The 72,089-nt window shown below is 37.2% G+C and overlaps 2 protein-coding genes across 3 annotated transcripts; one reads left to right on the forward strand and one right to left on the reverse strand.

The window, feature by feature from the left end:
- The first annotated feature begins 15,505 nt into the window (after window positions 1–15,505).
- LOC107761328 (uncharacterized) lies at window positions 15,506–15,934 on the forward strand. The gene has a single exon (XM_016579556.1). The coding sequence runs from the start codon at window positions 15,506–15,508 to the stop codon at window positions 15,932–15,934; it is 429 nt and encodes a 142-aa protein (XP_016435042.1).
- A 4,190-nt stretch (window positions 15,935–20,124) lies between these two features.
- LOC107761329 (sugar carrier protein A) lies at window positions 20,125–25,448 on the reverse strand. Of its 2 annotated transcripts, XM_016579558.2 has the most exons (5): window positions 25,222–25,448; window positions 24,255–24,477; window positions 23,043–23,362; window positions 21,694–22,320; window positions 20,125–20,897 (listed from the first exon to the last, which is right to left on the reverse strand). In XM_016579558.2, exons 2-5 carry the CDS (start codon window positions 24,397–24,399, stop codon window positions 20,445–20,447), a joined length of 1,545 nt encoding a protein of 514 aa, XP_016435044.1. In that variant the 5' UTR covers window positions 24,400–24,477; window positions 25,222–25,448; the 3' UTR covers window positions 20,125–20,444. The 2 variants fall into 2 exon arrangements, with proteins under 2 accessions (XP_016435044.1, XP_016435043.1); XM_016579557.2 differs by lacking the exon at window positions 25,222–25,448 and having other exon boundaries at window positions 24,255–24,689.
- Window positions 25,449–72,089: the final 46,641 nt, after the last annotated feature.

The following is a 72,089-nucleotide window of genomic DNA, read 5'->3' on the forward strand; positions in this document are numbered from 1 at the left end:
TATAGTTCTGCTTGTCCTTTGATTCTTTTGAGACATATAATCGACATTTTTCAAGAATCTATACATGAAGGGAAAGACTTAAGCTAAAAAATTGAATAATATCATAAGGAGATGTGATCGAAATTTAATTACTTCTTTTTTTGGTAAAATTTAGTAAAAGAAGCAGAATAATTCATTTAGATTTCACTTTCAGCTTTAACTGGTATATGTATTTTGTTTACCAAAAAAAAAAGTTTGTTTACTTAAAAAATCCTACATAATTTTAACTTTTTAAAATTCTCTACTTGACAAATTAATAAAATACCATTTGAATCATGTTTAATTATCCTAGTAGTGAGCGATTCGTCTTTAATGGTTTGTACAAGGCACAAATCCGAAAGTAATATGTACGAGTTTATGAAATTAAAAAATCTAATACAATAAATAACAAGGAATTTGAGATTTTAGTCTTTTACCTTTATCATTTTTGTTGATGATGGATTCTGCCCTTCTTTAATAAAACATATAGTTTGTTATAAAACAATAAAAGAATAAGAGCATTGCAGCGAAAAGTACAGAGAGAATTCTTATTGATTTGTGATGAATTACAATGGAATAGAACCCATCTATTTATAGAGAAAAAGTGACTTAGTTACCAAGTAACAAACCCTAAAATCTCTCTAAAATATAGACATTCACCTTAAATACAATTCTATTTATAACACTCCCCCTTGAATGTCTATTTAACAGATAATGTGTCTCGTTAAATCCTTAACTACAATAAAATTCAGTGAAAAAAGTTCTAGAGAAGGAAAAATAGTACACATATCTAACAATACGCCATTTGGTTGCCTCGTTAAAAACTTTGCAAGAAAAATCCAGTGGGACAAAACCTTGTAAGGGAAAAAGAGTACAACGCGTATTGACTTCCCTTGATGAGATCATCAATTCACATCTTTAAGCCTTTGCATTCCAAACTTGTGCACCATCTTCAAAAGATCGTTGGTAGAGATTTGATAAGCAATCAACCATATCAACTTGAATGAATATGTTACACCTTGAAATAATCATTCTTGATAGATATATAATGTATTCATATAATGTCGTGGAATGGTCTTTTCAATATCTCCATGGAGGTAAAAATTTCCACTATCACATTATCATGCTTATAGTTATAGCAAGATACATATGTGCACAAATTGCACTTAGGATATTGTCACGACCCAAAATCCCACCATATGCGTCGTGATGGCACCTAGTCTCTAAGATTAGGTAAGCCGATTTCTATTACATTTGGAAGTCATTTTTTTTAATTAAATAAGTAATCAAAACTAACAACGGAACAAATATGAATATACAATCTCCCAAGACTGGTAGTACTGAGTCACGAACTCTAACTGAATACATGGAATGATCACGAGGACCGAATATACAATACTGATTGATAAAAATTTAACAGTATAATGAAATGAAAAGACTCCAAGGGACTGCGACGACTTAGCAGCTCTACCTTGAATCCTTACGATCCCGCTTTACTCTACCCAAGTCCGATATCTCCAATACCTGGCTCTGCACAAAAATGTGCAGAAGTGTAGTATGAGTACACCAGGGTCGGTACCTAGTAAGTATCAAGACTAACCTCAGTGGAGTAGTGACGAGGTACAATCAAGACACTCACTAGTCTAATAACCTGTGAAATATGAGATACAAAATAATAGAAAACAAATAGGAGTAATAGCAACACCAATCAACTAGTGTTTTAAACAGCAAAGCAACAAGAACACCATAAATATTACTCAAATGAATAGCTCTACGTGGTGCAGGTCTACCGCGGCTAGAGTGGAGAGGTACCTCAGATCATGTTCCTATCAGGGTTGTTTCATTTCTTAAAGCTCAACGAATGGTTGAGAAGGGGTATGATGCGTATCTGGCCTATGTGAGATATGTTAGTATTGATACTCCTACCGTGGAGTCAGTTCCTGTAGTAAGGGATTTTCATGATGTATTTCTAGTGAATCTTCCGGGTATGCCACCCGACATGGATATTGACTTTGGCATTGATTTATTATAGGGCACTTAGCCCATTTCTATTCCACCATATCGTATGGCCCCAGCAGAGTTGAAAGAATTAAAAGAACGGTTACAGGAGTTGCTTGATAAGGGCTTCATTCGGCCTAGCGTATCGCCCTAGGGTGCTCCTGTCTTATTTGTGAAGAAGAAGGATGGTTCTATGCGAATGTGTATTGATTACCCCTAGCTGAACAAGGTTATAGTGAAGAACATATATCCATTATCACGTATTGATGACTTATTTGATGATCTTCAAGGTGCCAGAGTGTTCTCTAAGACCGACTTACATTCAGGCTATCATCAGTTGAAGATTTGGGAGCTAGATATCCCGAAGACTGCTTTCAGGACTCGGTACGGTCATTACGAGTTCCTTGTGATGTCTTTTGGGCTGACCAACGCCCCAGCAGTATTTATGCACTTATGAATAGTATATTTCAGCCCCATCTTGATTCTTTCGTCATTGTGTTTATGACTACATTCTGGTGTATTCCCGGAGTCGGGAAGATCATGAACAACACTTGAGGACTGTGCTTCAGACTTTGAGAGAAAAGAAGTTATATGCAAAATTTTCAAAGTGTGAATTCTGGCTTGATTCAATGGGATTTTTGGGTCATATAGTTTTGTGCGAGGGGATCAAGGTAGATCCGAAAAAGATTGAAGCAGTGCAGAGTTGGTCCAGACCGTCCTCAACTACGGAAATCCGGAGTTTTCTTGGTTTGGCAGGGTATTATCGCCGATTTGTAGAGGGTTTCTCTTCTATTGCTGCATCCATGACCAAATTGACCCAGAAGGGTGCTCCGTTCAGGTGGACCCAGGAATGTGAGGAGAGCTTCCAAAAGCTCAAGACAGCTTTGACTCTAGCCCCAATATTGGTATTACCTACAGGTTCAGGGTCTTATACTGTATATTGTGATGCGTCGCGTATTGGTTTCGGCACAGTGCTGATGCAAGACGGTTAGGTGATTGCCTACGTGTCCAGATAATTAAAGGTACATGAGAAGAATTATCTGGTCCATGACCTTGAGTTAGCAGCTATTATTCATGCCTTGAAGATATGGCGACATTATTTGTACGGTTTCCATTGTAAGGTCTACACCGATCACCGGAGTCTACAATATCTGTTTAAATAGAAGGATCTTAATTTGCGGCAGCGGAGATGGTTGGAGTTGCTTAAGGATTATGATATCACCATTCTCTATCATCTTGGGAAGGCCAATGTAGTAGCCGATGCCTTGAGTCGTAAGGCGGAGAGTTTGGGCAGCTTAGCATATTTACCGGTAGCAGAGAGGCCTTTAACCTTGGATGTTCAGGCCTTGGCCAATCAGTTTGTTAGATTGGATGTTTCCGAGCCGAGCCGAGTTTTGGCTTGTGTGGTTTCTTAGTCTTCTCTTTATGATCGTATCAGGGAGCGTCAGTATGATGACCCCCATCTGCTTGTCCTTAAGGATGCAGTTCAGCACGGTGATGCCAAAGAAGTCACTATTGGATATGATGGTGTATTACAGATGCATGGCAAGCTATGTGTACCCAATGTAGAGGGCTTGTGTGAGTTTATTCTCCAGGAGGCTCACAGTTCCCGGTACTCCATTCATCCGGGTGCCGCGAAGATGTATCAGGACTTGAGGCAAAATTACTGGTGGAGGAGAATGAATAAAGACATAGTGGAATATGTAGCTCGGTTCCTAAATTGTCAGCAGGTAAAGTATGAGCATCAGCGGCCAGGTAGGTTGCTTCAGAAGTTAGAAATTCTAGAGTAGAAATGGGAGCGAATCACTATGGATTTCGTTGTTGGACTTCCACGGGTCAGCGGAAATTTGATGCAGTTTGGGTGATTGTGGATAGGCTGATCAAGTCAACTCATTTCATTCCTGTGATGACTACCTACTGTTCCAAGCAGTTGGCTCGAATCTATATTCACGAGATTGTCAGACTTCACGGAGTACCGGTATCTATCATCTCTAACCGGGGTACGCAGTTTACATCACGGTTCTAGAGGGCAGTACAGCGTGAGTTGGGTACTCGGGTAGAGTTGAGTACAACATTTCACCCTCAGACGGACGGGCAATCCGAACGCACTATTCAGATATTGGAGGATATGCTTTGTGCATGTGTGATAGATTTTGGGGGTGCTTGGGATCAGTTCTTACCACTTGCAGAGTTTGCTTACAACAACAGTTACCAGTCGAGCATTCAGATGGCTCCGTATGAGGCCTTGTATGGTAGGCGGTGCCGGTCTCCAGTAGGTTGGTTCGAACCGGGCGAGGCTAAGCTATTGGGTACAGACTTGGTTCATGATGCCTTGGAAAAGGTTAAATTGATTCAGGATCGACTTCGTACAGCCCAATCTAGACAGAAGAGTTATGCGGATCGGAAGGTTCGTGATGTTACATTCATGGTTGGTGAGCGGGTCTTGCTCCGGGTTTCGCCTACGAAGGGTGTGATGAGGTTCGGGAAGAAGGGCAAGTTGAGCCCTAGGTATATTGGGCCTTTTGAGATTCTTGAGAGAGTTGGAGAGGTGGCTTACAGACTTGTACTACCACCTAGTCTCTCTGCAGTTCATCCAGTATTCCATGTTTCTATGCTTCGGAAATGTCACGGCGATCCGTCTCATGTGTTAGACTTTAGTTCGATTCAGTTGGATAAGGATCTATCTTATGTTGAGGAACCAGTGGCTATATTAGTTAGGCAGGTTCGAAAGCTGAGGTCAAAGTACATTGCTTCCGTGAAGGTTCAGTGGAGGGGTCATCCGATCGAGGAGGCGACTTGGGAGACCGAGCATGATATGCGTAACTGTTATCCTCATCTTTTCACCACTCAAGGTATAATTCTAAACCCTTTCGAGGACGAACGTTTGTTTAAGAGGGGGAGGATGTAACGACTCGGTCAGTCGTTTTAAAAGTTGTAGCCTCGTTCCCTTATTTAATGCTCATTTTGTACTTTATAACTGTTATATTACTTGCCGGGGCTATTGGTTCGGGTACGATGAGATTTTAGAAAAAATTGGAACACTTAGTTCCAAAGTTTAAAACTTAAGTTAAAAGGTAGGTTGGATGTCGATCTATGTGTAAACGACCCCGGAATAAAATTTTGATGATTCTAATAGCTCCGTATGGTGATTTTGGACTTAGGAGCGTACTCGAAAAATTATTTGGAGGCCCGTAGTTAAATTAGGCTTGAAATGGCTAAAATAGGAACTTAAGTTTGGAAGTTTGACCGGGGAGTTGACTTTTTGATATCGGGGTCGGAATCTAGTTCTGAAAATTTTTATAGCTCCATTATGTTATTTATGACTTGCGTGCAAAATGTGAGGTCAATCGGACTTGATTTGATAGGTTCCGTGGTCGTTTGTAGAAATTGAAAGTTTCAAAGTTCATTAGGCTTGAATCTATGTCTGATTTGTGTTTTTAGTGTTTTTGGATATGATTTGAAGACTCGACTAAGTTTGTATGATGTAGTAGGACTTGTTGGTATATTTGGTTAAGGTACCGAGGGGCTCAGGCGTGTTCCGGATGGTTAACAGATCATTTTTGGCCTTGGTGAGATAGCTGATATTTGCTGCTGCAATTTTTCTGGTTTCTTCTTATGCGTTCGCGAGAGGAGCCTCGCATTCGCGAAGAGTATTCTGAGCTGGTGAGATTTTGTTCTACGTGTTCACGGAGGAGAGGACGCGAACACGAAGTGTAGGGTAGTGTTGCATCGCGAACGCGTGAGTGGCGTCGTGTTCGCGAACGAGAGTGAGGCAGCTGAGGATCCCAGTCTTTTGCTCTACGCGTTCGCGAAGGTCTGAATTTGCAAAGCTTCGCGTTCGCGATGAGATACGTTGAGAGGCAGTCTGAGTTGGTCTACGCGAACGCGAAAGGACGTTCGCGAAGAAGAGAGGTCTGGACAGAAAGTTTAAGTTCTGAAAATGGGACCATTTTCCATTTTTAACGATTTGGAACTCGGATTGAGGCAATATTTGGATATTTTCAGAGAAAACATCGGGATAAGTGTTCTTAACTCAATTTTGGTTAGATTACCCGAATTCATCACTGTTTTTATCATTTAATTGGTGATTTAGGTTGGAAAAATTTGAAAACCCTCTTGGATAGATTTGAGGATTTGAGGGTCGAATTATTATTGGAATTTAGTTATTTTGGTATGGTTAGATTCGTGGTTGAACGGGCATTCATATTTCGTAACTTTCGTCGGATTCCGAGATGTGGGCCCCACGGGCAATTTTTGAGTTAATTTCGGATTTTATTAAAAAATATAATATTTTCTTATGGAATTGATTCTATAATTTTTGTTGACTGTATCGAATTAATTATGACTAGATTCGAGTCGATCGGAGTCGAAAAATCGAGAAAAAGGCATACTACTTGATTAAATTGGAGCAAGTCGAGGTAAGTGACTTGTCTAACCTTGTGTGTGGGAAATATTCCCTAGGATTGGTATTGATGTGATAATTGTAATGTGTTGAAAGTCGTGTGCACGAGGTGATGAGTGTGTGCACGGACTAAATATGAAAGATTATGTTTTTAAATTGTGTAGATCACTGTTGCGCATTAATTAAATTATTTTATTTTGTTATATTCTTCATCATTGATCTGATTTATATACTTTAAATTTGCTTGACCTTCTCCTGCTAATTGTTTTTAACTGTTAACTAAAATTTGGTTTCTTTTATTCGGTGTATTATTTGAAGGTGGAATTTTTTTAATTTAAATATTATTAAAAATGAAGAATTTTATATTTTAAAATTTTGATCTTTAAAACAAGGTGGTAAATTTGTGAAATATTATATTTGCTGAATATTTTGTGAGATTTTTGTACTAATTGTGATGGAGCCGTGAGCTCTTTATTGTTAAATTATTTTGGCATGAGTCGTGAGCTCTCTATTATGGAAAAAATATTGTTGTTGATTTATTTTAGCAAATTGAAATATTTGGGCACTTGAGGTGCAAATTGTGATATATTGTGATATTAATACGCATGCGGTGGTATAAGGTCTGAGTGTTGAAATGCATGCGGTAAGATAAGGGTGGCTTGATACGCGTGACTAATAGGGAAACTACTAGAAGTCATGCAGTGTGATAAGGGTGGCTAAAACGTGGGATGCTATTTCGAAAAAAATATTTTCTTTAAAATAAATTGTGAAGGCTCCCATGGTGATATAAGGAAATGAGATATTATGAATTACTTATGATTTGGGACTATGAGGCGGTACCTCGGGAGTGCCCTTATTGATATTGATTTATGGCCATAGTTGCCTTTGATTATTGTTGTGATTTTCTTAAAGTTGAAAAGAATTCTGTTTTGTTTCCACGAGGTATTATTTGCCATTATTTTGTGTAATTAAATGGTGACATACTACTTGATTCATTTCCATTGTCATTTTATTTTATTATATTGTTAAACATTTTACCATGCCATTATTATTTTCCAGTAGGGCCTGACTTGACCTCATCACTACTCTACCGAGGTTAGGCTTGTCACTTACTGGGTACCGCTGTGGTATACTCATACTACGCCTCTGCACATCTTTTTGTGTAGATCCAGGTACATCTATCTTACCAGCCCAGACATCAGTGAGTTACCTGTGTACAGAGACTTCGAGGTATATTTGCCAGCGTCCGCAGACTCCAGAGTCCCCTTCTATCATTATTATGTTGCTTCCTTATTTTTATTTAGACCTTGATATATATAGAGACATTGATGATAAATTCTTAGAAGCCTGTGACTTATTTCTACCGGGTTTTGAGAGTTGTAATTATTTGAATTGCAATTTATTTATTTCAGATATCTATTATTATTCCGCATTGATAGGCTTACTTAGTCTTAGAGATTAGGTGCCATCACGACCTCCTACGGAGGGAAGTTGGGGTCGTGACAATGAACATTGTAGTTAGGGTAGCAGATGTTATGCCTTCAGCAGAGGCACATAGTGATAGTTCTTACAGACCAAAACAAATGTAATTAACAAAATAAAAACAAACAAGGAGCAAGAAGATTGTTTTAAACAGACACACACACAACTGCCTTAGTTCTGCCCTAGAAAGTATTTCAGGGTATTGATCACTTTGGTGTAGAAGGAGTCATAGGAGGTTTCAACTTCTTTGGTGATTTTGTCCATCTTCTCTATCATGGAGTTGAATGCCCTAATTCCTTGCCTCCTTGTGGCTCCCATGTTCATCCTGAGCTTAGCCACATCTGTACCTGTTTCTTTGGTGACTTCCCTGATCTTGTTCACATGTTATTTCATTGCAATGAGCATGATTTTTACCCCATCTAGACCTTGTTGAATCTGTTTTAGGTTGTTGGTAGTAGTCGACTGAGGCTCAGTTGGTTCAGTGATTGGCTCAACCTGTACTGGAGTGCTTTCAACCTTAGCACGTCTGACCTATCCATCGTCACTTAAGGTGTAACCCATCATAGAAAATGTTGTCTTATCATAGGTGATTGTAATGTACTTAGGGGAGAAAGGTGCCAAATCAACCTTCATGACCTCAAGAATATGTGAGATGAGCAAGTCATAGGGTAAACAAGCAGCAAAAGAGGATATATCCCTGCATATACTGATGAATCTACACAAACCAGTCAAGTCTTTTATTGTTCACAAGGCAGTAAAGAACAAAGATATCCCTAGTAGTCAAAGTGCTGAGAGACCCAGTCCTAGGAAGTAAAGTAGTAGCAATCATGTGGGCTAATGCACAATGTTCAAACTTAAGACTTTTAGGACCAATGCCAGGAGGATTTTCAAACAGAAAAGTTTTTGCCTCTTCTAAAGAAACTTCAAAGTCTTTAGGCCAGGAGTTTTGCACAAAATATCATAACCATGAAACTTAGCGAAAAAAATCTTCTCAAATTGATAGGAATTAAGAACAATCTGAGTGCCTAGAACTATTAACTCCAAATCATCTTTGTCATTAACACACAGATTTGCATAAAACATCCCCACGTGTTCTTCATACACCGAATTTCCAACAGTATCAAATAGAGGAGAAAGATGTTGAAATTCAAAGATAGAAATCATATCACAGTACAAATATTTCATAAGAGAGAGACTTACAGAGCATCCATAAGCCATAGATTTAGACTTATAATACTCAAACCTCGATTTATCATTTGGTCCATAGAAGTTCAGTTTATCCCATGGCCCAAAATCTGTACTTTTCACTTTTCCTTTCTTGCATGCAGGCCTTTTGGGGTTTTGCTCCATAGGTATTTTTTTTGGCTAATAGGGAGATCCTCCGATGAGTCATTACTTTCATTAACGGTTTTGAGGAGGTCTGAATCAAGGGATGATTCAAGGTGGATGGTTTCTTCAGGGTTTTGGGTTTTTTGAAATCGCATGCTTCATCTTGTTGCAGTGGAGGATGAGAGGTTTCTCTTAGCCATGGTAGAAAAATTGGTGAGAAGTGATGGAGAATGAGAGAGGAGGGGAGTAATTAACTAGGCTTTTGAAAGATTGAAGGTTTGCATCAGTTAGAGGAAATGGCAGGTTCAAATTGAAGTGACACTTTCTGAGGAGTTGCTTCAGCGTCACTAATGGAAGAGTAATAATAGCACTCACATTAAATTAATACACTCATCAATTAAGCAAACTAACAAAGGAAGTAAAATATTTTACAAAGATACGCATAATACTAATCTTTTTATGCATTAGACAAAATCTTTCTTCCAAAAGAGGTTTTGTAAAAATATCAGCAAGTTGGGACTCAATACTAATGAACTCTAACGAAATATTACCTTTTGCAATATGATTATGAATAAAATGGTGCTTAATTTCTTTATATATTTCCCCAGAATGATGCCCATAATTTTTTGACAGACATATAGCACTTGTATTACCACAGAAAATATGAGTAGAAGTGAGAGATAAATCATAATCGAGAAGTTGATGCTTGATCCAAAGACCTTGTGTACAACAGCTTCCAACAACTAAATACTCTGCTTCAATAGTTGACATAGTAACATAATTTTATTTCTTGCTATGCTGAAAAATTAGAGCATTCCCCAGTAATTGACATGTGCCACTAGTACTTTTCCTGTCAGTCCTATCACCTACAAAATCTGCATCTGACAAATCTTTTAAATCAAAATTGTTAGAATGAACATACCATAATCCTAATTCAGTGGTCCTAATGAAGTATCTAATATTGCGTTTAACTGCAGTCAAATGAGATTTCTTTGGAGCCGACTGAAATCTTGCACACTTACAAACACTGAACATTATATCTGGTCGACTAGTAGAGATCCAATCATTCCTCTATACATTATTTCATCCACACTTTTTCCATTCTTTTCCTCTTCAAGTATAGTTGTTGGACTCATTGGAGTTTCAATAGGCTTTACATTCTCCATTCCAAACTTTTTTATGAGTTCCTTAGTGTACTTGGTTTAGCTAATAAAAATCCCTTTGGAAGATTGCTTGATTTGTAATCCAAGAAAGAAAGTTAGCTCTCCCATCATGCTCATTTCGAATTCTCCTTTCATGATATGAGCAAATTCTTCACATAATACAGAGTTAGAGCTCCCAAAATAGTATCGTCTGCATAAATTTGAGTAATAAGATTACCTAAACTTGAATGCTTAATAAATAGAGTTGTGTCGATATCGATATTACCTCGTTTGAAACCTTAATTTAGAAGAAAATAGCTTAGTCTTTCATGCCAGGCTCGAGGGTCTTGCATGAGTTCGTATAAAGCTATTGACAGCTTGAATACATGGTTTGAGAAGTTGTTCCTTACAAAGCTAGGAGGTTGTTTCACGTATACTTCTTAAGAGATATATCCATTTAAGAATGAGCTTTTTACATCCATTTGAAATAGCCTGAATCCTTTATGAGTAGCAAAAGCATGTAGTATTTGAATGGATTCTAATCTTGTTATAGGAGTAAATGTTTCATCGTAGTCGATTCCTTCTTGCTGAGAGTAACCTTGGGCGACTAGCCTTGCTTTGTTATAAACTATTTGACCAGATTCATTCAGCTTGTTTCTGAAAACCCATTTGGTTCATATGATGGAAGGATTTGATGGTTTTGGTACCAAGTCCCACACTTTATTTCTTTCAAATTGATCGAGTTCATCTTTCATGGCTTTGAACCAGTAGTCATCTTTGAGAGCTCCATCAACCTTTTTTGGCTCAAGTTGTGATATTAAGGCCATGTGAGAGTTGAGCTTTTGAGATCTTCTGATAGTGATTCCTTCTTGTGGATTTCCAATAATGAACTTGTGAAAATATTCAGGTTCACTTTTTCATTCATTTGGAACACCTGTGACTGGCTCCTTTTCCAAAGTATTTGACTGTTCGACAGAAGATGGTTCCTGGATTTCAATGTGCTCCTCAGTTGACTGATTTTGCTAATTGGTCGCCTGATCGTAACTATCTTTTTCTGTAACAGCAGATTTTGGGACAATAGAGATTTTCTCATCTTCAGAAAAGTTTTTATTCCTTAAGTGAGGGTTAGTATCCACAAGAACAACATGAATAGATTCCTCAATACATAAAGTTCTTTTATTGAATAATCTATATCCTCTACTTGAGGGAGAATATCCAAGAAAAATACCTTCGTCGCTTTTTGGATCAAACTTGCCCAAATTATATTTTCCATTATTGTGAATAATCATTTGCAGCCAAATGGGTGAAAGTAACTGATGTTGGGTTTCTTACCATTCCACAGCTCATATGGAGTCCTTTTAAGAATGAGTCGAATCAGACATCTGTTAATGATATGACATGTTGTGCTTACAGCTTATGCCCAGAAGTGGTGTGAGAGGGAGTTTTTCACAATCATGGTTCTTGCCATGCCCTGCAAAGTTATGTTCTTACGTTCTATCACTCTATTTTGTTAAGGTGATCTTGGAGAAGAGAAGTTGTGAGAGATTCCTTGATCATTACATAAGTTTTCAAAGGCTCTGTTTTCGAACTCTCATCCATGGTCACTTCTTATAGTAGAGATGTAATATCCCTTTTCAAGATGTACCTTCTTACAGAACACTTCAAATTTCTTAGAGCTTCATCTTTATGGCCTAGAAAAATAACCTAAGTGAAACGAGAAAAATCATCTACAATAGCAATGGCATATTTTCTACCACCAATACTAGCAGTTCTAGTTGGACCAAATAAATCCATATGCAAAAGTTAAAGGGGTTTAGTAGTAAAAACAATATTTTTGATTTTAAAAGATGAACGAGTTTGTTTTCCTAATTGACATGCATCACAAATATGATCTTTTGAAAAATCTAGTTTTGGAAGACCAATGACAAGATCACGTTTGAAAAGTTTTTGAATAGTATTCATGCTAGCATGGCCAAGCTTTCTATACCATAACCAGGGATCATCAATCATAGAAGCTAAACAAATTTGATTACCAAGACTATCTATATTACTGATAGTATAGACATTCCTGTCTCTATTTCCAGAAAGAATAACTTTACCTGATTCGTCTTCAATAAGCCAAATGCTTTTTAAAATGAACCTCATAGTCATTGTCACATAGTTGACTGATACTGAGAAGGTTGTAACCAAGTTTATCAACCAGGTACACTTCGTCTATATCATATGTTAAGCTGAGGGGAACTCTTCCAACTCCAATTACATTCCCTTTTGATTTGTCTCCAAAAGTGACTGTTCCTCCATCTAGTTTGGTGACTGTCTTGTCACCAGTTATATGTCTAGAATACGCGCTATCAAGGTACCATTTTCTTTTTTTATTCTTCTTGCGATGTTCTTGCAAAAAAGAGAAATTACTTATTTTTAGGTACCCAAGCCTGCTTGGGCCCTGAATGATTAGTGCTCTGAATATTAGATTGACTAGATGGCTTGGGTTACCAGACCCATCTCCTGTTGTTCTTAAACCTGCAATAGTTAGAAGTATGATCGAGTTTTCCGCAGTAAAAATATGAGGGGTTATTAGAATTTTCAGAGACTTTTTCTCCTTAGATTGTAATCCTGCAATGGTTAGAATTATGCCCATTTTTGCCACAATGAGTACATGCAGAAATATTTCAAGTTCTAGTTGGAGATTTATGAGGAGTAAACTGATTTGATCTAACTGAACTATGACTGGTGGATTTTCGCAATCCATTCAGTTGAAGTTGAAGTTCATTAACTTCATCTTGAAGCTTATCTCTCTCAATTTTACATACTTCAAAGCTCAGTCTTTCTTTTCTGTTTGGATTTTTCGAAGTTCATTCAGTACTTTCTCAATATCTACAAGAGCAATATTAATAAATTCTTGGAGTTCATGACAGTTAGGATGGGTAGGAAGACGTATCTCACTTGTTCCTTTGTCTTCCATGAGACCAAGTTCACCTGAGTCTTCATCGCTATCTTCTTTGATGGCCATGAAGCACATGTTGGCAATTTCTTCGTGATCAGATTTTTCTTCATCACTCCAAGCTCCAAGGGATTTCTTCTTTTGAAAGTTCATGCTTAGTTTCTTTTTCAGTTCAGGGCATTCAACTTGAATGTGTCTATGTTCTCCTCCTCCTCCTCCTCCTCCTCCTCCTCCTCCTCCTCCTCCTCCTCCTCCTCCTCCTCCTTCTTCTTCTTCTTCTTCTTCTTCTTCTTCATCTTCTCACTTTATCATCTTCTTCTTCAACCACAATTATTTTGAATGCAACGGTCTTCTTCTTTTCTTGTTGAACTTTTCTGTCTAAGTATGTTTTCTCAAACGCAATTAGATCACCTCTAAGTTCATCATATGATATTTTGTCAACATCCTAACATTCCAAAGCAATGACTTTGGGTTGCCAAATAGTGGGAAGACTTCTCATAATTTTTCTGACTTATTCTCCGCTTTTGATTGGTTTACCAAATGATTTTAAGTCTCGAGGGATCTTGCTGAACCTGAAAAACATTTCCTCTACTGATTCTCCATCCTTCATATTTGAAACAGTTCATAATCTCGAACTAGGAGATTGATCCTTGTTTCTTTTACTTTATTGGTTCTTTCATATGTCACTTCTAACTTATCTCATATTTTTTTTGCAGTTTCACAGCTTGATATCTTTTTCATATTCTTCTCCGCTGATAGCACAGTACAACATATTGTTTTGCCTTAGCATTCACTTGAATAATGGCTGATTGTTCTTCAGTGTAATCATCTAAATCAAGAGGATCAGATGATACTATGATTTGACCGTTGTCATCCTTCATTTGCAAAATTGTAAGATTTTCCTTTTTGATCACGCGCCAAACTTTAATTCATATGACATAGTGTAGGTCTCCACGCACACTTTCCAATGAGAGAAGTGCTGACCATTGAAGTAAAAGGGTCGTACCTGAGAAGTTCCTTTTTGAAATAGTGTTTCAATTACTGTATTTGATCCCATGATCTTTTTCTCACTTGCTGTTAAGCAATGTTCGTGAGTTTTGCTCTGATACCAATTGAGAGTACAAGAAGGGGGATGAATTGTAACTAATTTAAAAACTCAGTCGACTTAGTAGAGAATTAGTTGACTTCGCTTTATCAGCAGGTTTGATTGACAATGAAAATAAATTACAAGGAATTTAAAAGCTGAGAACACAGAAGTTTCAATTGTCCACAAATTGAAACGCAGTTTGTTATTATATGTTTATAAATTTTTAATAGCTTTGTACTTATTTGAAAAAAATAATATTCTCTATTTAGTCAAATATTAATTAAGGACATTTAGAAAATAAAAATCGATTATTTTGCGACAAAATTTTATTAAAAACACATAGAGATATCCATCACTAATTAGGAAAAAGAGTTGTGCTTTCCTTTTCTCTTGCCCTTACCGGCCGTAATTAGGTTTTTAAATTTAGACAATGGAAGTTTATTTAATGCTTTACCACTTCCGCTGTAGATTTTCAGTCCATCACAAATTAGGATTTCGTTTTCTTTTTCCCTTAATAACTAGGAAACTGAAATTGCTTTCCTTTTCTTTTTCCTTTACCAATCGTAATTAGGTTTTTAAATTTTTCCATCATTATATATAATGTCTAGCTTCACATATCTCTTTCATCTAAGAGCCAAATATAGCTAGCAAGCTCTGTCCCACAGTTTGTTTCTTTTCCCGTTAGTTACTAAGCCAATCTTTCTCATTAATTACTGACCAAAAAGAATTAAAATCCCAAACTCAAAAATTTCAATTTTCAATTCCGCCTTTGCTCTTTTTCCAATAATTACTAATTCTGAATGGCAGGAGAATTGAGCCATAGTACTATTAGCCCTTATCATTGGACAATAGAGCACCGAAAAAGCATCCTCCACGAGGATGAAAATCTGCCGGAGGACAAATTTTTCTTCCTATGTCGAATCCAAAAATTGCACCACAATTTCTATCTCGCAGCTGATGGTCGTTGGAGGTTTTATAATCGCACTCATTTCAACTATCATATAGTCAAAAAATTCTGTTTTGACATAGAGGACAAATTAGATATATGGAATAATATACATGTAATGCTTACATGTTTACATGTTCCTCTCTTGTATCAACTAAACATGATACAAGACATCAAGCTTAAGACATTATCAATCCTCCAAGAAAATCATGAAAGAGCGAGAAGAATCCCAATCGTTTTGGACATAATTCATGGTATTCCTCAAGCTATTCCGAATCCTTACCAAAATTATTATGAGGATGAGTTGACAGAACAGGTCGCGGGCTTATCGTTGGAAGAGAGTGAGTTTGTGCCCGTTCCTGCATCGGCGTATGCAATTGAAGCACTGGAGAAGGTGAAGGTGGAAAAGATGATCAATATGAAGGAGAATTGTAGCATATGTTTTGATACGTTGATTTCAGAGGGTGTTGTTGAAGTTACTCGCATGCCATGCAAGCACCTTTTTCATGGAGGCTGTATCGTTCAATGGCTTGAGAAAAGCCATGTTTGTCCTTTGTGTCGCCTTAAGATGCCTGTGGACAAAAATTAGGGCATTTGTTTGTTTGATTTAGTTTTAGGTTGAATTTTTTTGTTTATAACTAAACTCGCCCTATGATGGCGGGGGATGTGCGGACTCCTACTAGTTTATTAGTATCTCAAAAAAGTAGTAAAAATAGCACGGACTAGCCAGTTTTCAGACTGGTAATTCAAAAATAGTCAGCGTTTGCAAAGTCATTGAAAAATAACCACTATTTTGCTGCAACACGGACTGGTCCAGCATAATATACTGGAGATTGAAGCACTTGTGTATGAACTTCCAGCATATTATGCTGGACCGGTATATTATACTGGAACTCCAGTATAATATGCTGGAATATTTTCCGAATTTTGAACAATGTTTTCGTTCAGATTTGTCTTTACATGAAAAATGGTTAAATTTTGATTACTTTTGAAATTATGACTATTTTTCAATTATCACTCGTTAATCTAACTATTTTTGAATTTCTCCCCAAAAAAGTACATACAATACAGTATACAACAAGTAGATTTTACTTCTTAATTGGTCCATATCGAATATGCTTGTTTAAATTATACAATCCTTAATAAATCTCATTTTAGTAATTTTGTTTCCTTAATCTTTACGTAATAAGCAGTAGTGAGAATAGAGAGAAGCGAGCCAACTTTTTTTTTGGTGAAAGAAAAATTTTATACAGCACCTGACAAAAACTTATACAGCAGCCTAATCCAATGGGCAGAAAACAAAAAAAAAAAAAAAACAGCACCTATAAAACTAACACTCTACAGGCTTATTTACATTTGCCTATTGTTCCTCTAATTATATAAATTCCTCAGCCATATTCTTTCGTCATCATTCTTCCTTCGATCCAGCCTTTCTCTCATTCGATGTATGCATTCTTCCTTCACTTGTTTGCATATAGGCTCTGTGGTCTTGGAACTTTGCTTTGCCATAGTGCTTCGTTCCTTCCCTTCCATATACCATATATCAGAGCAGACATGATAGCAAGTACAAAGTTTTTCCTTAATCTCCCTTTTACATTTCTAGCAGCTCTTTTCCAAGCGGGCCAACTTTGAAGGAGTTAGAAGCGAAGAAGTATCTTTTTCCTGATTCTGTGGTGCGAGTCACACTATCTTGATGAATGCAATAAACTGGTTGCAAATATCTCATGTCGTAGAGTTACAATCATAAATAGGGTAAAAAAACTATTTTTATACATATATAGTATTTTGAATTCCCTTCACATAAGAGAAATATATACAGGTTCAAATTCTAAGTATGACTTTTTTTTGTTGTTAATTTTTGGTTCCGCCACTGGTTCTATCATAATTATGGGTTCGTAGTTACTATTTTCAACCAATGCTTCCTCCACAAAAATGTTCCAAGTTAAATTGCTAAACAAGATAATGTGAAAATGATTCAACTTATATATGCTGACAACGTAAATAATTTTGTATACTCTTAGTGTACTTCATGTAGTAGCAGGCTACTAATCGGCCACTTCTTGTGGACAATTACATATAGTTTAGTGTAAAAGTTCTTTTATATTGACAATGTATATAAGTTAAGCTCGTGTTAAAATAATTATATTAGGATATAGCACGAAATATTGTATATATGTTACTGAAGTCCATATGCATCACAAGATATGACTAATATGGTTTCTGCATCTTGAACAACAATTTAATTAGATACTGAAAATGACTTCAGGAGTTCTTGAAGACTTATATTAGATAGTTCTGAAGTATCTCCAGTCATAAGAGAATACTAAACCTACTTAAACATACTAACGGAGGCCGTATAATTTACTGACTAATTATACAGGGATTATAATGCTGGAATTGTTTATGCTGTGCATAATAATATATACATTGTTATTCAAGAATTACTTTAAGATATTTTTTATCTTTATATACTCTTATCTATGTGTGCTTATACACGCATTCTTATTTCATATCTATTCGGACTATTTTATTAGTTAGTGGACTATTAATTCTCTACATTAAACATAAATGATGATTTTGATCCAATGCTGAAACTTGAAGGACTATTTAAGACCGTTTGCCATTTAATAGAGAAATCACAATCAGACATACGATTTATAAGTCGTATTAGTATAACGCAATTTATAATAGCTAATGCGAAATAGAAGTGGCATGCATTGAAATGCGATATATAAGTTGGATTCAGAAAATACAATTTGTAATGTGATGAGTTTAGGGTTCAGGGTAACTCAATTTATAAATCGTGTTCAGCTAATATGATGTAGAAGTTGCATTAGAAAACTGTAATTTTTAATGTAATGAGTTTAAGCTTTTTCTATTGATGGTGTAAAAAGTATTTCTACAATCACATCATTATAATATACTTATAGAGTAAATATTATTTCACAGATGAGTTTATGTTTTATGTATTGACGGATAAAAATAATTTCTATAATCATGTCTTTATTAAGGTACTTATAGAGGGGCATAGCTCTATCCTACTTGGACTGAATCTACAATTCTATTTATCCATCTGCTTCTCTTGTCGTGAAATATATTTTGTTTGATACTTCTTTGTGTGCACATTATCTACTATTAAGGGTTTTACACACTCCTTAATTAATTAAGAAAGCCACGCATTCAGTATTATTGATCATGGGAGTACTTGTTTAAATTACCCTTTATTATTTTACATAATTAACTCTTTACTAATTGAAACAATAAGGTAAATTTGGAAAGGAAATAAATGAACATCTTATTTATATCAAACGACAAAGGGTACGGCCCTTCCCAAATGGGATGCTTTGTGCACTGGGCTGCCTTCTTTTGCCCCTGTCGGCCAAAACGACCAATATAGGCGTCCAATATCTACAAAATTTTTGGTGTTATTTCTCGAGGGCAGGATGATGATATGGACCTCCTTGTGGTTTACTTGATCAGCAGAAATAGTAAACTATTCAATCGTCTATTTGCAGCACTGCTTAGCTACAAGTTCTTGTTCTATAGTAGAGGCTATCATTGACTTTGCTGAAATTCTACTCTTTTAGCAAATTTGGCAAATTGTTATCCTGTTTTTATGAACTGAAGCCAGAAAACTAGTTAGTACAACATTTATTTTTCATTGGTGCATGATTAACTTCATTATTACTTGGAGTATAATACTATTTTCTGCAAATGCATATGTGCTACTTGAGATTTGAAGTGTTGGCTTTTTCTGATATCTCAACTTTGTATTGGAATTTGAAATGTACACTTTTTCATGTACTTAGAAGTCTCTCTATCCACACATACTTTTTTCCTATTATTTTTTGAATATTATATTACTCCGTTCGTTTCAATTTATGCTACACTTTTTCCTTTTTAATTAGTCAAAAAAGAATAATATATTTCTATATTTAGTAACTATTTGACTTTAAAATGCTCTTTTTGCCCTCAATGAGATAATTTATAATCACATAAATATCTACGGATTATTTTAGACTACAAGTTCAAAATAATCTTTTTTCTTTTTTAAACTCCGTGTCAAGTTAAACACATTACATAAATTGGGAATGATTAGCTTTTAAAATACTACTCCCTTCGTTCCAATTTATGTGAACCTGTTTGACTGAGTACAGAGTTTAAGATAAAATGAAGACTTTTGAAATGTGTGGTTTTAAAAACTTCTCATTAAGGGTAGAATTGTAAGTTTAAGCAAAATTGTTTTCAAATTTAGAAATGGGTCATTCCTTTTGGAACGGACCAAAAAAAAAAATAGGTTGACATAAACTGGAACGGAGGTAGTAAGAGATTCTATTCAAAGGATCATGGACAGACGCGGATGTAGTGTACTACCTACGGGTTCAACTGAACCAATAACTTTCGACGCGGAGTAAAAAAATTTGTATGTAAAAATTCATTAAAATTGCAAAAATAGTAGATATGAACCCATAACTTTAAAAATATAATGTGTTTAATGTTAAAAATCTTAAAATTGAACCCATAAGATTTAAATCCTGGATCCGCCTCTGAATTCATGGAGGTGGTTCAACCTTAGTGGTGGATCTAACAATAGGTTCACAAGTTCGACATGGTCCAGAGCACTTCAGGTTCGAACCTTATATATGTGATGAAAAGCAAGTAGAGATAAACATACATTTGAAAACCAACTTTAGAGCCCACAGTGTCTAAATTTTGGATTTTCCACTGGCCAATATTTGGTGCAACTGAAGCAAATATTCCTGCAATGCATATGTTGGCTTTTCTTAAAATTAAAATTAACACTTTCATAGATAGAATACCAACATTCTACATGAACAAAATATCACTCTTTCCCTTTTACATGTGTTAAAAATGTTCTATTAGTAAGAATGACTGAGTGCATCAGTTAAATCCACATTCTCATGACTAATGTATAAATATGTAATGTCAACTCAATAACCAAGACGAGCTATGGGTTCCGTGGCAAGTTCAGAACCCATAAACTTAAAATCTTGACTCCGCCTTTGCTCATGACTGTATCCTATGGCTACGAGCGCGTTTCTTGAAAGCCATAGTTCTGCTATTGGCTTCTGATTCAATTATATAGCGCTCTCCCGACCATTGGTGTTGTTAGCTTGTTGATCATCCAAAACAATCTTCTTCCAAAACCAATGCTTTTCCCAAAGTTGCATCATCTCTTCAATCGGAACTCCTTTCGTTTCAGGCAAGAAGAGATAGATGAAGATTGTCATTACAACAATCCAACCAGAGAAAAATAGGAAAATACCAAACCTCATAACACATAAAAGTGAGAGGAAAGATTGTGCTATGGCAAATGTGAAGAATAAATTCACAGTTACTGTTATGCTTTGGCCTGCAGATCTTGTTTCCAAGGGGAAAATTTCACTTGGCACTGTCCAACCAAGTGGACCCCATGACCATCCAAAGGCAGCTACAAATAGGCAGATAAAAATCACTACTACAATGGAGTAACCTCTGGTAAGCTCCTTGTCACTGCCAAATTTGAGTCCCAAGATTATGGCAACAATAACCTGTAAGAAAAGCAAATTATCTTCGATGAATTTAACTTCTATACACTCACAAGATAAGAAAGACTTTTACTTTATCATATCACCTAACAGATAACTACAAGTAATTGTTCATAGAAAGTGAGAGTGGTAACGCGAAAAATAAGACATTTTACATGCTACAACTGGTTAAAATATACTACAGGGCAGTCCGGTGCACTAAATTCCTACTATGCGCGGGGTCCGGGAAGAGCCGGATCACAAGGATTTATTGTACGCAGTCTTACCCTGCATTTCTGCATGAGTCTATTTCCACGGCTCGAACTTGTGACCTCCTGGTCACATGGCAGCAACTTTACCAGTTATGTCAAGACTCCCTTTTAAATAACAAATAACTACGAGAAACTGTTCATGAAAATAAGGCAGGTTACATGTCACGATAAGACAGGTTACATGTCACGATAGGTTAAAATACACCGAGTTTAAAAACGTTTTAATATGGAAGAAAGGTTGCTTGTTATATATTCAATATCCAGTTCTTTACCAAATGTGGTTGAATCTTCCTTTACTGATTTACTGCTTTACACTAAGATTATGTAAGATTAGTGTTTTGTATTTTCTGGATATATTTAGGTAAGAGTCCTTTGTCAGCAATATAAATTTGCATACTAAATTTTTTTTCTTGCATTATCAACTCATTTCCTTGTTGTTTAGGACATAAAAGTTTTGTACTTGGAGGATTCATCGTAAATTGACTAGTTTTACACTGACTGTCATTTAGGATATAGAAACGTGGATTGAGTAGTTAGAATATCTTTACCTGGCAGGTGATCATTTGGATTCCACCACTAATAAGCAGAATTCGTCGACCCCATCTATCGACTGTGGCCATAGATACTAATGTAGATGAAGCAAGAACAGCACCAGTTAAAGCTGAGGAATAAAGAGAAGCTGTTCTTTTAAACCCCATACTCTGAAACAACACAGGAGCATAAAAAAGTATAATATTAATTCCTGTTAGTATCTGAAAAGTTGGCATCAAAATAGCCATAATTAACTGTGGCCTATTTCTCCTTTTCAGAATATTTCTAAACGGATGCTTAATCGACCGCGCCAATTCACTTGCATCAACCATATCTTCAAATTCTGCATCAACATTCTCAGTTCCTCTTATTTTCTCTAAAACTCGTCGTCCTTTTATTTTGTTTCCTTGTTCGATTAAGCTGTTCGGTGTTTCTGGAAGTAGTAGGCCTCCGACTGTCATTAAAAACGCCGGTGCTGCAGCTAGGCCTAAGGAAAGTCTCCATCCCCAGGGATGGAGCTTACTCGTTCCGTAGTTGATCATGTTCGCGGTGAAAATTCCAAGTGTTGTTGCTAATTGAAACATCATGTTTAGGCATCCTCTTAAATGTGCTGGTGCCATCTCTGATAAATATAATGGAACTGCCTTCAAACAGTGATACAGAGTTAAAACAGTCATCTCAAATGATTCCCATAGTTGAATTTACATAAAATGATCCAACGCTTTAACTTCTATATACAGACATTGTAAACTAATCAGATAATTTTAGAGGTTAAGTATATGGAACATGTCATAATAAACCAAATTAAATAGCGTAAAACTTTCATTAGATTGTCAATAGATATAAGTTAAATTAACTAGTGCAGAATTCTGGACATCTTTCCTAGAAGAAATTCGATGTATATAGTAACTGTCCGTTAGTATGTTGTAAAATAGGTCATCTTACCTGCAATTACAGATTAAAATACATTGATAATGTAAAAATTCGTCGAGAGACAAAGATTCATTTACCTGTTACAGAGATGGTGCAATTTGATTCTTTTTCTTTTCAATTTCACATTTATTCATTTCCCTTGGTCTTAAGAGAAAAACACATGTGACTCTGAGAAAATCTTCGGAAAAAAAGTAGTATCATTTTTTATAGTGAATTACAGAGTGAGTGTACATAAGTAAAATCTATTTTTGGATTATGTACAAATAGCACAATATAGCCGACGTGATCACTGAGGATTCATATAGCCGGCCTGAACTTGCTTAGGATTGAGACATAGTTATTTTTGCGTACAAATAACTGAATAGGACGATCATTTTCCCTACGGAATATTAGATTCTTTAGCATGCGACAGAATAAATTCAAGGGGAATCACCTGGTTGCCAAAGCCAATGCCAACGCCAAGCATAATTCGTCCCAAAAGAAGCATGGCAAGATTGATAGCAGAGGCATTCAGAATTGCTCCGACGAAAAAACTAATTCCACCACATATTATACTTGCGCGACGTCCGTGGTTTCTTGTGATAGGAGATGCTACTAGAGATGCAACTAAACCAGCTAAGTACAAAGATGAGGTAAATGCAGCTAGAACTTGGTTATTGTATTTGCAGTAGTTGTTTTCGTGCACATGTCTCTTCTTTTGGTACACTGAGTAGAAGAATCGACGAAGAAATTCATCCATTGATGTCACTCCCCCTGTTATTTTGCATTGAAGTAACTAGTGAGGAAAGTAGCTAGGAATACAGCTATTTGAAGACATAATTAAGTACTAAATCAACCTCGCGACCTCTGCTCTTCTAATGTCATGTTGAATTATGTGATCATCTAATATAATAGCTTAAACTGTTAGATCGAGCACACTATTCTGTAGATGAGATGGTCGCACAGTTCAACAGTAATGACTAAAAGGCAGCCTGGTGCACTAAGCTCCCACGGATCCGGCAAGGGCCATACCACAAGGATCTATTGCACGTAGTCTTACCCTGCATTTCTGCAAGAGGTTATTTTCACGGCTCGAACTTGTGACCTCCTGATCACATGGTAGCAACTTTACCAGTTACGTCAAAGCTCCCCTTCCGACAAATGACTAAAGAGTTTTTTTACTCTAAATTGGGAATCCACAAACATCATAACAAATAGAGATTCTTCTACTCTTTATCTTAGAAGAAATCTTGAAAAGGAAGATTAATTTTTTAGTTACTTTTTCTACTTTTCAGTCTTTGTTTTTTCCCTGAAAATCTTGGAAGTTCAAGTAGTTTCGGAGACTAACTGGTGTTGTCATAGCTATGAGTCTCGGTTCCTCCAAAAATGTCACCATATTCCTGTTGGATCCAAAAAAATGCAATTTATAGAGAATTTGACTCGGGAGATAATGGCAATTTTGAAGAATCCGAGAAACATATGAGTAATTAGTTCTTTCATACTTCCTCCAGTTCTAGATTCCCCCTTCCAGCAGCAAAAAGAAAAGGAAAAGTAAAGTTCTTTTTAGCTCTTTTCTTAGAATATTCATTTAGTAATGAATCAGAGAGAACTATGACAAGCTACAGGAAAAGCAGTGTTTTAACAACTTAATGAAAATAAGAATCACCTGAAATTCCAATGTCATATCCAAAGAGTGATCCACCAATAGCAGCAACAATACATGCTATGATTACATAAGGAGTGACTCTTCCTTTATATTCTTCAGCTCTTTCTTTTGTTACACCTCTTGGAGCAATTGACCCTCCTCCCATCTTCAGTTTCTTGGCAAAGAACAGCAATTCTGTGCTCTCCTCTTCACTTTTTTGTGTTTAATATTTATGGCCTGAATTCTACCTTTCAAATGGGAAAATCATTAACAATCAAGAATAAAGAAACTTTTTTCTTGGAAAAGCATCATTTCCTTTTTTTCTACTCCCTCTGTCTCATTTGATCTGGTACTCTTTCCCTTTTTAGCCGGTCTTAAAACAAATTCACTCTTTTTAATACAGTAACAATTTAGTTTTTCGTTTTATCGGAAACAAACCTTCTGCTTTTACAAGCTACGAGTAACGTGTCATCATACACACTATTCTACTCTGCCTCTGCCCGTGGGACCCGCACCAGGAATATTTTTATAGTTGTTGGGTAGTATATCTTATTTAGACCATAAGTTAAAATTTCTAACTTTCTTTCTTAAATTTAGACGTAAATTGAAACCGAAGGACTATCTTTCTTATCTTTCTCAGAAAGTGATGCTTTTTCATTATATATATTTGTACTTGTTTAGCTTCACTTTACTAAATAAAAAATTATACTCCTTCCATTTTAATTTATGTGAATCTGTTTGACTGAACACGAAGTTTAAGAAAAAATAAAGATTTTTGGAATGTGTGATTCTAAACAAGTCAAAAAGGGTCCAGAATATTTGTGTGGTTATACAAGCTTCTCACAATAAAATTATAAGTTTAATCTAAATTGTTTCTAAATTTAGAAAGAGATCATTTTTTTTTAATTGATCAAAAAGGAAATATGTTCATATAAACCGGAAGGAGTAACTTTTATAAAAAGTGAAGAAAAAAAAGAAGGAGATTCACCTTTTTGTCGCCAAATTGTAGCGATGATTCGATTAGTAGTTTGCGAATTTTTTGTGATGGGGTGGGAGATTAGAAGAGAGTAATTTGGTTCCTTTTGTTATATACAAGAAGATTGTTTTCTCAATATAATTAGTTTCTGGTTGGCTTCTCATCTGTGTATTATTGTTCCCTCTACCACTTCCTTTGACTTGACATATAAAATGGCCAATCTGTCAATGTTTGTTTTAAATTGCATGGCCTCTAGATGATGATAGCAAATTTAAATGAAGTGATATTTGAAGATAAGAAAGTCGTTACTCTTCTTTTCCTTTTTTTTAGGTCCTTCATATTTTAACTCACTGAAAGTTTGGCACATGGAAGTTTCTTGGATCAACTAAACACTGCCAGGAATGGAAAGAAATCACATGAATAAATTGAAAATGAGTTTAACTTCTATACGTTAATAATATAAAAGAGTTTTTATATTATCGATCAAGTCATCTAAAATATAATTATATGTAATCTTAATCGTTTATGAAACAATAAAATTAGTCACCTATAAAATAAGACAAGGTAACTTATACAATATTTTCAAAAACATAAAAAAAAAATTATTTTGACATCATAATTAAAATCCATAAAAAAATGATGAAAGTGGGTGAGGAAAGGACAAGTATTATCTATCATAGCTAGAAAGATATGTTGATACGCAAAACGTGGTCCATATATAGGATTGGAAAAGTTTATACAATAATGTATAATAACTGATCAAAAAATTGTATTACTTGAAAAATGTTGCATGTGGTAGTTATTGGTGATGGGTCCCAAAGTAGTATTTTTCTATAAAATATTTGGTTCATTTATTGTTTGTAGGACTTTTGATGATAATTATGCTAGTAACATGGTATTACGTGGCTTCATCTAATTTAATGCATGGGATTTAGGTGGGATACTTGTAGTTTGGTCAGAGATTTTGAGTGTTCCACACATAATAGTTTGATTTTTTTATTCTTATTTTGAAATTTAATTAATTTGGTTCGTGCCGCTAAATTACATTTAGGACATAGAGCTTTTCCTATCAAATATGATTTTATACACAGAATTTTAACCCAAAACCTCTATTTAAATATATAAGAATATTTATCACTCCACATTAATCTTTGGTGATGATAGAAAACATCCTAATTGCAGTATTTCCTCCATCTTATTTTATTCATCTTCCTTGAATTAGACACGTTTAGATATGAAAATGAGCCAAATATATTTTTTTTCCTGAATTTGTCACATAGTTTTTAGTTACAACCATAGAAAAGCATAAAAGAAATATTAAAATTATACAAGGACTTCCTCTAAGAAAAGATAAGCGCACTTTTTCAAATAATTTAAAAAAGAAGAAGGTTTAATTTTACGTGTTATTATATTATAGCGTAAAAATCAACTGTGTACCTCTTAAATCCACCAAAAGAACACGAGCAAATAATGTGAGAGGTTACAATTTTGATGTTAATTCCTATCGAGACTAAAATATTAGGTAATTTCTTTTTATATGTTAAGGAGGTTATTCAATATTATATTGTAGAGAGATAGCAAATACCTCGTTAAATTGATCGAGATACGCTAATTCAATTTAACATTACCGTTGAATTGATGTTAATTCATCGACTTTTGTGTTGCTTGGCAAGTGGTGTCAGGTGAGCATGCTTACTTTAGGTTTGGCAATTCAGCAAGTGGAAGATCCACCATCACGCTGGCCTATGTTTGACCATATATATACTTCAGAAGAGATAATAGACAAAGCTAATATATATATATATATATATATATATATATATATATATATATATATATATATATATATATATATATATATATATAGAGAGAGAGATTCTCGATCAATGTTCAATTATTGATTTCTATTCGATGCAATTGTGTTTCATAATATATATCACAACTCTTATGTGATACATTTTTGTTTTATTTAAAATGTTTAGCATAATATTTCCTAATAACATAGTTTAATGGGCAAAGGTCTAAATATGTCCTTGTAATATACGAAATTGAGCACATTTGCCCTTCGTTAATACTTTAGCTCAAATATGCCCTTACCGTCACATAGTTGGTTCATATATGCCCTTTTCAAAACGGAATTCAGCCAAACTAATTAGCTCTTTCGTTAATTGTATTAAAGTGCATTACAAACACTATTTCCTTTTTATTAGTACTTTTTTTCTTTACCTTTCTCTTTTCTTTCTTCTTTTTTCTTTTCTTCTCTTTTTTTCCTTTTTCTTTCTCCCTTATTTGTTTCCTCCATTACTGATGTCTTCTCCATTTTCATCACCAATTTCACTTGACAAAATTTATGAATTCCAATTACTAAGAAAATTCTCCCATAAGGTAATCAAGTTTCAATTTCACTGGCCCTCTAAATAAACGAAAATAAATTATTCCAAAAATTATGGTTTAAACTTTAAAATAATAAAAATATCTCAACCTTTAATAATACTCAAAAGACCAAAATATTTAAATTATTTTCAGAAATATAATTTAATGATTAAAAGCCTAGAGTTCAAGTTGTAGTGTTATAAATTTGAGTTGCTAATCTTTTTTCATCTTTTTTCAGCTGGACATTTTCTATTTTTTTTATTAACTATGTAAATTAGGGGTGTACATGGAATGAGTTGGTTCGGTTTTTATCAAAATCAAACCAAACTAATTATATCGATTTGGATTATTCGATTTTGTTGGATTGTTCGGATTTTTTGTTACATAAATATTATTTCAATCTTACTTTGTTAAATTTTTTAGAACTAAATATATGTTCAGTAAAAATTTAAAAATTGGCAAACATATGATCTATAAAAATATTCTTATGGGAGAATTTTCTTAGTAATTGGAATTCATGAGTTTTGTCAAGTGAAATTGGTGACGAAAATGGAGAAGACATTAGTAATGGAGGAAATCGGATAAGGGAGAAAGAAAAAAAAAAGAGAAGAAAAGAAAAAGAAAAAAAAAGAGAAAGGTAAAGAAAAAAAGTACTAATAAAAAAGGAAATAGTATTTGTAATACACTTTAATACAATTAACGAAAGAGCTAATTAGTTTGGGTGGATTCCATTTCGAAAAAGGCATATATGGGCCAACTGTGTAACTCTACGGGCATATATGGACCAACTATGTGATGGTAATGGCATATTTGAGCTAAAGTATTAATGAAGGGAAAATGTGCTCAATTTTGTATAGTACAAGGGCATATTTGGACCTTTTTCGTAGTTTAATTTACGAGGTTCACAAGTATATAAAATACTAGTCTTAGTGTACGTGTTTTGCGCGTGTACCTAGTTTTATTTAAAATTTATCTCTGAGTTATAAAATAAAAATATAAGCTCTTAAAAATAATGAATGTTGCTCGTATATAACTAATAAAAAATAAAACTGCTCCACAGAATTACTCAATATTCAACATAAAATGCATTTCAAAGAATGAGTGAAGTTAGAGTGGGAAGTGTTTATTTAATTTGAAAGTATCATTATTTAAGTGAGATTAGTATTTTAATAAGAAAAATTTTCAGAAACTACTATTGTTTAGTGGCTATTAACTTCCTATAGCTACTATATACATAATTACTTCCTATAGCTACTATTCACTTGTTACGGTAGTGTATTCGCTGTATTCGCGCTGCTGTATTCATGAATTTAGTAGCAAAAGCGCCTAAAATCAGGGCTGTCTAGCTGCACGCGCATGTATCCACATGTATTTGCGCCATATATTCATGAATATAGCAGCAAAAAATGCCTAAAATCAGGGCAGTCCAGATGTATGCGCATGTATTCACATGTATTCGCGTTGTTGTATTCATAAATATAGCAGTAAAAAGCGCCTAAAATCAGGGTCGTCCAGCTGTGCATGCATGTATTCACATGTATTCGCGCCATGTATTAATGAATACAACAACAAAAAGCACCTAAATCAGACAGTCCAACTGTACGCGCATGTATTCACATGTATTCGCATTGCTGTATTTATGAATACAGCAGTAAAAAGCGCCTAAAATCAGGGCAGTTCAGCTGTATGCGCATGCATTCACATGTATTCGCACCGTGTATTCATGAATACAGCAATCACTATCACCTTAAAAATAAGTATGTCTAGCTGTCTAAGAGATAGAAAAAATATAATATCGTATTTCATGCCTTATTTCATGCCTCAATGATAGTATATACCACAAATACTTATTTTGTTATAAAATATAAAAGGTAGCTATAGAAAATAATATTTTAAAATAATTTTAATTTATATTAAATAAGGTGTATATCTTTTATATGAGGTAATTTTTTTAAAATAATATTAATTAGCTAACTCATACCAAATTTTAGGTATTTAATTACAATTATAATTTTCAAATAGTAAAAAACCGATTAGGAGAAAAATCATTCATGCATGACATGTTCCAAAAAAAAAAAGCAAATGAAAATTCTTTGTAAATCTAAAAATTTAAGAATCACTTTATATCATAAATGAAGTCTACAATTGAAATGCCCTTTTAGAAGCCATAATTATAGTCAAGAAACTCGCTTATATTCAACTAAATTTAATACAATCTGGAGAAGTTAAAAGATCTCATAAATTATCTTGTTGGAATAATTGATAATTTTGGAGTTTGTTATTGATTTCTGCTCAATTGTAATTGTAATTGAAAAATAAAAATTATAATATAGAATACTATTATTAGTGGAATAGACTTCTATATATTTTTAAATCTTCTAATATACAAGAGTTTCATATAAATCAGAATGTATACAGGTTTTTAAAAAATTGGACCACTTCCATGTTATCCATAGCCAAACGCACTTCCTCTTTCTTTAATGTTCTTATTTTCTCCTTTATTTATTTTATTTATTATTTATAAATAATTTAAGTGTAAATTTTATATAAGGTAAAATATTAATGATATTAATGTTCTAAATGTCATAATAGTTAATACAATTCAAATAAGGAAAAGATTTCTTATACAAACTCCTAAATGTTAGGGAATTAATTACATGACTAGTTTGTAATATTAGAAAAATAAGCAAATGACTATTTTATCCAGTGTGACCTCTATTCTTAAAGGGTAAAAAAGGCGAACGCCATTTCGCTAAGGACCTTTATGCTTTTAATATAGTATAGATATAGATGTTTATCAGAGGCAGAACTAGCTAGTACGTAATATACGAGTTTATATAAATTTAGTAACTTTTGCTCAAAATATGTATAAATTAAGAGTTTGTCCGGAGCAAAGTAGGGGTGTGAGTCCATCGACTCATGAGTGCATAATAACAGAAATCAAACTGTACTAGACAAGTTCATTTGAAAACATGCTCAATGGAAGTATATTTCCAAACTGAAAGGTCCTAAGATATTAGCAAAAAAATAAATCTAAATTTACAAAAAAATAAATCTAAATTTACTACAGTATATTGCTTTATAGTTTATACTTTATACTATAACTAGAAATAACAAAATTTTCAAAGCATAATCACATGCATTGTGTCACATTTGCAGCCCTTCATCATCCTCAGTCCCACCGGACCAAAACCGACAAAGAAAAAAAGAAGCAAATATATATACGTAGACCTTACCCTTATCTTATGAAAGTAGAAACACTACTAGAAATTCGACAAAAACTGACCAAGGTCGACCGACCAACTTTGGTCGGTCAAAAACCGGCCAAAAAACCGATCAAAGTTGGTCGGTTTTTCAAAATATTTTATTTTTAAATTTTTTTTTTACGAAACCGACCAACTTTGGTCGGTTTTCTTTGGCGCAAAAATGCGAAAAATTATTTTTTGAGCCCCGCAAAATTTATTTTTCAAGAAACCGACCAACTTTGGTCGGTTTTTTAATTAAAATAAATAAAAATTAAGATTAAAAAAAAATGACCAAAATTGGTCGGTTAATTCGGCCGATCATTTTAAAAAATCGATCAACTTTGGTCGGTAATTTTATTTTTTAATAAAACCAATCAACTTTGGTCGGTTATTTTCGTGCGAAAATACAATTAAAGAGTATAAATCAAATAAAAGACAATCTTAAAACAAAATGTACCAATGGTCTAGTGGTAGAATAGTATCTTGTCACAGTACAGACCCCGGTTCGATTCCCAGATGGTGAATCTTTTGATTACATAATTTAAAAACCGACTAACTTTGATCAATTTTTTTTGTAATTTATTTTTTAATTTAATTGACCGACCAACGTTGGTCGGTAATTTCCGACCAACTTTGGTCGGTATGCGGTTTTTTAATTAAAATAAATAAAAATTAAGATTAAAAAAAAATGACCAAAATTGGTCGGTTAATTCGGCCGATCATTTTAAAAAATCGATCAACTTTGGTCGGTAATTTTATTTTTTAATAAAACCAATCAACTTTGGTCGGTTATTTTCGTGCGAAAATACAATTAAAGAGTATAAATCAAATAAAAGACAATCTTAAAATAAAATGTACCAATGGTCTAGTGGTAGAATAGTATCCTTGTCACAGTACAGACCCCGGTTCGATTCCCAGATGGTGAATCTTTTGATTACATAATTTAAAAACCGACTAACTTTGATCAATTTTTTTTGTAATTTATTTTTTAATTTAATTGACCGACCAACGTTGGTCGGTAATTTCCGACCAACGTTGGTCGGTATGCCTTTTCGACCGTCAAAATACCGTCCACACATAAGTGGTCACATTTTGATCGGTAATTGGCCATAACTGACCAATTTTGATCGGTTTTTTTGGTCGATGTTTAGCAAATTTCTAGTAGTAAAAGGTTATTTCCGACAGACCCTCGACTGTTATTACAAAGCCACCAAAAAAGAGATAGGGGGAGGGGGTGGACAAAAAAAGAGAAAGGAAATAGAGTCGCCTTATTTCATTTTGCGTTTACATGTAGCACACTTGAAATAAAGCTCCACACATATCTTATGGGTTAAAGTTGGATTTTTTTCAAAATATTGGTTTTGTGTAATCAAGAAAGCACTTGGTTCCCCTTTGAGGTAGTCGCATTTTTAGAAGGAGAAACGCTCCTAAACATCTTAGATCATTCAATTTCGATCGGTCATTCTCTTATCGTTTCTCAATTAAACCTCTGAGATCACTCAATTCAATCGATCCTTATCATCACTTTTAGTTAGGCCTCTAAGGTCACTCAATTTTCGATCGATCATTCCTTATATCATCACTCTGAATTAAACCTCTGAGATCCCTCAATTTTCGATCGATATTTTTTATCATCATTCTAAATTAAACCTCTGAGATCACTCAATTTTTCATCGATCATTCCTTATCATTATTCTCAATTAAACCTCTGAGTTCACTCAATTTTCAATCGGCCAATCTTTTGTCATTGCTATCTCGTTCAATGTAGCAATATGGATAATTGAAGTGAAAGAATAGTCTTCCATCTTGATGTTTTTTCTCCTTATTTCGAGATGAATTTGGAGACCAGTTCATTGTGTCAGGTTCGCGCGGTAACGTTTATGGTAAAACTCACTTTTTTTATTTGGCCAGTCATAAGTATTAGGGCTTTTAGCATATGTACCAAAAATAATTACAGCGCCAAATATATAAAATATATATACAAATTATGTATGAAATATATAAATTATATGTATATTATACATTAATATACAAAAAACAAATTCATTGGGTATTATTTTGAAAGGCGGCTACTCTATATAAATTTCCCAAAGTAATTATGCTATGATTGTCAAAATGTATTTCACAAATCTTTTAGACTTTATATCATTGTCATATTAATGGTGATGAGAGGACCATTTCTTGCAAGTTGCAAAGGGTTGTTTTTTCCAAATGGGACATTTTTTTAATTTTTTTTAAAAATTTCAAATGGGGCATTTTTTTTATTTTTTTTTTTAAAATTTTCAGCTACCTTTACTTTTATTTTTTAATTTCATATTTCTTTTACTTTTCATTTTTAAATTTTCACATTCTTTTACTTTTTTAAAAAATAATAATTTCCATCTACTTTTACTTTAAATTTTTTATTCCATACTTTTAATTTTCCTATTTTTTTATTCCCATCCGAAAAATAAAAAAATATTTAATTTTTTCGTTTTTTTTAAAATTTATTTTATTTTAAAATAAAGATAAAAAATAAAAATAATACTAATAGTAATAATTTGACCTTTTAAATTATTTTTAATTCTTACCCTATATAAAAAAAATATAACAAAGCTAAAAAAATATATATTAAATTTCTAAAAATATTTACATAGTAGAAGGTGGTAAAAATTCAAATATAGTCAAAAAGTAGGTGCTCAGAACTACCCCTCTTTGCTTAGAAACATGAAGAGTTTTCAGGCAAAGATTAGGTGAGCCATGTGACTATTTTTTGACCAAACCATTATTCAAATTCTGGATGCCAAGAGAAGTACAACCAATTGATGAATACTCTCAAAGCATACATGATAATGAAGGAAGGATCAATACCAAAATAATTTGCTGGGATCTTTGCTTCTCCTCCTACAATGGTAAATGCTAAGTTCTTTTATTTTTGGTGTATTGTGCAATTTTATTTTTTATTTGTGAAGTAGTGAGAGTCACTATGATAACCGGTGAGAATATGGAGTTTTGGGAGTGATATTGATCACTTCAAATATCATTGTTTTTTATCTTGATGGAAGTTTTTATACTCCCTCCTATTTTTGAGTATTTTCTTTACCTAGAACCCTATATATCTAGTAGGTATTCACCATCTCCGACTAAAGCTTTCTAGCCATTTTTCAAGAAAATATGATAGGAATTTGAGCATAATATCATCAATATTTACATTTTGAAGGTCTTAAGTGCTCTACTGATTCAAGCCGTAAACTTGCATTGAAGATCTTTGTAGTCTAATTAAGACTGCTGCTCTTTTAAGGCCTAGTAGTGTATTGAAAAGCTACCATCCATGGTTCCCAAATGTTATATTATGTTAACAGCCTCACTAATATTTCTGACAAACACCAAATGCAACAAATTGAGATGTACCTATTGATCTAAGTAAAAATAGACTAGTTAGTGTCTCTGGTTGAGCTGTCAGATATGTTTACCTACAGCTTATGAATTGATAATATGCTTTATTGCCCTTGAGTTCAGGGGGAGTGGAGAGTGAGGCTCATGTGCATTCCCCCCTAATAAATATTTGGTTAGTTTTAATAGTTGTATTTTTTTTTTTTTACTTTTTGCTGCAACCAAGTGATGCATCTAGTGGACTCGTTTCACCGACGGATGCAAGAAGATCTTGACAACCATTGAGATTCATTTTAATTGAAGTGGATGTATTAGGAAAATGTAATAGCTGACTAATATAGATGATTAACTATGTTCTAATTTAGTTTGATGCCATATGATACTACTCTGTCACAGTATTTTTTACGGTTAATAAAATATTGATGTTTCTTAATTTTAATATTTTGGTTTAAGCATAAATATTTCAATTGATATTAGGGAAAACGTATGACATATTGATGATAAAAATCAATTCTATAATATATTTAAAAATAGATGAGGTTAAAATCCCCAAAAAGAAATTGAAGAGATTCTGATAGTGTACACATAAAAAATTGCGGGGTTTACAAACCCTACACTGAAAAAAAAAAAATTAAAAAAAAAAATATTTTCGCGCATGAAATTGCGGAGGTTAAAACTGCAGTTTGCGGAGGTTACAAACCTCTGCTATATGCTGTCACGGCGGATCGGGAAACTCCCGCATTTATCTGCCGCAAATTAATAGTGGCGATACTTACTACGGGGTTCTGCTAAAACATCCGCAAACTGCAATTTTAACCTCCGCAATTTACCCCTTTTTTTTTGTAGTGTTAAGGCATCGTTTGTCCTCCAAGAAAATGAAAGACCGATAAGAATCTCAATTATTATGGACATACTCCGTCATATTCCTCAAATAATTCTGAATACTTACCAAAATTATCACGAGAAAGCATAGGAGAATTAGGTCGAGTTGATAGAGCAAATTGTAAAATTGCCCTTATTAGAAGAGACTCAATTTGTGTTAGTTCCTGCACATGCGATTGAAGCAGTGTAAGAAGTGAAGGCGGAGAAGATGAATATGAAGGAAAATGTAGGTGAGAAGTATATATTAAAGTTCTCCACCTTCACTTCTCCAATGCTTTAACCACATGCCTCGATGCAGGGTTAGGCGCAGACTCAGTCTCTTCCAGTAAGGGTAAGTTCACGACTTGCTCTACCAACTCGACCTCATTCTTGCTTGCTTTCTCGTGATAATCTTAGTAAGGATTCAAAATTGCTTGAGAAATACGACAGATTAATTTCCACAACGATTGAGAATCTTCTTGGTCTTTCATTGTTTTGAAGATTTGATGAGGCCATAAGTTCGATATCTCGCATCATATCTAGTTGATATACATGCATGAGAGGAACATGTGAACATGCAAGCATTTTATTTAATTTGTACGACCATGTGTCTTTATTCTCTATGTCAAAATAAAACTTTTTGGCTATAAGATAGTTGAAATGAGCGATTATAAAATCCATTATATGTGATAATAAATAATGTGCAAGTTTTGGACTCGACATAGGAAGAAAATATTATCCTCCGGCAAATTTGCATGTCTGCTGAGATTGTCGTTTCGATGCTTGCGATTGTGCAAAGATAAGGGGTGTTGTTCGTATGGTTCAATTTGTCCAAAGATAAGTGTTTACCGGAAAAATCGGATAACGTTAGATTTATGTATGGTTCTAAGGGTATGCGATACAATTTGATATAAATCGTATAGAGAAATAGAGATATGTGTATTCTTGACTATGAGAATGCAAATAGTGAGCAAAAAGAATGAATAAGATAAAGCAAAACAAGCACAAAGGGATATCTTTCAATATGAGAAGTGATATTTTGTTACCGTCTGTCCCCCTTGCTTACAATCTATGTCCCTCTTTATAGTAGAGGGATCCTACTTTATATACAATAAAAAATACGTTAGTGGAGAGCCCATGATGTATTGTCTTTTCCTCGATTTCCGCCAAGATGCTCTCCCATAGTGCGGTTGCAACGGCCCTAGTTTGCGAGCTCGATACTGGCTCGAGCTTGATGTTGGATCGAGCCCTCGGCCTTGGCCCGAGCTCGATTCTGACTTGGGGTCTCAGTATTCGAGGTGAGTGTTGGTCGGTCCATGCATCTTCGATAATTTCCGCTTTGCCTCGTAGTTCGATTTAGATATGGGCTCGATAATGATATCGAGCTTGTCATTGATCGATCTTAGAGCTCGAAGCTCGCCACCCTTACTTCGGACCTCGACCGAACTTGCCATGAAGATATCCTTTGATCGAAACATTATCGTCTCGATCAGTCCGTACGACTGACTCAATTCGGTTTTGACCGTATACAGATAGTCCCCTCATTTCTCGGAAAAGGATGTGGCGAGAAACGATATGATTTCCCAGCAGCTCGATCAGATATATACTGACATTTTTATCGATCCCGACCATGATTTATGTGATAGCTGTCCCATCGGTTCGATTTTACCGAGACATTTAATGTGTCAGACGGTGGTCGGCCACCTCTGATATTGAACCGTCATTGCTTCAATCTATAAATAGCCTTTCCTTCCACCATTCATCATTTTTACGTTTTCAATCTTCCAAATTTTGCAAGTTCCTTTTCGTCTTTTCTGAGTTTTCTGCCTGTAAACCTAGGAGTTTTACTGCAAACTCTTCCTTAGAATACCAAATACTTCCGTTCTTTGTTTATGGAATTTTCAATGTCAAAAACGTCTAAAACTGTTCCGCAAAAAGAGATCGCTTCTTCATCTCGACCTGCTGGTGGCGAGGATGTGGAAGAGCCCCGCCCTGAGGAATTCGTTCTGGTTGGGTGTTCGACCGTAGGCGATTTTAAAATTGAAAAGCCTTCTCCGAGATCGGGTCGGTGTGAGCCGATGTTGAGGTACCAATGTTCAATCACCGAAAAAGTTCTCGATAAAGTCATACAAGAATGCAACTGGGATAATAAATTCGTAGTAATCCCATCGCCCGATGAATCAATTACTACCTACGTCGAAGGGTTCTTAAGTGTTTATACTTGTCATTTTACGTTGGGACCCCTAGACCCTGTCATCGTTGCCTTTTGTAAGAGGTACGATGTGACCCTCGGCCAAATCCACCCTTCCTTTTGAAGGATAGTGATTCTTCTTCGATTTTTCTCGAGCAAGGTCGATGGCGTATCTTCACCCTCGATCATCTTATGCGTCTTTACAGTCCCCGACTTTATAGAAGAGGGCTGATTAAGCTTGCTCGCCGAGCAACCAAAGCGCCATTCTTGAGCATAGACGAGACCCATGATCGGGGTTGGATGTGCCGTTTTGTTCGAATCAGAACTTCGGATCTGGTCCCTGCCGATGACTTGCCATTTCCTGAGAAATGGAATATGAGCCGTGAGTAAACGTTTCTTTTTGCCCGTTTTGATTTTGTGATTGCTTTCTATTTTGTTGATCCAGTTTTCCTTATCACAGCCGTAGCTCGAATGCCGGAACCGATCCCGGATCTTAGACAATAGGTCGAAAGCCTGGTGTTGCAGAGACCGTACTCCGAGCGTACTTGGGTCGAATTATCAAAGAGTCGATGGGAGGCCAGCAGTCATGGTAAATCTTTTTGTCGACTTTTGTCTCTTCATCGATTTGTATGGTAAATCTCCCTCTTCCCTTTTGTAGGACTTGGAAAATATGTAGTCATGAGGCCTCCATCTGGTGGCGAAGAAGTTCCTGTCCTAAAGCAGGTGAAAGAAAGGAAGAGAAAAGACGTATCGGGCTCCCCGAGCTTGGAAAAGAAGAAACCGGCTAAGAGATCTCAAAAGCCAAAGGGGGTCTCTGGTGTTATGTCTTCGGAAGCGGTCCGCCATTCAAGGGACGAGCCTGAAGAAGGAGAGGAGAATTTAGCCTGCGTACGGGCTAATGTTGTGATTCAACAGTCTTCCAATTTGGTGGAAGCAAATCAGGGAACCTTGGCCATAATCCCAGAACAAGAAGAAGCCGAGATTATACCTTCTCGAGCTAAGATGATTGGAAGGGATACCGAGGGTGGATCTTCTCGGACAGTAGAAAATGTTTCAAGGGATGAGTTCAGGATAGTTAACATTAGCGGATCCCCTCAAATTTCGGATGCCATGATTCGAGAGGTCGTCATGTTGGAGGATCGGTCCTATGAGGGTATTCAGGAGTCGGCTGATATCCACGATTTTCTGGAGGGGCTCAAGTCAGGTGCCTCGGAGGAGGTTACCGGTTTTGGTGGAATGCCGATACCCAAAAAAACGTCATGGTCGGGTTCCACCGAGCCTTTATCGATTCATAAACTGGTGGACCGATTTCCGGCCCCGAGTATCGATCCCGACCGAAGGCGGAAGATAGTGCTCTCCGTACCTGCGGATACCCGAATTTTTTCTTCCCCTGTGGGGATTGCCAGTTACCTTCGGCCCTTGGTGACCGAAGAAGATCAATCAATGATGAATGCGGTGGGGCCCGTCTGTCTCTTCAACGAGGCCCAACATGCTTTGAATCGGGTAACTCTGATGGCGTTTTTGTCGCTTCTTTTACACAAAGTTGCAGGTAATTCTAATGTTTCTCCTTTTGTTTGTAGGCTTCGGTGTTACATCGCGAGGCCTTTCTTCGAATCAGGGAGGAGCATGACGCCGAGGTTCGGAGCCTCACTGAGAAGAGTGACTCGTACAAGCTTCTTAGTGAAAAACTTCGAGCAGATTTGACAGCGGCTCGGGAAGAGCATAAGGAGATGGCTGAGCAGGTATTCCGAATGTTCCATGATAGTGAAGATGAAAAAGAGATAACCTCTAACGATCCGATTCTGCAGGTTCGGCAGAGGATCGAGCAGATTGGATGGCTTAACTCACAGGTATATGCGCTACTAGACGAGGCAGAAGAATTTCAAAAGTGTATGGATACTCTTACCTCAAAAAAGGAAACTGTCGAAGCTCAGTTGGAGCTGTTAGATGCCCAACTTCGATCTGTGAAAGAAAATGCTTTTGGGCTGATCGAAAAGATGAAAGAGCTTCAGCATCGGTTGGATTCGGCTAGTTTAGATAAAGCAGATTTCGCCAAAGAACTCGAAGTGGCCAGATCTGAAGTGGTCGAGGCCAACAAAAGAGCCGATGCCAAAGTGCCTCAGTTCAGGATTGATGTCGAGGTTAATCAAGCCAAAGTTGCGAGCATGGTCGAATATGCAATGTGGCAGGCTCGGAGAGAGGCTCTAGAGGAGGTCAGAGTTCAGGGCTTCAATGTTGGGGCCGAGATTGAAGTCGCCAGGGCAGAGGAGAACAAAGCTCGGAGGTTGGCCTTTCCTGAGGAGGACTCCGATGAATCGGGGGAGTCTAAAAACGAGGGCGATGCCAAGAATACGGCCTCCGATGAAGATTGATCATTTAGGGCCTTAGGTCGATCACTGCGTTCTTTTGATACCGCTTTCGGTTTTTGTATAAAGAACCTCCTTTTGGGAGAGTAGCCGCTTCTGTACAAAAAATTTGTAAATATAAATCTTTCTTCTTTTTGAAGAAAAATAGCCTTTCAAACTAAATAGATAGTTTGAATTTAAATCTCTGTTGCCTTCGGGCCTTGTGAGTAGTTTTGCTCGAAATAGAAATAAAAGTAGTCCGTAGGCTTAGTAGTCAAGTGAATGATTCGAACTTGAAATAATGTAGCCCGTAGGCGTAAGTGAGTGCTTGCTCGAACTCGAAATAAAAGTAGCCCGTAGGCTTAGTAGTCGAGTGAATGATTCGAACTCGAAATAATGTAGCCCGTAGGCGTAATGGTCGAGTGAGTGCTTGCTCGAACTCGAAATAAAAGTAGCCCGTAGGCTTAGTAGTCGAGTGAATGATTTGAACTCGAAATAATGTAGCCCGTAGGATAATAGGCGAGTGAGTGCTTGCTCGAACTCGAAATAAAAGTAGCCCGTAGGCTTAGTAGTCGAGTGAATGATTCGAACTCGAAATAATGTAGCTCGTAGGCGTAATAGTCAAGTGAGTGCTTGCTCGAACTCGAAATAAAAGTAGCCCGTAGGCTTAGTAGTCGAGTGAATGATTCGAACTCAAAATAATATAGCCCGTAGGCATAATAGGCGAGTGAGTGCTTGCTCGAACTCGAAATAAAAGTAGCCCGTAGGCTTAGTAGTCGAGTGAATGATTCGAACTCGAAATAATGTAGCCCGTAGGCATAATAGTCGAGTGAGTGCTTGCTCGAACTCGAAATAAAAGTAGCCCATAGGTTTAGTAGTCGAGTGAATGATTCAAACTCGATGCAATGTAGCCCGTAGGCGTAATAGTCGAGTGAGTGCTTGCTCGAACTCGAAATAAAAGTAGCCTGTAGGCTTAGTAGTCGAGTGAATGATTCGAACTCGAAATAATGTAGCCCGTAGTCGTAATAGTCGAGTGAGTGCTTGCTCGAACTCGAAATAAAAGTAGCCCATAGGCTTGGTAGTCAAGTAAATGATTCGAACTCGAAATAATGTAGCCCATAGGCATAATAGTCGAGTGAGTGCTTGCTCGGACCCGAAATAAAAGTAGCCCGTAGGCTTAGTAGTCGAGTAAATGATTCGAACTCGAAATAATGTAGACCGTAGGCGTAATGGTCGAGCGAGCGCTTGCTCGAACTCGATCCTGTTTGCATAATAAATCTTGAACATAGAATATTGGTAAAGAAGAGGGCTTCCTTTGCAGGTCATTATACATGGGTTCATGTTTTGCGCCAGGGCTCGGGCCAACTACATAAGCATGATTCGCCTTGACTATTTGGCTCTTATAACATTTCCTGTTGAGACACTGTTTGTCATGAAATAACGAAGTAACTTTCTTTGCACCGAGCTTCATAATCATCACAAATGCGTTCAATGATAAAGCCTCCCAGTATACGAGTTTGATTTTAAAGAGGCCTTGGATACTTAGCAGTAGTATCGTTTCCGCTATATGGATGGTATCGATCTCTGGTTGACTTTTGTTTTTTCGTAACGGACCTAGAAATCAACTGGTCATCTTCAACTCTTATTTTGGATTGATATCGATTGTGCATATCGATCCAAGTAATAGCTGGGTACTCGATCGGATTTTGCTTCAGCCGCCGTGAAGCCATCGAGTTCCGCTCGTTTAGACCTTGAGTGAAAGCTTGAACAGCCCAATCGTCTGCGACTGGTGGCAGATCCATTCGTTCCATTTGAAAACGAGCTACGAACTTCCTTAGCATCTCGTTATCCTTTTGTATTACCTTGAACAGGTCCGACTTTCTGGTTTCGACCTTTATGGCTCCGGCATATTCTTTTACGAAGCAATCTGCAAGCATAGCAAAAGAATCAATAGAGTTAGATGGTAAGTTATGATAGCATACCATTTCCCCCTTTGACAGGGTTTCACCGAATTTCTTTAATAATACAGATTCGATCTCATCATCTTCCAAATCATTGCCCTTGATGGCACACGTGTAAAAAGTGACGTGCTCGTTGGGGTCGGTCGTTCCGTTATATTTGGGTATTTCGGGCATACGGAATTTTTTGGGGATTGGTTTTGGGGCTGCACTCGAGGAAAAAGGCTTTTGAGTGAATTCTTTTTCCGAATCTAGCCCTTTTATCATTGGCGGAGCTCTCGGGATCTGATCGACCCTGGAATTATATGTTTCTACTTTTTTATCGTTGGCTTTGACTCGTTTTATGAGTTTCTCGAGCAATTTAGTAATTTCGGGAGTAGTCCCCGATTCTTGCTCATTTGACTTCACTATGGCTGGTTCCGTTATGTGGGTGATTTCTCGAAGCAGATTGGGCTCCGGCCTGCTTTGTTCCTGAGTTTGGCTCTGCAACTGAACTATCGCTATTTGTTGAGCTTGTAACATCTCGAAGATCATCCGTAAGCTGACTCCGATCTCCTCCACGTTATAGTTGTCTCGAGCTACAGATCGAGTATCACCCCGAATGCTTCTTTCCGGTTCGGAACGTTGATGCGCCTCTAGAGCTATTTGTGAATTGACATCCAATGGTACTTCGGCTCGAATTTCTGGTGCTTTGATTCGAGCCTCTGTGCCATCACCGAGTAGCCTTCCGGCCCCGGGTGCCAAGTTGTTAGTTTCATCTTAAAGGCCGGCTTCGTGGTCGATAGGTAAAGCCATTGCCGATTTGAAGTTGTAAGCTGGTGTGTACTTTAGATTTATATCAAACAATCACTGTTATCCTTAGCCCCACGGTGGGCACTAAACTGTTTATTGGAAAAATCGGATAACGTTAGATTTGTGTATGGTTCTAAGGATATGCGATACAATTTGATATAAATCATGTAGAGAAATAGAGATATGTGTATTCTTGACTATGAGAATGCAAATAGTGAGCAAAAAGAATGAATAAGATAAAGCAAAACAAGCACAAAGGGATATCTTTCAATATGAGAAGTGATCTTTTGTTACCGTCTGTCCCCCTTGCTTACAATCCATGTCCCTCTTTATAGTAGAGGGATCCTACTTTATATAAAATAAAAAATACGTTAGTGGAGAGCCCATGATGTATTGTCTTTTTCTCGATTTCTGCCAAGATGCTCTCCCATAGTGCGGTTGCAACGGCCCTAGTCTGCGAGCTCGATACTGGCTCGAGCTTGATGTTGGATCGAGCCCTCGGCCTTGGCCCGAGCTCGATTCTGACTTGGGGTCTCGGTATTCGGGGTGATTGTTGGTCGGTCCATGCATCTTCGATAATCTCCGCTTTGCCTCGTAGTTCGATTTGGATATGGGCTCGATAATGATATCGAGCTTGTCATTGATCGGTCTTAGAGCTCGAAGCTCGCCACCTTTACTTCGGACCTCGACCGAGCTTGCCATGCAAATACCCTTTGATCGAAACATTATCGTCTCGATTAGTCCGTACGACTGACTCAATTCGGTTTTGACCGTATACGATAAGGGTTACTAATCGTATGATTCAATTCTCTCGTCATTGTTATAAACAGGACGAGGGAGGTTTGACTTGGTGATTTACGGAAAAGAAGCAAAGGGTGAGAAAACATGCTAGCTACTTCATTGGTTGGTTCTTAGATATGAGGGCTTTATACACAACTCTATGGAGAATTTTAAAACCTAAATATTGTAAATTTAATTACGATTGATAAAGGGATATAAAAGCACATTTATTTTCTTAATTTGTGGTACATTATATTGTAAATCTGCACAGAAGAGGTAAAGCTTTAAATAAACTTCCATTTTATCTCTTAGTGTTGCGGCCAAACGCACAAGAAAGTATACGCGGTCGTCAAGTAATAAAGTGACTAAAAGTCGGATGTCAAATATTAACTATTAACTAAATTAGATTATCCTATTTATTTGAACAAGAATTAAACCCAAAAGTATATGAATCTAATCTAACTAAAATAAAGGGAAAAAAATAGTAAATTCTAAACAAAGGAAGAATAAATTTTTGTGTTATTAATATGATGAAAACGATCTACGGTCATGGGTTATTTAATAATCCTATTATATTCTTCAATTGAATTTACTAATTACTTTATCTGGTTTATTGGTTGACGGGGTTAATATTGCTTATAAGAATCTATCGAGTTCTTATTCGCCTATTCAAGCTAATATGTAATCTAGAATTCTCACTTTCGAGTTCAAATTTAGATTCGTAGATAGTATTTAATTGGTGATCAAACAATCAAATAATTAAGCTTAGGATGGAGTAAATAAACCAATATGAATAATCAAGAAATCAAAATTAATTTCTAAATAACAATAATAATGAAAGAACCACAACCCTAGAACGTAAAGTTTAGCTCCATTTGACCGTGGTAACCAAACCACAGATAATCCAAAGAAACATAAAAGTTACTAAGATTGGCGGAAGAAAGATAAATTGATGAACTTCGGCCTCCACGACGGCTCCTTGCTCTCCAAATTCAAATCCCCATCTAAAAAACGTCCAGTCCTTCACTAATCACGTTTAGAAAGTATTTATAGGCTAGGGTCGAAGTCTGCAAGTCCAAAATCAAGTAGGAAATAATTAATTCGCGAACTGGGGTTACTGGGCACCTGAACTTGTGAGGCCAGGTCTAGAGCGCGCTTGGAACCTCTTGAGGCCAAGCTAGGCGTGAGCTCTTCCTGGCCCGGAGCCAGGCATCACCTGGCCTAGCACCTGGTGCCGGGCTTGTCTGATTTTCGTCTTTTCGTGTGTCTTTAACATCCCTTTGTGCAACCTTCATTCCTTTTTATATTCCATTGATCCTACATATGAAAACAACTTAAATAAGCTCAAACGTCGCACAATTCATTATTAAACACCAAATTGTAGGATAAGTAATGCATTAAAGATATAGAACTATAGCCAAACATCACTTAGTATTGTTAATAAAATTTCTGTTGCAAAAACATCAACTTTTATTGCTTAAGTTTCCTTAATAATACTTGAGTAAGTGAAGAATATTATTTTCTTCAAAGAAGAACAACAGACACCATGTGTTAAAATGTATTATAATCTTCATTTCAATTTGTGGGTAATAGTTATATTGTTTTTGATTTTTTTGCATAACAAGAGAAATTTAATGGAGTTTAAATAAAAAATATCTCCTCCTTCATTTTCGGTTTGAGTTATATATGTTTTTATTTACATTGATTGGACAAGTCAACATCAAATTAAGTTAGCATCTCTTGTATCAAATCTTCAAAAGTAAATGCATCAAAATCTAATCAAAGAAGGAAAAATTGTGATTTGTGTAGATAGTAAAATTTTTAGCTTTTGGAGCAATCGAGTGTTTAGTTTAATTAAAAGTTAAATGTTCTATACAGAATAAGACATGAACTAAAATCATTATTTTCCCTTGTAAGTACTTTTTCGAATGACAAAAACATTCCTCAAAATGCAAAATGATTTTTACTGTATGTTTAGGACCTTTTAATAGTTGGGAGTCATATTAAATTGTATCTAATAAATTCCTAATTTGGCAAAAATGTTAAGTTGGGGAAGTATACATATACTTGATTTTGTGACCATCATTTAAGTTATATTCACATTGCGTAAAAATCAATAAATTTTCGATAGGCGAGAGGTGTAAGCACCGCGAGGTGTGAAGCCAGATCGTACTAAAGACAATGAAAAAATTTAGAAAATGAGAGATTTTTAAAAAATAAGTAAAAGCAGAATGAAAGACAGTCCTATAGGATCTTTTGTTTGCTCCGCAAGGTAGTCAAAGCCAGCCAGTTTTTCATTAAACAGGCATGATAGTCTTCAACTGCACAAAATCATCTATTGGTAGCAATGATCGAGAGATCAGGCGTAAAATGCATCAGGATGGGAATTGCTTTCTCATTGGCTCCATTAGGGTTCGTAGTCTCATCCTGAAAAGGTTTTTTTCTTTCTCCGGATATACTCTCAACTTTTCCTGCTATCCTATTAACCTCAGTACACTTCACACCCACCCAATCGTGAGAAAATGACGATTCACTAAAAACTTCTCTTTTTGTTTTGAGGTTTAGGAAGAATACGGGCTTTGTTTCGGGGTTTTCAGGTGTCGAACTCTTTTATCTTCGCCAAGATGCTTTCTCAGCGATCTTTTCTCATCCTGAAGTTGATCTCCTGTCCTCTACTGACCCACCCCAATCAGCATTACTATAGATTTCAACTCTCCCATGGCCATGATTAGTATAGATCATACCTTTGCCAAGATAACCTTTGAGGTACCTCAAGATCCTGTATACTACATGTAGGTGTGCTTGACAAGGAGCATGCATATACTGGCTTACCAACCCCACAGCATAGGTAATGTCAGGTCTAGTGATAGTAAGATATCTAAGTTTTCCCACAAGCCTCTGATGCCTGCATCATCTATCAAGGCGATCACTATCAGATTAAAAAGGAATTTAAAATTCACGGCGATTGACAAATATAAGTAACAAATGACATCTGCTTCTTTGGAACTAATCAACTTAAATTTGAATTTCCTTTTTGGTAAGAATCACCTTTATTGTTGATGTCATCAACATTTTGAAGGTTATTGTCATTGGTATGACCCAAAATTTGATCCAACAAGGGGTTGATTAGGGCTTATTGTGAGAATAAAAATAAAAATTTGTGGCAAAAGATCTGGTCTTCTATGCATTAGGATTTGTTGGAGTAAAAGAAGAATAAAAAATTTCCAAATCTTCCAACTTCCAAAACTCGTGCCGAAACATATCAAATCAACCCGGAATGACGTCAAATTTTGCATGCATGACCCAAATGTCATAACAGAGTTAATCCAACTCTCGGAATTGCAATCCAAGCCCGATATCAACCAAGTTAATTGTAGCACCCCGAAAAATTTCGAAGTACTTAAGCGCTATTAAGAAAGTTGATGTGCGCTAATTATATTATTTTATGTGCAGACGAGGACTATTAATATGATGGATATCAACTAGATATGATAATAGTATACGAGCCATATTATAAGTGATGTGGTGTCTAAGAATAGCCCTAAGTCCAAGTCAAGTTGGAAATTACATGATAGACTAAAGTTACAAATAAGTACGCACAATACCAAATTTCGGATGCGTATATCTACACATATATAAAGGTTTATATTAAGTACAACCTATCAAATTAAAGATCTTCGAGTATAGTTTCCAACGCTTCAAACCATTTATCATTTGGATATTCCTACAAGAAGTTATGACTAAATTACCAAAGGCTGGCAGATGAGTCTGCGGATGCGAAGCATCCGGGGCCGCGTCCGAAAGAAAGGCTGGCAGTGAAGTGCTGCCATAGCGTCCAGGTCTGCATCCGAGCTTCAAAGAGGAGTGAAGTGGGGATGTAAAACATCCAGGGCCGCATCCGAAACCAAAAAATCTGGGCCTATAAATACAAGGTCGGGGGAAGAGAGTATTTTGGGTATTGGGGGTTAGGGTTCTTGATGGTGAAGAGACGATTTTGAGCTCAAATCAAGTCCAATCAACTAAGGTAAGCTGTTAATGATATTTTGGGTTGATTCTTACTCAATATACATGAGTTCTAACATCATATTACATCCAAATACTAGATTTCTTCATCAAATCCTCAAGAACACAAAAATCACCAAAGTTGTGATTTTTCAAGATTGATCTACTAGAGGTAATTCCAATGCTTCAAACTCGTTTATTATGAGTAGTTAGAAGTATTTAAAGCATTTGTTACAAGTTTTAATGGTGGAAAGATTGGATTATAAAACTCTAGTTCATGGCATGAATAGTACTTTCGAGAAAATAAGAGAGAAGATGAATAGTGATCTTGGCGATTAAATTTATGAATACAATGAACCTATGGAATTATTTGTTAGCAAAAGATGAAAGTGATAAACTAAGTAATCACCCAAATTATATATTTTACAAGTGTTGATTATGGAAGACGATGAATAGTAACTTGGTAACAATGGACAATTGATGCAGTATTATTAATAACTTCGAATAGGCATTAAAACATAAGAATGAAGTTGAATGGTCTAGCATGTAAAACTATTTGGCGATTTGAGTTGTTGGAGGTTTGTAGCCAACGTATGAGTCATATATGGATGTTGATCAATATCTTAGGTCATATTCTGATGTAATTAGGATATCTAATTGTAGATATCAACTTGTTGGTGATGTTGAACATTTTAATCAATATTGAAATGATGGAGGAGGATTGGAAGCTTGTGAATATTAATAAAGAGAAAGCGAGGTAAGTTGATTAAAACTTACTCTTCTTGAGGGACTTTCTCTAAAAGCATGTTTCGAGTTAATACTTAAGTTGTTTGAAAATATACTTTCGTGCTTGTGGGGACAATTAAGTACGGATGTCTCCATATATTAAAATATTATGTTGCATATGTAGTGTCATGCTATTTTATAAAATTTTATTTTAAATCTTGTTGGCAAAATGACACTCAAGGTAAATGTTATAAGTTTTTATCAAAACTTACGTATTTACAAGAGTATACATATTTGATTTCTAAAGATAAGTTTTCGTGGAAAGTATTTCTTTTGGAAATTGACGAACAAAATAGCACTTGTGGTATCTTTTAAAGATGGATGTTAAATTGCTAAAGGCTTTAGCATGTAAAAGGTTATTTATTTTAATTTTGTTCAAATGATTTAGATTTTCTATAAATGCTATGATTTGATAAAAATAGCTCATTTGAGGCTACTATGCTATGAATCTATTTTTGAAGTATTAAATATTTTGGGAGTTACTTGTGTTCACCAAGATTGGCTTCGGATATATCGTGTTCATTATCATGAAATTACACGTGCCAGTGTAGGTTTAGATGGCTACTTTGTGGTATAGACTACGACAGAGTGATCTCCCTCGAGAGAGTACTATTTTGTGCTATTATTAGCATGAATGAGTCGATTCGTGCGGCACTACGATAAGACGACCTGAGAAAGTAGGGTATATGATACTTGCCGTTAGGTACATAACCTAGTTGACCTTCTTATGTCGGTGATGGTATAGTACTCCCAGTGAAAGGTAAGAATGAATTTTCTTATGTTTAGGCTTAAGGAGCCAAAAGTGATTTCGGTGACTTAAAGCAAATTGAATGATTTTGTATGATTTTATCCAAAATCTTGGATTGATGTAAAGGTTTTAAAAGTTTATATTGTGAGTTATGTTTCACTTGGTTGCTATTTAAAATAACAAGGGTCATGAATTGATAAAATTTCTTATCATTTTATATCAAATATTGGTGCATTATTTTTATAAAGTTTGTCCCAAGAACTTAAGTTAGAGAGAGTCTATGACACTTATTGAGTACCGTTGTGGTGTACTCAACCCTTAAGGGCCCCGTCCAGGGCCCTACTTACTTTACATGTTTCAGGATAATGTATGATACGTGGCATGCGGTCAGGCTAGGATGACTCTCTTTCCGAGGTATTATGAAGCACCATTTTTATTTCGTGGTAGCTATCATATTCTTTTTTATTTTATTTTGTTAGAATTACTCCAAGTGTTGGTTCTATTCTTTGGTATAGAGGCTCCATAGATAATTATGAAAGGTTGTAGTAACGGGGTTATACACGACATACATAAAAGTATATTTATTTTACTTAGTCTCATTGTTATTATCATGAAAGATGTAATGTGTGATTTTGAATTGGAAAATATTTTATCATTTAACTTGAAAATATATATGATTTTCAAGGAGATTCCGCAATTAAATTAGTTTTCATGCATATGATTTGGGTACATCACATGGTTTGGTTCGCTCGGATAGGGTAGTGTGTCGGGTACCGGTCACGTGGTTTTGGGTTGTGACATCAACTCCTGGTCAAATTTCTCAACCTTCTAAAACTTCAACTTTCCAATTTTCGCCAAAATGCTTCAAATTATCCTACGGCCCTCCAAATCCAAATCCGGACGCACGCTTAAATTCAAAATCACCATACAAAGCTATTGGGGTCATCAAAATGGCATTTCGGAGTCGTCTACACAAAAGTCAAACCCCAGCTAACTCTTACCGCTTAAGCTTCTAGAACAAGAATCCTTATTCCAAATCAATCCCGATTATCCGAAATCCGACCTGACCGCGCATGCACGTCATAGCACATAATACGAAGTGGCTCGAGACCTTAAGCCACCGAACAAGGTGCTAATCCTCAAAACGACTAGTTGGATCGTTACATTCTCCCCCTATTAAACAAACATTCGTCCTCGAACTTGCCAAGAATCGTTCCGAAGTCCTCAAATCACTGAATGTACTCACCATACATATACTCGCGGGTGATCTCACGTCACCCCAATCCACATAGGCCCGGATGACACCATCCCAACTGAAATGTATTCCTTCCACCAATACCAATAAGCCTTAGAATCAAATTTCACAACATCCGATCATTTCTAACAGACCCGATTCCTATATCAACATACGGTATCAGCCTCAACCAGCTGGAACAACTCATGCCTACACCCACCAGGTACAACCACATGACGTAACACATTACACATATGCCCATAACAACATCTCCAATCACAATAGCTGCCCATAATCAAATCCAACATCGGTAATTAACCTCATATCCGCTAGAACCCTACTCCAAACCTTCACAACAGTGACAACGATGCAAGAAACATGAAGATCTCATTACTATTCAACCAAATCAACATGTCACATCAAACGCCACCTGGGCACACACCTTGCAAGCTAAAACCCAATAAGTATAGCACAAATATGATTGAATATATGAGGGAACACATGAAAGAACTATCAAACAAGCCCGACAGGCACAACTCCCTATCAGTAGCATACTATAAATAAATTCCATAATGGAGCATTAAAGTATATGAACGAATCACAAGGATCTCATCCTAATATAACTCCACTACGGCCCGTAGCCCGGTTCAAACATATCAAATCACATGAAGAAGCGAGGATGCAATCCTCAGCTCTGAATCACAAGTAGCTTGTGCATCATACCAACCGAAACCTTCTACTAATTCAATTTCTATAACAAAATCACAAAATATACCGGGCCCCACACCTGTAGAGCATCTAAATCACAAATCATAACAAACCACCCAAAAATCACTTCAAAACCTACTGTGATGGGTAACAGAAAGTCACTTCTAGTCTCATAGATCTCAATAATGAACAAAAAAAATGATAGTCACGGCCACCACTATAGAATCTCCCAACAAGGGTAACCACATAAGCAAAGTACAAAATCACGAAACTCACCCATATGTGAAGCAAAATAAGAGGATTCACCCCGATAAGTAGAACCAAATCAAAATAAGAATGACGTTCCTCTATAACAATCGAAACCATACCTGTACAACATCATCTGGTGCAACGACCTCAACCCTACCATAAAAAGCACATCAACGTGCCGGGCCTCCCCCAAGCTGGCGGTGCAGGGATATCAGCAACTGGAGCAGAACTTATAGCATGAATACGCTGCTGTGACACATCTGTATGGAGTCTGGGACAATCTCTCACCATATGGCTGGTATATCCACACTCAATGCAACCTCTCCACTGGCGTGACTGTGGAAGTTGTCTGGTACGGGTACCCTGAGACCCATGGGTACCTAAAACACCGTGCGAAGCCTGAAATGCAAACTGAACTTGCTGACCCACAAAGCCTCTACCATGCCGTACCCTTCCTCCAAAATAAGGACCTGTAAATATCTCCGGTCTATGAGGCCTCTTAGCCTCCCTGACCTCTCCTTCATGATCCCACATGCCCTCTAATCTGCGAGCGATCTCTCCCACCTGCTGAATTGGAACATCCGACTCTAATTCCCGAGCCACGTTGAACCAAAAATCATGACAGAGCCCCTCAATGAACCTGCAGCTCGCTCTCTAACTGTAGAAACCAAAGCAGGTGCATGTCGGGACAAATCACTGAATCTAACAGCATACTCTAACACTGACATAGTGCCCCGACGCAACTGCTCAAACTCCACGCGCTATGCATCCTAAAGGGTCTGAGGGACTAACACTCTCAAGAACATCTCTGAAAACTGAGTTAATTAAAATGAAGCTGTATCGGCCGGGCTATCCAACTTGTATGCTCGTCACCATTGATATGTCACTCCCTTAAGATGGAACATGGTAAAAGCAACCCCACTTGTCTCTACAATACCCATAGTGCGGAGAATATGGTGGAACTCCTCTAGAAAACGATGTGCATCCTCTAAAGCCAAACCACTGACAATGTGGACTTGCTGCTCTGCAGTACGGGTGGCGAGATTTTGAGATCCTCCACCGGTCTGTGAAGTAGCTGGTGCAATCGGAATCAATCCTGCCTGAGACAATGTACCAAACATGCTCAGGAACTGTTCTAAAATCTCCTAAAGTCCGGGGGAAACAACAGGCGCCTCCGGTGCCTGTCCCCCAACAGGAGCTACTAGAGGCTCCTTAACTACTGCTCTAACAGGTGCTTTAGCTTTAGTACACGCTCCTCCTTAGCACTTGCCTCTGCCTCTAGCAACACCGGCTCTAGTGGCAGCATCATCAGTAACAACAACTCATGTCCTCATCATCTGTGAGAGAATAGAATGACAAAGGCTCAAACTCCGAGATAAAAATATCTGCACGATAGGAATGAATGAAGTGAAACTATCCTAATAGTTCTGTAGCCTCTCGAAGATAAGTACAGACGACTTTGTACCAAACTCGCTTATGACTCATCACACCTATGAACTTAGAGCTCTGATACCAACTTGTCACGACCCTGATTTCCCTCCATAGGATGTCGTGATGGCACCTAGTCTTTAGGGCTAGGTAAGCCTAACATTTATAGAAATAATGGCATAATTTAACGAACAACTATGAATTTCGATATGGAAATTTCCATACAAGCCAAATATCCCAAAATCAATAGTACAAGTCAGAAACTCTACTAAGTTTGCGAGAACAATCCCTATATACAACTGTTTTGGAATAGAAATAAATAGTACAGATATAATATCATAAGGTGACTCTGAGACCTACGAACACGATGGTAGGTTTACCTTGAGTCTCTACAGCAAAACTCGAACAACTAGCTATTGATCAACTAACTCCGAAATACCTGGATCAACACAAAAATGTGCAGGAAGCGTAGCATGAGTATACCATGGCGGTACCCACTAAGTATCAAGACTAACCTCGGTAGAGTGGTGACGAGGGACAGTCAAGACACCTACTGGACTAAACAACCTGATCAGGTATGAAGGTGAACTAATGGGGAAAGAATGTTAATATAAAGCTAAGCATGGTAAGGAAGACAAAATAATACTAGCAATGAAACACTAGAAACAACAATTAGCAAGAAGAACCAATAGGTAATAATGCTACAGAGTAAGCTGAACACAGTCTAAGTCCAGTAAAACCAAATTAAGGAAAATAAGTAACAACTCAATAACAACAACCGCTTTTACACCAAATTTATTCAAGAATTTCCACGAGGTACCAAACCTCATTATCACAAATCACGGGTCTCAATTCATGAACCCTAATCATTTGGCATCTTTTACCCACATTGCAATTCATAACCGCACGGACGACTCACGTGCCAAGAGAGTGACAATATCTAATATCTGCACGGACCAATCACATGCCAACAATAACCATGACTCATGACTGCACGGATAACTCACGTGCCAACATGATAACTCTCACACAGAAGGCAAGTACACGGGAGGACATGCAGATGATCAATAACATCAGGATTTATCTTCTTAAACCGATATGGGTGATTTATTTGCGTGCATGCTTGTACAAGTGTTCTACCACAATTCAAGTCAACAAGTAAGAGTAGCGACTATGAATGACACATAAGAAACGATCACCCCAAAATGTACACGGTATAACTCACACAACGTAGGCACACCACTACACAAATATCAATAATAACAATACCCCCATTCCATCACAAGTCATCACAAGTCATTCCCCGACATATCACACCTTGTCTCGCCACGTGCGCAATAATAAAGTAAATGCCCGAATTGTCTCGCTGCACGCGCACAATAATATTCTTGCCTTGTCTCGCCACATGCGCAAACCCGCATATATAGCCCGCCTTGTCACGCCGCATGTGCAAATATCAATAATAACAACAACACGGACAACTCAGGTGCGAACATCCCGATAATCCTTTCAACAATACCACGTGTGCCAAAACATAACAACACAATAAAATGAATTTTACAACATGTGCACATATGCCACATCATTTCCTCAACACATTTTTGATACGACAACCACGCATAGCCCTCGGTTCAACAACACTGAGTACAACAACAACGATAACACAAGAGTACGGCAAGTAAACCAACGCAAGAACTTCAGAACACAAAGAAAAGGAAGAACGAGCTCACAAAGAAAGACATGGTAGGGAATAATGGTCTCAACAAGAATAGCTCAATAAGGAAGAGATAATGTGTAACAATGATTCTACAAAAGTGCAATTCAATGATAAAAGAGATAGCATGAATCAATGACCCCATATAAGAATATGTCAGCAATAAACGGGATAACAAAACTTTAATTAAGGCTAAGTAATTACGGAAGAAATAATAATGACTTCATATAAGGTTAAGAAATTACAGAAGAAATAAAAATAACTTCAATTAAGGTTAAGCAATTACGGAAGAAATAATAATAACTTCAATTACGGTTAAGCAATTTCGGAAGAGATAATAATAACGCCAATTAAGGTTAAGCAATTAAGGAAGAGATAGCATGGAAATAGAAGAGGCAACAACTTCAATCAAGGCACATAAGAATTTAATTCGCAATAAGGGTAGAACATGAATCAATTAATTCCAAATAAGACACGTAAAGGTGAATTTAGTAAATGGAGGATTTAACATGACAAAATAACGTCATATCTAATGAACATAAGAACCCAAGAGCCCTAAATGGTCAATTTCGACAATTAAGCCCGAATACGTACTCGTCACCACGCGTACACGACCTTTACATGACACAATTAGCACAATTGACTCAAATCCTAAGGGGTAGTTCCCCCCACACAAAGTTAGGCAAGATACTTAACTCAAAGAAGCTAGACAAATACTCTAAAATGACCTTCTCGAGTGAAACAACCTCCGGACGGCTCAAATCCAGCCAAAATAACTTCAAATCATAAATAAAACTCATAGGAAATAATTCCGGATAATAAATCTTCGATCTTTAATTAAAACTAAAAAGTCAACCCAAAAGTCACCCCCCCCGGCCCGCACCTCGAAACTGATAAAATTCACAAAACCCGAACACCCATTTCGATACGAGTCCAACCATACCAAAAGTATCAAATTCTGATATCAAATTGCCCTTTAAATCCTCATTTTACATTTTTGAACGATTTTACAAAATTCCCATTTTCTTCCATTCAATTCACTAATTTAATGATGAAAACAATTATGAAATTATGAAATATAATCAATTTTGGATAAATAACACTTACCCCAATCAAACACTTGAAGAACCCTTCAAACATCGCCCAAATCCGAGGCCTCTAGCTCTAAAGATGAAAAATGGACAAAACCCTCAATTTTGGAAATTATATCATGCTGCCCAGGTAGCATGAATCGTGACCGCGAAGAGTTGTATGTGATCGCGAAGAAGAAAAATAATACATTTCGCGATCGCGAGCGAACGGGTGCGACCGCGATGAAGAAATATCACTGCCCCAAAAAGGCACCAAGTGAACGCAGATGATCAAATGCGATTGCGAAGTAGCAATTCCCATACGCACGCGATCGCGGACATAGTCATGCGAAAGCGAAGAGAAAAAAGGACCAGTCACCAAAGCAGCCTTCACGATCGCGACTGTACCTACACGATCGCATAGAAGGACATTAGACACCAGCAATAACATTCCAAAAGAGGAGGAAACACACCCGAGGCCCCCGGGACCCTGTCGAAACATACCAACAAGTTTCATAATTAAATGTGGACCTGCTCGAGATCTCGAATCACATCAAACAACGTGAAAACTACTAATTGCACCTCGAATCGAACTTACGAAGTTCCAAATCTTCCAACTTCCAAAACTCAAGCCGAAACATATCAAATCAACCCGGAATGACATAAAAGTTTTCATGCAAGTCTCAAATGACGTAACAGAGCTAATTCAAATCTCGGAATCACAATCCAAGCCCGATATCAACCAAGTCAACTCCCGGTCATACCTCTCAACCTTCCAAAACATCAACTTTCCAATTTTTGCCAAAATACTTCAAATTATCCTACGACACTCAAAATCCAAATCCAGATGCATGCCTAAGTCCAAAATAACCATATGATGTTATTAGAATCATCAAAATGCCATTTCAGAGTCGTCTACACAAAAGTCAAACCCCGATGAACTCTTACCGTTTAAGCTTCAAAAACAAGAATCCTTCTTCCAAATATATCCCGAATTATCCGAAATCCTAAATCGACCGTACAGACATGTCATAACATATAATACGAAGCTGTTCGAGACCGTAAGCCATCTAACGGGACGTTAATCCTCAAAACGACTAGTCTGGTCATTACAAAAGGTCAACCTTAGGCCCGCACCTCAAAACCCGATAAAATTTACAAAATCAGAACAACCATTCAATTATGAGTCCAACCATATTAACTTCATCCAATTGCGACTCCGAATCGATGTTCAAATCCTAATTATTCTTTATAGAAAAGATTTTGATAAAAAAACCCCAATTCTCCAATCAAAACATGGATTAATTACCAAATAAACTACTTGAATGATGTTACAATACAAAAATTAAGATTATATACTGACACCCATGAAAATACGAGAAGAATGCCGCAAAAATCACATCAATCGGAACTCTAGAAATCAAGATATGCTTAAAATACCAAAAGAACGTAGTCTGATTTTTTATACACATGCATTTCTGCTTTTGCGCCCAAAAGGCCGCACATGCGCATTTTCAGCTGTCATTTATGCTTTTGTGGACCATTTTTTGCACCTGCGGGGTCGCATATGCAGACCCAACTTCGCATTACCAATACCAGCTCTCTTCTCCGACACTAAAATGAGCATAACTTCCTCATACAATGTCTAAATTCGACGATTGTTTTTGCTATGACTCCATAATTACAATATAGATCTAATGTTTCAATAAAAACAAAAATTGGAGTTGATTTGATTAATGTGGTATCATTTATGCTTGATGAAACGACGTCGAAACATAAAAAACGAGCGCAACACAACCCAAACCAATACGAAACTCACCCGAGCCCCTCGGGACCCCATCTAAACATATCAATAAGTCCCAAACAATAACACGGACAACTCGAGGCCTCAAAGCATATCAAACAACATCAAAACTATGAATTGTACCTCAAATCGAACTTAATAAACTTTTAACTTCTACAACTCGTGCCGAATCATTTCAAATCAACTCGAAATGACTTCAAATTTTGCATGCAAATCCCAAATGACACAACAGAGCTATACCAACTCTCGAAATCGAAATCCAAACCCGATATTAATAAAGTCAACTCTCGATCAAACTCTCAACCTTCCAAACCTTCAACTTTCTAACTTTTGCCAAAATGCATCAAATCAACCTACGAACCTCCAAATCCAAATCCAGACATACGCTTAAGTCCAAAATCACCATACGAAGCTATTAGAATCATCAAAACACAAGTCCGTAGTCGTCTACAAAAAAGTCAAGCTCTGGTCAACTCTTGCCACTTAAGCTTCTAAAACAAGAATCATTCTTCCAAATCAATCCCGAATCATCCGAAAATCGAATCCGGCCATACACACAAGTCATGATATACAATATGATGCTGCTTGATACTTTAAACCATCGAACAAAAAATTAATTCTCAAAATGACCTTGAAGTCTCCACAGCAATATCTAATCTGCTATCTAACAATCCATAGACTCCGAAGTACTTGGATCGACACAAAAATATGCAAAAGTGTAGTATGACTGTCACGCCCCAAAACCGAGGAGCGCGACCAGCGCTCAACCGAGTGAACCCGACCAAGCAAGCCTGTTAGATTCCTTCTACCCAAACTCATTCATGAATAAAGAGAATATATGTTTTTCTTAATTAAACAATAAAGTGGTCATGTCTGCAATTACCAATTTCTTACCATAAGTTTCACCATTTTTAAAGTCTCAAATGGACAAGTAATACAACCACAACATAGCATAGTTTGTCTTTCCCAGCACCAATACACAACCCACACTATGTCTACGGAGCCTCTATAGATAAAGAAGAGTACAATGATAATGCCGGCAACAAGGCCCCGGCTATACCTCAAACAGAATACATAAAGTACAAAAGATTCATGACCCCGGAATGAAGTGGGGCTCACCAAGTCAGCTGGGAAGAAGGTGCACTGCTATCACTGACCAATATCTCCTGCTGTGGAACCACGTGCATCCATTGAAAGATGCAGCACCCCCAGCAAAAGGGACGTAAGTACTGTCGAATAGCACTAGTACGTATAACTAAACACCATCTCAATAGAATGACAAATAATACAAATAAGATTATCAGAATATCAATGAAAGCCTTAATTAACATCAAACCTCAATTTAGGATCAAGACAGTGTTCAAATTAATTTTCATATCTCACATTGGGAGATTGTTACTATCGATATACCATTGTCCACAATACAAATACCATTATTCACCATACCAATACCATTATTCACCATACCATTATTCACAAAACCAGTACCACCGCACTCTTAGCACGGAGTCCGATCACGACCCGATCGGCTAGGCTATCCCATTAGAGACATCAACCACAATTTCTCTCAATATCAATAACACCATCTTTAATATGGAGTCCGATCACGACCCGATCGGCTAGGCTATCCATTAGGGACATCGACCATAATCACAATTTCAATTACAATTTCCAGCACAATCACCACCATGTGTGCGACATTGTGTCCGATCACGACCCGATCGGCTGGGATGTCTTATTTGAGACATCAACCTTTTTTTATATCAATCATCGCATTTCATAATACTTTCACATCTTTTCATTTCATTGGCACTAGTGACCATAATTATAAGATCATTCTTGGCACGTTGGCCATGTTCAGTATTTCATGCTCACTATATTAATTTCAAATATCATCCTCATCATCAACAACAAACACAATTCAAATCAAAGTGTGTAGTACACACGTGAGAAATTTAGAGTCTAATGCACATAGAGATATTTCACAAAATTTGGCATAATAGCCTTCATTTGAACTTGACTTAAAGTCGAAACATTATTGATGTACAACCCATATTTTAACACATCCTCAATTGGTAACATAACATGAATAGAGCATTTTGGATGCTTGTTGAACATATATCTTTCAACCCAATATTACTCGAAATAGCCAATTTCATAATGAATCACTCGGGACTTACATAATTTATATGAATATCGTGGGATTCAATTCTAAGAGAAGAGTTTATCCAACATACCTCACTTAAGCTTCCTTACACTCTAAATGTTCTGGAATTCTTAGCAACTTCAGTCTATTATAGAAATATAAAAATTGAATCAAAATTAGGAAGGTGATCATGGTTCGAGCTCATTTGAGCATTTTATCAAACACTAAGTGTGCATTAAGGTTCCAAGGTCCCTTTTATGGAGAATTCCATCATCCCACAACCCAATCTTTACCATTTTTAGCTCAATAGTCTTCCTACACCCTTTGATAACACATGCATGTAAATAAACAACCCTAATTCCTAGAAATTATCTTGCTAATTATCCAGTTCTACACAAAATTCGAAAGTGAGGGTTAGGGTATAGAATCTTACCTCTAGGATGAAGACCTAGTGTGTTTTCCCTTCTTAATCTTTCAAAACTTGGGCAAGAATTGAAGGACAAATATTAGAGAACATCTTCTCACTCTAGGGCACCCTCTCTCACTCTAAAATATCAGATAATAGCTCAAAAATGACCCAAAGAGTGTATTTAACGAAATAGGGTCGTGTTTTAAAAACCCAAAAATAGAGTTTCGGAACAAGGTATGCGATCGCATAACCGATATGCGGACCGCATATCGGTTGCATAATTGGTTACAAAATAGACAAAAGAACTGACTGTGTATGCGGTCACTATGCGGTCCGCATAACTGTTATGCGGTCGCATAATGCACCGCATAACAGTTATGTGGTCGCATAGTCGACCGCATAGTTGCTTCCAACTGACCTAATTAATTGCCTCACTCTGCGGCCATTATGCGGTCCGCAGAGTAGTTCTGCGGTGCATAATGGACCGCAGAAATACACTTTTTTGCCAAAAATTTTCCTTTACTTCCCGGTGCATTGTTCAATGCATAAAGTCCGAGCACGTAAGCCTAGTCCGGCACCATGAAACATTATTTTCTCTGCAAACTTTACCGGACTTTACACTTAAGTACTTCAAAATTTTCTGGGGTGTTACATTCTCCCCCGCTTAGGATCATTCATCCTCAAATGAGGGTAAAAATCCGTCATTATCATCTTATACAACTCAGTTTGTTTCATACCACATTCGAGCAACCCCAAATTTGACTAACTCCCAAAATCTCCAAACATTTCGCCAGAGTTTCCCTTGTAACAAGGCCTATCCACCTGTCAGAGAGCCCCAAAAACACATCCTAACAACATATACGTATTCCAACGACATAATATAATACAACACAACACCAAATGTGGTCTCATAAGCAATATATATCCAGAAAGAAACACCCTTAATGCCAATTGTTCACATGATATAAAATTCATAAAAAGTAAGTCTTATAATATTTTCCTAGATCACAATTTTAAATACATGGTCATTCAAACAAATAAGGATACTTTTTCTTCATTTCTTCCTCGGTCTCCCAAGTAGCCTCTTCAACCTGTTGGTTTTGCCACAACACTTTCACGGAGGTAATTTCTTTATTTCTCAATTTTTGGACTTGCTGATCAATAATAGAAACCGGAATCTCTTCGTAAGTCAATTTCTCATTTACCTCAATGGTCTCAACCGGAACAATGAGTGTCGGATCTCCAAATACTTTCTTCAACATAGACACATGAAACACCGGGTGTACTAATGACATCTCAGGTGGTAGCTCAACCTTGTACGCCACCTCACTGATCCTCTGAATGATTTTGTACGGTCCGACATACCTCGGACTCAATTTACCTTTCTTACCAAATCGCATTACCCCTTTCATGGGGGAAACTTTCAAGAATACCTAATCATCTTCTTTGAACTCCAAATCCCTATGACGAACATCCGAATAGGATTTCTGACGACTCTGAGCAGTCTTCAATCGCTCCTTAATGATTTTAACTTTTTCCATGGCCTGATGCATGAGGTCTGGCCCTATCAACTCTACTTCCCCAATTTCGAACCACCCAATGGGAGATCAACATCTCCTACCATATAAAGCCTCGAACGGTGCCATTTGAATGCTAGCGTGATAGCTATTGTTGTAGGCAAATTTTATGAGTGGTAAATGATCATCCCAACTACCTTTGAATTCTAGAACGCAAGCATGCAACATATCCTCAAGCGTCTGAATAGTCCGCTTTGTCTGCCCGTCAGTTTGCAGGTGAAAGACTGTACTAAGATTCACCTGAGTACCCAAACCTTGCTGAAATTTCTTTCAAAAATTAGCAGTGAATTATGCCCCCGATCAGAAATGATGGAAACTGGGGTGCCATGCAACCTGACTATTTCTTTGATATACAGCTGAGCATACTGCTCTGCTGTGTCGGTAGACTTAACCGGCAAAAAGTGTGATGACTTCATGAGCCGATCCACAATTACCCAAATTGAGTCAAACTTGCGCAAAGTGCGCGGTAATCCTATCACAAAGTCCATATTAATCATTTCCCACTTCCACATTGGAATTTCTATGTTTTGTGCCAACCTACCAGGCCTTTGGTATTCGGTCTTCACTTGCTGACAATTCGGACATCTTACCACAAAGTCTGTCATATTCCTCTTCATATCATTCCACTAATATACTTCCTTAAGATTATGATACATTTTTGTAGAACCTGGATGCACAGAATACCTAGAAGTGTGAGCTTCAATCATAATTCTTCCCCGGAGACCATCCACATTTGGAACACAGAGTCGCCCTTGGTACCTTAGTGTCCCATCATTCATGCTAAGAGAAAAGGCCATGGTCTTATGTTTATGAATCCCCTCTTTTAATTTCACCAACAATGGATCGTTATATTGCTTCTCTATGACTTCCACAACAAGCGATGATTCAGTCCTATTTTGTACAATTACCCCTCCTTCACTAGAGTTCGCAAGACAAACTCCCAAACTAGCCAATAGGTGAACTTCTTTGGCCAATGGCCTTTAACATGCCTCCAAGTGTGCTAAGATACCCGTAGATTTTTGGCTAAGAGCATCCGCCACAACATTAGCCTTCCCCGGATGGTATAAAATATCAATGTCATAATCCTTGAGTAATTCAAGCCATCTTCTCTGCCTCAGATTCAATTCCTTCTGTTTGAAAATATATTGAAGGCTCTTATGGTCCGTGAATATATCCACATGGACCCCCATATAAATAATGACGCCAAATGTTCAGTGAAAATACCACCGCCGCAAGTTCTAAATCATGTGTTGGATAGTTCTTTTCATGATTCTTTAGTTGCCTAGAAGCATAAGCTATCACCTTCCCATGTTGTATTAATACACATCTAAGCCCGATTCTTGAAGTATCACAATATACCATAAATCTATCTATACCCTCTGGTAGAGTCAACACTGGTGCCATAGTCAATCTTGCTTTCAATTCCTGGAAACTCTTTTCACAAGCATCTGACCATTGGAACTTAATTGCCTTCGGCATCAATTTAGTCAATGGAGAGGCAAGAGTAGAAAACCCCTCCCAAAACTTTATGTAATATCCAGCTAAGCCTAAGAAACTGCGAATCTTTGTTGGAGTTTTAGGCCTCGGCCAATTCTTCACAGCTGAAATTTTCTGAGGATCAACCTTAATTCCCTCACTAGAAACTACATGACCCAAGAATATGACTGATTCAAGGCAAAATTCACACTTTGAAAATTTTGCATATAACTGGTGCTGATGTAGGGTTTGCAGAACTACCCTAAGATGGTCAGCATGGTCCTCCTGACTTCGTGAATATACAAGAATATCCTCAACGAACACTATCACAAAGGAGTCAAGGAATGGCTTAAAAATGCGATTCATAAGATCCATGAAGGCTGCTGGAGCATTTGTTAGCCCAAAAGACATTACTAGAAACTCAAAATGCCCATACCGGGTTCTAAAAGCTGTTTTTGGAATATCCCGCTCCCTGATCTTCAATTGGTGATACCCGGATCGTAAATCGATTTTGGAGAAGTAACTGGAACCTTGCAATTGATCAAACAAGTCATCTATCCTTGGCAGTGGGTACTTATCTTTGATTGTTACCTTATTAAGCTGCTGATAGTCAATACACATTCTCAGTGACCCATCTTTCTTTCTCACAAAAAGGACCGGTGCGCCTCAAGGCGACACACTTGGCCGGATAAAACCCTTTTCTAACAAATCTCTCAATTATTCCTTTAGCTCCTTCAGTTCTACCAGTTCCATTCTGTAGGGTGGAATAGATATAGGATGCGTGTCTGGCATCACATCATTCCCAAAATCAATCTCCCTGTCTGGTGGGATCCCAGGGAGTTCATCCGGAAAGACTCCCGGAAATTCATTCACAACAGGCACAGACTCAAGTGTAGGTGCCTCAGCATCGGTGTCCGTAACCTGGACCAAATGGTAAATACATCCCTTGTTGATCATTTTCGTGGCCTTTAGCTAAGAAATAAACCTACCCTTCGGCACTACATCATCACCCTTCCACTCAATAACTGGCTCATTTGGAAATTCGAACCTAACAGTTCTGGTTCGGCAATCAAGCTTGGCAAAACAAGAATAAAGCCAATCCATCCCCATTATCACATCAAAATCGACCATTCTCAATTCAATAAGATCGGAAATGGTGTCCCAACCATGCAATGTAACAACACAATCCTTATAAACCCGCGTGGCTAAAATAGACTCACCAACCGGAGTAGATACAGAGAATGGCTCATAAAGATGTTCTGGTTCTATCCCAAATTCCATAGCAACATAAGGTGTGACATATGACAAAGTGGAACCAGGATCAATAAGAGCATATACTTCATGAGATTGGACAGTCAATATACCTGTGACAATATCTGGAGAAGCCTCTGAATTCTGGCGACCCCTCATAGCATAGAAACAGTCGGATCCTCTCGAACTCTATGCTCCACCCCTAGCTGCACCACGCCCTGCGGGTGTTGGAGTGCCTCGAGCTGGAGGAGGTGTTGCGGATGTAGTAGCTGCAGAACTGGATGGTTGTGCCATGCCCCTGCCCACACCCTGGCAGGACGAATGACAATCCCTCTGAATGTGACCCCTCAATCCGCATCCGTAGCATATGGGTAAGTCCATGTAGCATATTCCTAGGTGCATCTTTCCACACCTAGGGCATGGGGGCTTCCTCTGCTGCTGGAATCTACCACCATGATGACCCTGCTGATTGGATCCCCTGTTGCCCTGACTGGGCCTGAAACGGTTCCACTGCTGCTGCTGACTAGGCCCTGATGGCGGTGCACTAGTCGAAGACTGAGCAAAGGACTGTGATTGCCCTGACGACCCTCCTCTGAATGTTGACTTGCCACCACCTGAAGAACCACCAAAGTTGCCCGTAGACCGGGCCTTATTACTACCCTCTCGCTCCATTATGTTCCTTAATTTTTGGGTCTCTGTGGCTTGAGCGAATGCCACCATCTTTCCATAGTTCATATAAGAATTCAAGGCTGCTGTAGTGGCCTCATTAATTACCAAGGGACTAAGGCCCTGCACAAATCGGCGAACTTTAGCCTCCATAGTGTGCAGCATGTAAATAGCATATTTAGACAGGTACGTGGATCTCATATGGTAATCCCACACACTCAGGCTACCTTGCCTCAAGTTCTCAAACTCAGCAGCACGGGCTGCCTTAGTCTCGGCAGGCAAGAAATGGTCAATGAAGGCATCAGCAAACTCACTCCACCTCGTCGGAGGGCTCCCTTCTTCGTGGGACTCCTCCTATAGTTCAGACCAAGAATATGACACCTCTTTCAGGTGGTAGGAGGCCAATTCCACTGCCTCTGTTTCAGTAGCACGCATAACTCTGAGAGTCTTGTGCATCTCATCAATGAAATCCTAGGGATCTTCCTCTAGGTTATTACCCATGAACACTGGAGGATCCAACTGGAGAAACCTGTTCACCCTGGAACGAGTAGAATCCCCTGGCTGACTGGAAGAAGTGGGTGCAACATTTGACCTCTGGGTCTGGGAAGCCACTATTTGAGCTAACATCTGTATGGCTCCCCTAAGATCAATATCAGAAACACCAGAATCGGAAGCTGGAACTGGTATATCAGTTGGAGGGACTGTTGCACCTTCAGTAGGTGTAGGGACAGGTGCGATCTGATCAGTTGTAGTAGAGTCAGGCAGTGTAGTAACTGGAGGAATATTATCACTCCTCGGGTGCTCACCCGCATTATAAATTATACGATCAACTGTCACTCCTGGGGTGACATTGGCTCTTTGGCCAGTTCTTGCCTTCTTCTTAGGCGCCATGTACTGAAAATTAGAGCAACTCAGGAGTTAAAGGAGGAACAATCTTACAACAAGCTTTATCGCACGATCAAGAACATGAAAGAAGGGTATTATTCCTAAATGCCCATGTAGCATCCTAATTATAGATGTGGTCGACAACACACCGATAATAAGGACTCTACTAGACATGATTCCAAGATATCCTAGGACACTTTAAAACCTTAGGCTCTGATACCAAGTTTGTCACGCCCCAAAACCGAGGAGCGCGACCGGCGCTCAACCGAGTGAACCTGACCGAGCAAGCCTGTTAGATTCCTTCTACCCAAACTCATTCATGAATAAAGAGAATATATGTTTTCCTTAATTAAACAATAAAGTGGTCATGTCTGCAATTATCAATTTCTTACCATAAGTTTCACCATTTTTAAAGTCTCAAATAGACAAGTAATACAACCACAACATATCATAGTTTATCTTTCCCAGCACCAATACACAACCCATACTATGTCTACGGAGCCTCTATAGATAAAGAAGAGTACAATGATAATGCCGGTAACAAGGCCCCGGCTATACCTCAAACAGAATACACAAAGTATAAAAGATTCATGACCCTAGAATGAAGTGGGTCTCACCAAGTCAGCTGGGAAGAAGGTGCACTGCTATCACTGACCAATATCTCCTGCTGTGGAACCAAGTGCATCCATTGAAAGATGCAGTGCCCCCGGCAAAAGGGACGTTAGTACTGTCGAATAGCACAAGTACGTATAACTAAACACTCTCTCAATAGAATGACAAATAATACAAATAAGATTATCATAATATCAATGAAAGCCTTAATTAACATCAAACCTCAATTTAGGATCAAGACAGTGCTCAAATTAATTTCCATATCTCATATTAGGAGATTGTTAGTATCGATATACCATTGTCCACAATACCAATACCATTATTCACCATACCGATACCACTATTCACCATTCCATTATTCATAAAACCAGTACCACCGCACTCTTAGCACGAAGTTCGATCACGACCCGATCGGCTAGGCTATCCCAGTAGAGACATCAACCACAATTTCTCTCAATATCAATACCACCGTCTTCAACACGGAGTCCGATCACGACCCGATCGGCTAGGCTATCCATTAGGGACATCGACCATAATCACAATTTCAATTACAATTTAAAGCACAATCACCACCATGTGTGCGGAATGGTGTCCAATCACGACCCGATCGGCTGGGTTGTCTTATTTGAGACATCAACCTTTTTATATAAATCATCGCATTTCATAATACTTTCACATCTTTTCATTTCATTGGCACTAGTGGCCATAATTATAAGATCATTCTTGGCACGTTGGCCATGTTCAGTATTTCATGCTCACTTTATTAATTTTAAATATCATCCTCATCATCAACAACAAACAAAATTTAAATCAAAGTGTGTAGTACACACGTGAGCAATTTAGAGTCTAATGCACATAGAGATATTTCACAAAATTTGGCATAATAACCTTCATTTGAACTTGACTTAAAGTTGAAACATTATTGATGCACAGCCCATATTTTAACACATCCTCAATTGGTAACATAACATGAATATAGCATTTGGGATGCTTGTTGAACATATATCTTTCAACCCAATCTTACTCGGAATAGCCAATTTCATAATGAATCACTCGGGACTTACATAATTTACATGAATATCGTGGGATTCAATTCTAAGAGAAGAGTTTAGCCAACATACCTCACTTGAGCTTTCTTACACTCTAAATGTTCTGGAATTCTTAGCAACTTTAATCTGTTGTAGAAATATAACAAATTGAATCAAAATTAGGAAGTGATCATGGTTCGAGCTCATTTGAGCATTTTATCAAACACTAAGTGTGCATTAAGGTTCCAAGGTCCCTTTTATGGAGAATTCCATTATCCCACAACCCAATCTTTACCATTTTAGCTCAACAGTCTTCCTACATCCTTTGATAACACATGCATGTAAATAAACAACCCTACTGCCCAGAAATTATCTTGCTAATTATCCAATTCTACACAAAATTCGAAAGTGAGGGTTAGGGTGCAGAATCTTACCTTTAGGATGAAGACCTAGTGAGTTTTCCCTTCTTAATCTTCCAAAACATGGGCAAGAATTGAAGGACAAATATTGGAGAACACCTTCTCACTCTAAGGCACCCTCTCTCACTCTAAAATGTCAGAAAATAGCTCAAAAATGAACCAAAGAGTGTATTTAACGATATAGGGTTGGGTTTTAAACCCAAAAATGAAGCTCCGGGACAAGGTATGCGATCGCATAACCGATATAGCATAATTGGTTACAAAATAGCCAAAAGAACTGACTGTGTATGCGGTCACTATGCGGTCCACATAATAGTTATGCGGTCGCATAGTCAACCGCATAGGTTCTTCCAACTGACCCAATTAACTGCCTCACTCTGCGGCCATTATGCGGTCCGCAGAGTAGTTTTGCGGTCGCATAATGGACCGCAGAAATGCACTTTTCCACCAAAAGGTTTCCTTTACTTCCCGGTGCATTGTTCAACCCAAAAAGTCCGAGCACGTAAGCTTAGTCCGGCACCATGAAATATTATTTTCTTTGCAAACTTTATCGGGCTTTACACTTAAGTATTTCAAAATTTTCCGGGGTGTTACAATGAGTACACCACGGTCGGTACCCAGTAAGTATGAAGACTAACCTCAGTGGAGTAGTGACGAGGTACAATTCAAGACACTCACGAGACAAAGTAACATGTGCAGTATAGAAGTATAAAGCTAATAATGGAAAGAAAAAATCTGTAAATGACAACAAAATCAACATGTGATATAAACAGTTAAGTAACAAGAACACCGAGAAGTATCGTTGAAGCAAAGTAAGGAACATGTAGGACAAGATTCACAACGAAATCACCCCGTGATACCTCATCTCATGGTCACAAGTCACGGGTCTCAACCTACCATCATGTACTCATGGTACCTCATGTTCACATCTTGAATCACAACCACACGGACATATCTCGTGCCATTATCTCAATCCGCTCGGCATGATCACAGGCTCACATTCACAATCTGCCTGGCATAGTCACAAGCTCACAATCACAATCTGCCCGGCATGATTATAGGCTCACAATCACAATACGCCCGGCATGGTCACATGCTCACAATCACAATTCGCCTGGCATGGTCGCAGGCTCAATATCAACATGGAAACAGATAATACAAGAACACATGGGAATGATCAATAAATGTCAAGTTTCATACTCCTGAGCTAGTATAAGTGGCATACTATGGTGTATGCTTGTGCGAGTGTACTATTGCACACTAAGTCAACAAGTAATATCAAAGACATTGAGTAGCTTATCAAAACAACAAAGCAGGTCATGTAATGTGTATGACAAACACAAGAAAAAACAAACCATCACACAAAAATCACCAACACAATGTCTCCAAACCATCACACATCATCCCTGACATTGCCACCTTTATCTCTCCGATAGCCACCCGTATCACTTCGTGTAATAGCGACCCTTATCACTCCACCCTGATAATAACATTTTCCACCCTTATCTCTCCTATAGCCACCCGTATCACTCCGTCTGGACAATAACACAATAGCCACCCTTATCACTCTGTACATTCAACAACGATGAAATGCCACCCTTATGATCCGCATAACAACAATGGTGAAATGCCACCCTTATACTCCGCAAAACAACAATGGTGAAATGCCACCCTTATACTCCGCAAAACAACAACGGTGAAATGCCACCCTTATACTCCGCATAACAACAACCAAAACCACAGAACAATTCACAAATGCTAACATCACAACAACATGATGTATCAACTCATAACACAAGTGCCCATAGGCCACAACCTTTCCAAACATCCAATAATATCAATATTTCCACAACAAATAGAGCACGACTCAAACACAATGTGAATAAAATCTCAATAACAACAACAGGAATGGGAAAATAACTCAACAAGGAATGACATCCCCTTCTTACACACACAATGTGTATAAAATCTCAATAACAACAACAGTAATGGGAAAATAACTCAACAAGGAATGACAACCCCTTTTTACACAACTTCAATTAAAATTGCTTAATGACTTTTGATAACCTCATTTCCAATTAATTGTTTAAGGATAAACTCAATAGTGAAAGTATTTCCATGAAATGACAAACTTTGGCTCCTAGTGTATGAGTTAGGCTAAAGATAGCATAGATGGCACGAACTAGTACTACGTCTTAATGCATGAGAATATCCCGACAACAAAAGGGATACCATGTACAACAATTTCAACTAAGACTAACTCCACAATAAAAGAAATCACATAATGATAAAAGTGATAACAACTTCATATAAAGCATATAAAAGCAAACTCGACAAGTAAAGAAGGTGACATGTAACGACAACTTCAAATAAATTATGTGATAATAGAACTGACGAATAAAAGATACAACATGTGCTAACAACTCCAAATGAATACATGAATGAAGTCTAAGAGTCTAAACTGGTCAATTTTCACATATAAGACCGAGTGCGTACTCGTCACCTTGCGTACACGTCTTTCTTATGACAAATATAGCACAAACGACTCGAATCCTAAGGGGTTGTTCCCCCACACAAAGTTAAGCAAGATACTTATCTCAAAGAAGCTAAATCGATACTCTAAAATGACCTTCTCGTGTGAAACAATCTTCGAACAGCTAGATTCTAGCCAAAATAACTTAATATCATAAATAAAAACCATAGGAAACAATTCCGGATAATAAAGCTTCGATCTTTAATGAAAACTAAAAGTCAACCCAAAAGGCCAACCCCGGGATCGCACCTTAGAACCCGATAAAATTTATAAAATACAAACACCCATTCAAGTACGAGTCCAACCATATTAATTTCATCCAATTCAGACTCCGAATCGATGTTCAAATCCCAATTATTCTCTTTAGAAACGTTTTTGATAAAACCCCCAATTCTCCGATCAAAATATGGATTAATTCACAAATGAAATATTGTAATCATATTAAAATAAAAATATTTAAGATTCTATACAGACCCCCATGAAAATACGAGAATAACGCCGCAAATAGCACCTCAATCGGAGCTCTAGAGTGCAACATATGCTCAAAATACTAAAAGAATGCAGTCTGATTTTTTTTATACTTCCGCTTTTGCACCCAAAAGGCCGCACCTGCGCATTTCCAGCAGTCATTTTCACTTTTGCGCACCTTCTTTTGCACCTGCAAGATCGTAGATACGCGCCCAACTTTGCATATGCAAAGCACCAGCACCAACTCTCTTCTCCGACACTAAAATGAGCATAACTTCCTCATACGATGTCCAAATTTGACGATTATTTTTGCTATGGATCCGTAATTATAATAAGGGTCTAATATTTCAATCAAAAATAGAAATTGGAGTTCATTTGATTAATGTTTTACTATTTATGCTTGAAGAAACGGCGTTGAAACATAAAAAACGAGTGCAACACAACCCAAACCTATCTGAAACTCACCCTAGCCCCTCGGGACCCGTCCGAACATACCAATAAGTCCCAAAACATAACGCGGACCTACTAGAGGCCTCAAATCATATCAAACAACATCAAAATTATGAACCTCAAATCGAACTTAATGAACTTATGAACTTTCAACTTCTACAACTCGCGCCAAATCATTTCAAATCAACTCGGAATGACATCAAATTTTGCATGCAAGTACCAAATGATATGACGGAGCTATACCAACTCTCGGAATCAAAATTTGAACCCGATATCAATAAAGTCAACTCCCGGTCAAACCTCTAAACCTTCCGAACCTTCGACTTTCCAACTTTCGCCAAAATTCATCAAATCAATCTACGGACCTCCAACTCCAAATTCGGACATACACCTAAGTCTAAAATCACTATACTAAGCTATTGAATCATCAAAACACCATTTCGGAGTCGTCTAATTTCATTAGGCTTGAATTGGGGTGCGATTCATGATTTTAGCGTTGTTTGATATGATTTGACGCTTTGACTAAGTTCTTATGTTGTTTTAGGACTTGTTAATGTAATTGGTTGAGGTCCCGGGGGCCTCAGGTGAGTTTTGGGGTGGTTTCGGACAATTTCTAGGCCATTTGTAATTGCTGGGTTTTGGCTACAGAGGTGTGCATCGCGATCGCGAAAATTTGGTCGCGTTCGCGAAGAGCATACAGCAGTTTGAGGGCTTGACCCGACTTTGGAAGCTTATATCTCACAATCTATAAGGAATTTGGAGATGATCCAAAAGTGAAAGTTGTATTCCTTGATGTCTAGGTTTCATAAAGTCAAACCATTTGTCATTTAGAGTTTTGTACAAAAAGTTATGACCATTGTACTAGAGGTTATCTGGAAGAGTTGGGGAGTTTGTGCGTCGCGATCGCGAAGAGAAAATTTTGAGCTAGAAAATTTTGTGCTTCGCAATCGTGAAGCATTTTCTGCGATCGTGAAGAGTAAATGCCTGGACAGAAGCTATATTTCGAGGTTTCGATCATTTTAACACATTTGGAGCTATGGAGCTCAGAGTGAAGCGATTTTCATCATATGGATTGGGGTAAGTGATTCTAACTCGGTTTTGGTTAGATTACACAAATCTATTATTGTTATTATCAACAAATTAGTGTTTTGGGTTGAAAATAGTAGAAAATATTATAGACTTTAATTGAGGATTTGAAGGCCGAGTTATGGTCAAATTTGAGTAATTTTGGTATAGTTGGACTCGTGGTTGAATGGGGGTTTGTATTTTGTAAATTTTGTTGGGTTCCGAGACATGGGTC

Source organism: Nicotiana tabacum, chromosome 18 (assembly GCF_000715075.1).
Source record: "Nicotiana tabacum cultivar K326 chromosome 18, ASM71507v2, whole genome shotgun sequence".
Taxonomy (NCBI): Eukaryota; Viridiplantae; Streptophyta; class Magnoliopsida; order Solanales; family Solanaceae; genus Nicotiana; species Nicotiana tabacum.

Coding starts and splice junctions, on each gene's coding strand:
- LOC107761328 (XM_016579556.1), top strand. CDS start 15,506: ATGATACAAGACATCAAGCTTAAGACATTATCAATCCTCCAAGAAAAT.
- LOC107761329 (XM_016579558.2), bottom strand. CDS start 24,399: ATGGGAGGAGGGTCAATTGCTCCAAGAGGTGTAACAAAAGAAAGAGCT. Junction 23,363..24,254: donor ATATGACATTGGAATTTCAG/GTGATTCTTATT, acceptor GCAAAATAACAG/GGGGAGTGACATCAATGGAT. Junction 20,898..21,693: donor TCCAAATGATCACCTGCCAG/GTAAAGATATTC, acceptor CTTTTCTTACAG/GTTATTGTTGCCATAATCTT.